Consider the following 72089-nt stretch of genomic DNA (forward strand, 5'->3'; position numbering starts at 1 on the left):
AAACACTGATCCGGTTGATCCAGCCAGTGCTCCCCAAGGAAACAAAAACATCCCAGTCATTTCTTTTCCCTGGCTGGTTTGAAGCTCCCTGCACATCACCCTTTCTTCCTCCTTTATGCCACGACAGGCCAGAATGCTGCTGGAGGATCCCTTAAGGCTCAACTACATAATAGCCGCCTCTGCTCCTGCCTACCCAGCTGCCTTGCTTGCTTTTCCCATTCTTTGAGAGCGTCTCTTCTCCAGGACAGTGTGTGCTCATAAAGCTGGCTCTCTACCAAGAAGCACTAACAAGTGGCAATACAAGGAAGAATCTCAAGCATGCATTGCATTAGCTCATGCAAGGCCACATCAAGCTCGAGTCTTTCAAGGCTGCCTCTAGAGTCACGGCAATGTGACGATTATGGTAGCTTCATGCTCTTACAGCTGACAGCCTGCAGTTCTCTTGACTGAACAAGGTCTTCCTGGTGCTTTCCTTGGGTTAGCCTCGACGAGGGGTGGGGGACTTATTTCAGTCCAAGGGCCACATTCCCTTCTGGGCAACCTTCTGGGGGCCATGTGCCTGTGGTGGGCAGGGCCAGAGGCAAAAGTGGACAGAGCGACAAATGTCATTTTTACCTCCAGTGGCACTGCCATTCTGTGCTCCTATTTTGTTACTTTGTCATTGGTTGTCTTGTGGCTTTACTTTATGGCTTTGATGTAAATTGTACCTGTTTTCATTGTGACATTTTTGGGACCATTTGGTGAAGGATGGTGAGCTAGAACCACAAATAAATAAATAATAGAGAGTTGACCATGGAAGGAGCATGGTCACTCACCCACGCCCCCAGGCCACATCCGCACCATACATTTAAAGCGCTATCATACCACTTTAAAAGTCATGGCTTCCCACAATGAACCCTGGAAACTGTAATTTATTAAGGGTGCTAAGAGCTGTTAAGAGGTCCCTATTCTCCTCACAGAGTGACAATTCCCAGAATTCCCTGGGAAGAGGGATTGATTGTTAAACTACTCTGGGAATTGTTACTCTGTGAGAGGGACAGGGGTTCACCTCATAGCTCTCAGCATGCTTCACAAACAATACTTCCCAAGATTCATTCATTCATTCATTATTTGCTTTATATCCCACCCTTCCTCCCAGCAGGAGCCCAGGATGGCGTTCTTTGGGGGAAGCCATGACTGTTTAAAGTGGCATGATAGTGTTTGTAACATATGGTGTAGACATGGCCTCACTCACTCACCAGCACTTCCCCCTGAGTGGCCTAATCCTCTTCATCAGGCTGCCCAGAGGGAGAGTACAAGTGAGTGAGCGAGAAGGTGAGGTGGCAAAGCAGCCAATGTCTCCTTTTGCTCTCTCCTTTCTTCTGGATAGCCCCACTGTACAACCTAAAGGCATAGAACATGAGAGCAGGTAGAGCCTTCCAGAGGGAGAGGGCAAGTGATGACCAGAGGAGAGGGGTAACCATCACTTGCCCAATCTTTGCTTCAGAGAGCTGAGTGCTCATGTAGGGTCTCCTGTAGAAAGAGCTGCTTCTGGAACTTTTTACTCCTGGATGATAGAAATAGGGTTGGTGCCAGAATTTGGGAGTCATAAGAACATAAGAAGAGCCTGCTGGATCAGGCCAGTGGCCCATCTAGTCCAGCATCCTGTTCTCACAGTGGCCAACCAGGTGCCTGGGGGAAGCCCGCAAGCAGGACCCGAGTGCAAGAACACTCTCCCCTCCTGAGGCTTCCGGCAACTGGTTTTCAGAAGCATGCTGCCTCTGACTAGAGTCCTCGGACATGGCAGCCTCAGTGGGCCCCTGTAACCTTGAGGAGGTGGGGCATACAAACAGAGAACTGTCTTAGGGTGCAACTGTTTTTCACAGAGTCTCTGTGCAAAGTGGCAATGGTAGCTCTGTTTAGGGTGATGGGCCTTGTGGTAGCTTTGGGGTCCTGACAGGTGCCCACCTTTGCCACCCTCTGGAGCTGGCCCTAGCTAGGAAGTGTACAAAGCAATATTCAGCTTTCTGCAAGAAGAAAATGAACAAAAAGAATTGCCACTGTGGGAGTTGATAAAACTGTGCTGTATTTGAAACTCCTTACAAAGTAGAATCACAATGAACGTTTGCCTTTCTGACAGATACATATAAACATGTACAAAATCCTCTTTGCTGAAGTCCCATTAATTCTCTTGATTTGCTGTGATACATTGAAAAACAGGCGTGCCCCAGTGAACAAAGAAGTCAGGTGTCTCCAAATAAAGGAAGTGGATATCGTTTTGTCAGATACAGAAAAGTCCCCCCCATCATATTTCCTTTTAAAGCATTAGTGATTGCATGTGCCAGAGTGCACCAGAAAAGTAGACCCAGTATGGGGTCCCATTTCTGTGTGAAAGCTACACCTGATATTTGAACATGTCAAGAAGCTGTTTTGGCTTTCTAAACAGGAACCATGACTGCAAAAATAAAGCACCATTAACACCCTTGACATCAGTAGGGTGGAGGAAAGGTGAAAGTGTTCTAAAATGAAATGCACACAAAACACAGGAAAAGAAAAACTTATCACCTGAGACATTCTAATTCATCTCATTACAGGCGTAGTCTACCACACTGGTGAAAAGCTCTGCTCGATTGGATCATCAGTCTGGTCCATCAGCAGACTTCAGTCTCTGCCAAACAATTGCAAAGCAGCACAGAGAACGACGGCGCCATCTGCAAGCACGTTTGGCTATAAGGCAGTGACGGCTGGTGTCCATTGCGACTGGTGAAGCCTGAGCCAATGACAAGCAGAGACAACTGATCCTAGTTTTGCCCCCATCCTCTTCACTGCTGAGTTCTACAGGGCAACACAGACTGAGGAGGAGGAGGAGGACAGCCAGGACCACCCCTGGACTGGATGTTAATAGATCAGTAGATGGGGACTTAGTGGAGACTGAAGTTAGTGGGGCAGTGCCCCATTTGCCCTAATAGGCCAGCCTTTGCTGCTACACAGTTATGGAATTGCTCTGTCCAGGGAAGCTTGTCTGGCACCAACTCTATTTATTTTATGAATGTCTGCCCATAAAACATCCTGAAATGATTTAATGATAAAAGCATAAAATGTTTTCAAGTCCAATACAGACTGGGATAAAAAAAAAAAAACTCCATTTAAAAGGCTTGGAAAAGGATGGTCTTCAACAGGTATCAAAAACAGACATTAGAGATGGTGCCTGTGTGATATTTAATGGCAGGGAGTTCCCAAGGTTAGGTGACACCACACTAGAGGCCCAATTCAGACATCGTATGGAATGGACTTCCTGATGAGATGGTATCGGCAAGAGGCCCTCTTCTGCAGAATGCAGTGATCACTCAGATTAATGAGGGGATGAACCGACACCTCGAATTTAGCTAGGCAAAAATGTTTTTATTTTCTCTGGCATTTGAACAGTATTAATGTCTGGCTTATAGTGGCTGTTTCTGCCATCTGTTCTTCTGTTGGGTGTGGGTGAACATTCTTGTTCTGGGGGATTTTGGACGAACACTTTTAGTATATTTCCATTGGGTTTTACTGATATTTTATTATGTAATTTTGTATATTACATTTCTCGTGAATTGCCTTGAGACTCCTGTTGGTTGTGTGATGCAATAAATACATTTAATAATCTAAACTAAACCCAACTGGGAGGTCCTTGGAAGGGTGTCATCTGTTGGGCCCCTGGTGGCTGCAGTTCATGTCCTCCATCCTAGTTTTCCCAAAATGCAATGCTTTGACATTCCCATTGCTCTGTAGCAAATAAAATGGCTCCTGCCACAAAAACGTGGTGCCTGCCAGTAGGAGCTACCATGTTTTTGTGGTAGCATAACACCCATATATATATATATTTAACCCACAATACTACGGAGCAACAGCAGTTCTGGGACATGTTATTTTGAGAAAACTAAGATGGTAGACACCAACTGTGGCACACATTATCATTGGCCATGAGACCCACCAGCTAAGGATACTAGGTGGTGATAGCACATATGTCTACATAGAAAAAGTGATGGGTACTCAACCTCTTATCTGGCCATCTCTTCCCCACCTCCAACCTTTTTCATCCCAATGTGTCAAACATTTGTCTGGGAATCTGAGCTGAGGACTGGAGTTACAAAAGCTTAATTGCTTCTCCCCTGTAAACGACACCCTCTCTCGCCACTTTGGAGCTCTGTGCCCCATTGTTGCTAGGCTCTTAGAGGCCGTGGTCCCTAGGTTCCTGTCTATTTCAGTTATCAGCTGCAACTGAAGTAGGAGATCTAGACAGAGGCAGTGCCCATCCCCAGGACACTTTGAATTTTCAGACGCTGTGCTTCAACATCCACTGCCCCTGATTTGCAAAGTGTTCCTTGCAACCTTTTTCTTCCGTTCTTGCCAGATGGAAGGGGAACCAGCTGGAGGTGTGGGTGTTCCCTCATTTTTGCAGTGTGGGGCAGCGCAATGTCTGTGCAACAAATCATGTATGTAATATCCACAGCAGCACTTTAACACCAGTTCTTATTAAGTTGGTGGGAACCCCAAGCTCAAAGTGGTTGAGTCAATCAGCACTGAAGGCCACAGGCAGGGTTTGGGGAAAGTGTCTCCCTGGGTAAGATTGCATAGCAGTGTAGAAGCAGGGGAGGAATGTTCCTCGTCTCGTACCTCCAGCTAGGGACAGACAAACCTATCAATATTTATTTCTAATTTTTCCAGTCTTAAGTTCAGTTCACACCATTTCCACATCAGTGTGTAAAGGTGGTTTTTTATGTATAGAAAAGCTTGCACAAAAATCTGTACACCAGACTTGTGTCCATTTCTCCTAATATATGTATTTTGCACACACTTTTTTGTCTCGTATATGCATTTGTGCAAGCCAGCCCCCCTAATATAATGCATGTTTAACGTTAGCTTCATCAATATACAAATGTGTGTATGTACTTGCCCCTTATATATGTTTTGGGTTGGAGAACGGCATCGCAAAATTTGGAGAAGCGAGGGTTTCAAAAGACAGCTGCAGTTAGGCCCATGTATTGTTTGGGGGAGTACAAAGTAGGTATGCCCACGTTAAAATGTGGACCAAATGGCTCCCCCATCTCTACCGGTAGCTTGGTTCACCTAGCGTCAGCCACCTGGATCATTTTACCAAATTATTGTGGGCCAAACTCTTTACTTCAAAGGACCTGGCTTTCATCCCCTGCGCCTACTTTCGTGACAATGTTCCCATGCAGTAGCCATGCAAAAAGTCATGTTGATCACCTGCTTGCTCCTGGCCTGGGCAAAATCAACATTTGGCCTACCAATCCAGGTCACCCGTGAATTAACAATGGGGCCCAGCCAAAAAACTGAATTTAGGATACAGCAGGGTGTTGACATGTCTGGGGAGGGGGCTCGCCCTCAAGCGCGAGGGAGAACTGCCCTTTCTGCATTTGAAGGCATGGCTTATAATCATCAATCTCATTCAGATACTGTTTGGACATATGAACTGCCTATACGAATGTATACATTTAATTTAGGATTGATACAATATTCTTATGGTCAATATCAGCTGGCCATTTATTTATTTTTGTTATATTTGCAAAAAGAGTTGTATCCAATACTAGCCATAGTCAGAGCAGCCCCACTAAAATTAATGAACCTAAATTAGCCGTGTTCATTAATTTCTACCCTGAGGAGGGCTATAGTAGCACTGGTTAAAGCCTATATTTTTTATATAAAAAAAGAAGAAGTGTGAAGGACCAACATTCAGCATGGCCTGACTTTGTTGTCATAGACCCCATGCAATTCATGGCTTGACACGTTTGCAAAGCATGGGTGTGTGCCAACTATCAATAGGTGTGACGTCTGTCTTGACAAACCATTGTCCCGGCCATCGCTGCACCTTGGAAGTTGCAGCACCATATAAGTGGGAGTGCTGTGCAGACAGGAAATGAAACCAGATATGCTCCCCTATATGACTTGGCCCAATGTCTGAACTCAGCTGGTTACAGTGGCAGAAATCATCTGAGCAACTGCCAGTTTATAACGACTGGGGCAAGGCCCAGCCGGCATGCATCCATCTGAAGGCATGATGAATGGAAGCTGATAGGATGCTTGCTGCCTTGAACAACAGACAGATGCAGAGCTTTTCCCTATTGGCTCTCCTTCTGACACAGATACATGGTTCACCATCCTGATGTTGCGCATTGCAAGACACAAGCTCAGCTTCCAAGACTGCGTCATGTCCTGTAAAACCCCAAGAGGTCACTGTGGAGAATGTCTCTGCAAGTTCCGAAGATCAGAAGCCTGCTCCACAGTAACTCAGAGCAGGGCTCTCAGGGTGGCTGCCCAGTCCTGTGGAATAGCATTCCCTCCGAGATACAATAAGCGTGCTCCATCTCCACTTTCTGCAAACGATTAAAGACATTTTTGTTCCGACAGGCTTTCCCAGCTGGATGAATGAGTCTCTTTCATGGGTGTCTACGTGGTATTGTTTTTGTTTTGTTTAAAATGTATCTGTGTCTTTTTACTGTTTTTTGCTGTTTTTATTCTACATCTCCTTGAGACGATTGTGTAAAAGGCCATTAAAAAAATTAGTAACAGTGATGACGACGATAATAGTAATCTGACATCTGGAGAGAGAAGGTTGTATCCCATGTTAGTTCTACTCAAAGTAGACCTATTGAAATTCATGGATATGACTAACTTAGGTCTATTAATTCTGATGGGTCTATGGCGAGTAGAATTTAGTTGGATGCAACCAATGGGATTTTGCCATCTTGGTTTGTGAAGTCTCAAACGCACTTCTCAGTTTGTATCCTAAGGGATAGTCTGCATTTGAAACGAAACAAAACAACTAACACTTGCCTGCTGCCCAGTTGCTTCTCCAGTGGAGAAGTTAGGGCTAAGACAAGAGGGAAGGCAAAACCATAAGGCAAAGCAAAGAACAAGCATAAATAAATGTAACATATCCCTCACAGCAGGCAGCACTTGAGAGGTGTCAACTCAAGTAATTTTACTTCTGAAATCAATGTTGACATGCGGGTACTCTGGAGTATTTCCTTCAAATGAGTGAAAGGAAAAGAAGGAATACTGTTAGTGGCTGCTTCTGCTGCAATGCCTGCTTCAGCCTAACATTGCCAATCTGACTAGCTTGGAAACGTTGCTGCCAGCCTGAACAAAACTGCCCAGAGTTGACACCGGTGTTGTTGGAGGTCTCCGCCCATTGGGGAAGGGCTGTAGGGCAGTGGCAGATCATCTGACCTGCATACAGAAGGTCCTAGGTTCAATCCCTTACATCTCCAGGTAGAGCTGGGAGAGGCTCCCTGTCTGAGACCCTGGAGAGCCACTCCTGAGCTAGATGGACCAGTGTGGTTACTCAGGGTAAGGCAACCTCCTAGGTTCCATGCATTCTATCACTGAGTTATAATGCTGCCCTTATCAGCAGTAAAGAGAAGGGCCGGCCCTACCATTACACAGAGGGAGGTAGCCACCAGCTGATGTCAAAAAAGGGCTGCAAATTGTTGGTCACTTAATTTAGTATTTTGGTATTTTTACTGCCAGGGCACTTTGAGGAATTTCTGCCTCGGATGCCAAAATAACTCAACTAGCCTTGAGTACTATTGATTTGGGGGGCAAGGGGTGTTTCTGCTCTGCCTCAGGCAGCAAAATGTCTTTGGCCACCCCTGTTGAAAAGGAAACTCTCAACTGATTCTGGAAAATACATACATGTGCTAAACAAGATTAAGAATTCTGTATATAAAAAAATTCATGACAGATGCTCTTGGAGGTCACTGATTCATAGGATCGCCATAAGTCGTAGTCGACTTGAAGGCACATAACAACAACAAATATTTTAAAAAGGTGAATTTTGCAATCAGTATAAACGATGGAATTTGGCTTGATTTTTCTTATTTGCACAATAATTTATTCAGCTAGTAATAGAAAAGGGCAAAAAGCTTCATGGGGTTCCAAGCCTCACTCTCTGGCCACCAGAAATCATAACCAGCCACTACCCTCAATTCAGAGATGTCAATAGCTACTGCCTCATGCTTCTCATGGTCTGCAGCCATAAGGGCTAGAAACTTGCTTTGTTTCAAATGACAGCTGAGGTTGCATACAGATATACTTGCAAACAGGACAGGTGCAATGTTTGTCTGCTACAGAACAAACTCTGCACATCAACAGATGTATAGGTTCTGGATGGAATCCTGATTGGCTATTTGCAAACCCCCCTCCCATGTGCTCTGTGTTTTAGAAGGGAGGTTGAACTGCATTGCACTTTTTTAAAAAAGTTCTAATACATTTTTTACACATTTTTTTAATCCTATACAAACTTTTTTGAGAAAGGGAGCGGGGCTTCATGATTGACAAGGGCCAGCCAATCAGCACTGTGTAAGTCTAAGAAGGGAGAGGTGATTTTGTAATTGATGCAAGGACCAGTCAAACAGAGCTGTGCAATCCCACTCCAATTAAGTAGGAGGTGGCTTTTTGATTGATACAATGGCTAACAAATCAGCACTATGCAAACCCTGCTTTGACAGCAAACCAGAACAGGCCACCTCTGAGCTCGATCCAGTGGAGAAAGTTGCACATATGGCCAGAAATGAGTGTGTTTCAATGGTGGATTCACTTCTAAAATTACCTTGAGATTCTTAGGAAATTAAATTCTGCAGCTAATACCACATTCTGCACCTATTCTGCACTCCCACGGAATCATGACACACACACACCTCTGAGTAGAATAGCTTCTTGAAATAGAAATCAGAGCTGCTGAAGCCAAACACATTTCAGGCAAAAAGCCTTCTTCAGGGATGTCAACTGATTCAAAGCATTCACAAAGTAGCATGTCTTCTGCTATCTCCTATAGAGGAGTTGAGGGGTTTTCTTGGCTTGCATTTTTGCCACTGAAAGCATCAACAGCAGGGCAAAAGCAACAAACAAAATACCAAAGCCCATGGCTACACTTGTCCTTACTCGCCCCTTGCTTCAGATTTTAATCGGCCATCATCCCTGCTATGGTTCAGACCCCACCAACGCTGTGCTTCCTGACTTGATATGAGGGCCAGCCAATCAGCAGTGTGCACTGTCGGGTGCTGGTCCACCCCTGAAGCAGCGGGTTGAAAAGGTCAGATGCAGACCCTTTGGACCAGCTCCAGCCCTCCCCATGTGTTCCAGTGCTGACATGCCCTACGATGGAAGACAGGCAAAAGGAAGGAAGCTGTGCTGTGGCATGTGCACTGGGAAGCCACAGAAGAAGGTAAGTTGTGGGATAAGGGCAAGGCTAGATGTGCATTCCAGGACTCCCCAGTATCTAGGACCAGGCTAGGTGTGCTTCTTATGCAATGCAAATTATCTTCACAAACAAGACAGGCTTCCCTTTTAATCCCTGCATCCAGGTATTTATAAAAACAGAAGTGTGCACACTGGCAAGAAAGAAGAGCTTGGCTTCCCCCTTTTCCCCACCCCACTCTGCCTGAAATAAGCAATTAAGCAAAGGATGGTCATTCTCTTTACCCTTCCCTACAGTGTTGATAGTTGCCTGTGATCCAGTAACAAATCTGTGCATATTTGAGGGGGGTGATGCGAACAGCCACGTTGAAATCCTGGGGGGAGCCGTTCGTGTCTACCCACTGGTGTCCAGAAAATATCCCAATAATTTTACGTTCCCATTTGTGGTTCTGCCTCTTCCACATCCGGACATAAACTCCAGAGCCGCTGGCCCCTGGCTGGGCATCGCACTGCTGATACAAGAGGTCGTACGTTTCGTCTTTGACGTCGCAGAAGCGGTAAACCAAGTTTCCGGGCCGATCGTTGTCGTAGCCTGAGAAATGAATCCTCCCTCCAGGCAGCTGCCTTGCAGCTGGGCTCACGCCAATTTTCATGAACTTTCGTTTGTGAGGTTTCTTGAGCTCCAAGAGGGCATAGTCATAATCCATGCCAATATCATTAGCGTTCCCTTTTATCCATCCTTTGGGGACGTGAGTCCGTTTAACTCGGATCCACTGGAATTTCATTTTTCCCGGCTCGTTGGAGCTGCTGATATTTACTCCCTTGCTGCCATCTTTTAGCTTCGGCCTAAGGAACCCGACACGTAGTTTCTTGGCTCCCTTGACATAACTTTTGCCATCATGTATACAGTGAGCTGCCGTGAGGACGTTCTTCTTGGACACCAACGTTCCGGTGCAGCCGGTGGACAACTTCACGGAAGTGGAGAAGGGGTAGTTCAGCAAGAAATCCTTGCCAAAAATACTAAATCTCGTGTCGTATCCATAGATTTGCCTCTTTGTCCGAGATCTGCTCTGTGCCCCTGAGCTTCCGCTGGCAACAATATAGATGCCGACTTCTGTCTCGGTTCGGGAACCGTTAGAGTACAAAGTCTCATAAGACAAGTAGTCTTTCACTTCTTCGTACGTCGGGAGAGGGGAACGCTTGTGGCAAGATGGCCCACAAGGCGATACCACTTCCAGTTTGGCTTCAGCATCAAACTGGGGCTTGTCCAAATGAATGGTTGATTGTGGCACTACAACTGGGAGCTTGTAAGCTGGCCAGGTTGGCTTCCAGTGAGAGCTGGCAGAGATAACACCTTTTACAGTCCACAGGAGCAAGAGAAGAACGGGCAGACTGACCATGGTGAAGGCCGACCTGTGAAAAGGTAGGAGGGGAAATCTGCTTGTTATTAATGAATGAACGATTAATGCATTTTGCTAAAGCAGCAAAACTCTTTTGGGCACACCTATACAATGCACTGACTTAATTGTTAGTATTCTGGGAACTGTAGTTAAGTAAGGTGCAGAGGGATTTCTGCTAAAAGATCTCTAGTCTCCCTTTGCGGAATTAAAATGCTGGTACTATGGGGAGAGGCAGTGGTTATTAATCCAGTTAATGGGTTCTTTCCAACCAAGTTATATGCAGGGTAGACCCATTGACCTTAACAGATTTATGTTAGTTGTGGCCATTAATTTCTGTGGATCTCCTCTAGGTATGACGTAGTTGCATATGATTCTTAAGTCTGTAGTGCAGATATGCCTAAAGCAGTTTCTAACCCTGGGTTAGCCCCTAATCTGATCCCATCATGATAGAGCATAGGCCATGAATATGCAAGACGCTGGTTCAAATACAGTTCGGAAATGAAGATTCTCTGAACGCCACCCCGAGTCCCTCTTTCTCATCTTCCATTCCTTATCTGTGAAGTGAGGAGACTCACTTTTGGGGAGGGGCTGTAGCTCAGTAGTAGAGCATCTGCTTTGCCTGCAGAAGGACCTAGATTCAATCCCCGTCATCTCCAGGTAGGGCTGGGAGAGGCTCCTGCCTGAAACCTTGGAGAGACGCTGCCAGTCAGTGTAGGCAGTACTGAGCTAGATGGACCAATGGTCTGACTCAACTTCCTATATTCCTATGAAACCTATTGTAGCTGCCATAATTCAGCATAATTCAGCAATGATAGCAACATCTGCTACATATTTTGGAAAGTTTTTTGTTCACTATTCATTTGGATACCTCTTAAGATATCGTGACCAAATTTTGCATGACGGTTCTTGACATCAAGGAGCCGGTTTTCACCTATGTTTGGATACAATTGGACATTTGGAATCAAGGTGGCAGACAGGAGCTTTGAAAACTGCACTGATTTAAACCACTGATTTTTTTGGTTCTTAGAATTCCCCAGCAATGCCGGATGTGAAGGTGCCAGTGTTTTATAAGCTAAAAAGGTCTTCACATGTATGACCAACCATCATAAATTAATAGAAACCCCAGTGAAACACACTGGCCTTAGTTTATTGTTTGTCAGTATAATTTGATTTGCACATCTCTCAGTATTAATTATTACTTTGGTATCCCACCCTCTATCCAAGATGAGGGTAACCTGACAACGATCCTGAAGAGGAAGGTTGAACTGAGACAGTGATTGGCCCAACACCCTGGATGGCATGGAGGATAAGGCTATCTAAGGCTGCTGGCTACAATGGCTATGCTCTGTCTCCACAGTCAGAAGCAACATGCTTCTGAGTACCAGCATCTGAAAACTGCAGGAAGGGTGTTCTTGCACTCAGGTCCTGCTTGCAGGTTTCCTACAGAAATTTGGTAGGGCACTGTGAAAGCAGGATGCTGGACTAGATGGGTCATTGGCCTGACCTAGCAAGTTCTTCTTATGTTCTTATGGCATTCAGTGTTAATCCTACTCAGAGTAGGCCTGTTGAGGTTAAGAGACATGGCTAACCTAGGGTCATTAAATTTTAATGGATCTACTCTGAGTAGATGTGGTGTTGGAGGAGAGCTTTGCAGATACCATGGACTGCAAAAAAGACAAATAATTGGGTATTAGAATAAATTAAACCAGAACTATCACTAGAAGCTAAAATGATGAAACGGAGGCAATCATACTTTGGACACATAATGAGAAGACATGATTCATTAGAAAAGATAATAATGCTTGGAAAACAGAAGGAAGTAGAAAAAGAGGATGGCCAAACAAGAGATGGATTGATTCCATAAAGGAAGCCACAGACCTGAACTTACAAGATCTGAACAGGGTGGTTCATGACAGATGCTCTTGGAGGTCACTGATTCATAGGGTCGCCATAAGTCGTAGTCGACTTGGAGGCACATAACAACAACGAACTCTGAGTAGGCCTCAGTTGACTACAGCCCTCTATTCACTACTCCTTGCTGGCTCTAAAGGGTTTTAAACAATGAGATTCCTCCAGTAACTTGTTAACAAGAAGCATCCCGTGGCTGAAAGAAACAGACTGAGAGGAGAGAGATATGATCTTGTTTATTCTGCTCTTGAGGTCTAGGGACTTCTTTCTTTCACAGTCTCCAGTGGCGGCAACCTCTTAAATAACACACATACTCCTTTTGCATTGGGGAAAACAAAGTGAGTATACCAGGACAGATAAATTTGGGGGGGGGGGAGGACACTGTCAATTAATAAAAGCCACTATTATCCACAATGAATTAAAGCCACATAAACCCAGGCCAGGGTTCCACTGTTCAAATAATAAAAGCCACACTATAACATTATTTATTTATTTGTTTGTTTGTTTATTTATTTATTTATTTATTTATTAAGCTTGTGTACCGCCCCATAGCCGAAGCTCTCTGGGCGGTTTACAATAACATTATTATTATTATTATTATTACACCCCGTCCTTCACCCAAATGTCCTAGGGCAGGTTACACAATGCAGCATTAAAACAATTAGACACAATTTAAAATCACAAAACAGTTTTTATGAATGACAGGCACAGAGAGTGAGATCTCCAGCAGCGCAGAGCTGCAGGTACCAGAACTGTCTCAAGGAAATATGTGGAACTTGGGCTTATTTGAAAATCAGCCAGGAAGCTGAATCACTGCAGGAGCCAAAATGCTCCCTGTAGAGACGAAGTGGGCGAAGATTGGCCCATTCCCGATAAGGGATTATTCTAACAAATTGTGGCTATTAGACGCAGCTTATGCATATTTAAACCCAGCCGGGGTTAAACCAATAATAGCCAGAGCAGCTTAGCATCATTCTTGAAATGCCTGAAATGAACAGAATACAACCAGCCCTTAGAGAAGGTGTCCACAGCTGTGCAAGGGAGGAATTGTCCCCCAGGCATTCACAAAGCAGTCCTCTGTGCCCAAGCCTATGATTCCCTTGCATGCTGCTTTGATTCCATTTGTGGCTTTGCATCAGGTTACCTGCTGTACCTGACCAGAGTCGGGCCACAGTTCTTACATTAACCAGGCTGCCAAGACCCTTCAAATGGATGTCAAGTGGGTGCCTGCTCCTTCCTCTAGTTTCTTTTGCTTATCACATTTCTATCCTGCTCTTCCTCCAAGGAGCTCAGGGTTCACCTCCATTTGATCCCCATCACAACCCTATGAGGTCGGTTAGAGTTGGTGACTGGCTTCAGGTCACCAACTAAGCATGATTATTTGAGCCCACGTCATAGAATCATAGAATCGTAGAACTGAAAGAGTCCTATAAGGCCATCGAGTCCAACTCCGTGCTCAGTGCAGGAATCCAATTTAAAGCATACCCAACAGGCCTGTCCAGCTGCCTCTTGAATGCCTCCAGTGTTGGAGAGCCCACCGCTTCCCTAGGTAATTGGTTCCATTATCGTACTGCTTTAACAGTTTGGAAGTTTTTCCTGATGTTAATTCAAAATCTGGCTTCCTGCAACTCAAGCCCATGATTCTGTGTCCTGCACTCTGGGTCAAACAAGAAGAGATCCTGGCCCTTCTCTGTGTGGCAACCTTCCAAATACTTGAAGAGTGATATCACATCTCCCCTCAGTCTTCTCTTCTCAAGGCTAAACATGCCCAGTTCTTTCAGTCTCTCCTCATAGGGCTTTGTTTCCAGTCCCCTGATCATCCTCATTGCCCTCCTCTGAACCCGTTTCAGTTTGTCTGCATCCTTCTTAAAGTGCGGTGTCCAGAACTGGACACACTACTCAAGATAAGGTCTAACCATTGTTGAATAGAGGGAAACTCAGTTTAGAAGCTATACTTCTGTTAACGCAGCCTAAAATAGCATTTGCCTTTTTTGCAACCACATCGCACTTTTGGCTCATATTCAGCTTGTGATCAACAACAATCCCAAGATCTTTCTTCCATATAGCATTGCTGAACCATGTATCCCCCATCTTATAACTGCATTTGGTTTCTTTTTCCTAGGCGTAGAACTTTGCACTTATCCCTGTTACATTTCATTCTGTCGTTTTCAACTGTCAGGCCCAGGATGTGACTCAGGAACCAGACCAACGGCTGTAGTTAATTCGTGTTTTATTAGGGTAATGTCCAAACAAAGACTGCGTTTTCTCATGAAGCAATATAGGGATACAGGTCCTGCGGCATTGGGAGAAAGTTGACAGAGCAAGGGACTTCTTCCCGCCTGTTCTTTAAGAAGGGGCCAAACGGGCGCGCAATCTTTCACTCCTCCTTAACTGCCCCTCAGGTACTGCCCGCCTTCCCCCCCTTCTCTCCTGTCTTTTCAGCTGTCTGCGTGTGCGCGGTGAGGGGGGAAGCATCACCCCCTCCTCTTCTGAAGTTTCCGATTCCAGGATGGGGGATAGGGGAGGGGCTGATGGTAAACTGCCTCCCCGCTTTTCGGCTGTGAGCAGCCCTCCCTCTTTCCCCTCTTGCTCTGAGCCTGAAAGAGGGGGAGGCGTGAGAATGTCCAGGGAGGGCTCAGGCTCCCCGTTGCTAAGCGACCTTATCACTGGCAGTTCCTCTGTTTCGTCTTCGCTCCAAAGGGGGGAAGTTCCTCCCCCTTCCCTCTGCCATCCATCCGAATACTCTTCTCCCAACTCTCCGGGATCCAGCTCCCTGGGATTGGGACCCCAGCTCTGCCTTCCGACACCATCCCCCCTCCCAGGCTGTGCCCCCCTCCCCTTGTCTGGCTTGGGACGGTGGGGAAAACATTGATGAAAAAGTTTTACCAATTCTGGAGCATGCACATCAGCTGCATCTTCCCATGATCTGTCAGCCACCCTATAGCCTTTCCAGTGAATCAAGTACTGCAGCTTGTGGCGTCTGATCCTGGAATCTAAGATCTCCTCAACTTCAAACTCAAGCTGCTCATTTACCAGGAGTGGAGCTCCGGGAGGTTCCTCCGGCCGTAACTCACTGGGAGGGGCGGCTTTCGTTAAGAGGGATCGATGGAACACAGGATGTATTTTAAACGTGTCAGGCAGCTTCAGTCGGTACGCCACGGGATTGATTTGAGTTTCTATTTCGAAAGGACCCACCCTCTTGTCTTGTAATTTTCTACATTTGCCCGGCATCTGGAGGAAGCGGGTGGACAGCCATACCTGGTCTCCCGGTTGAAGGGGGGGGGCTCCTTCCTGTGCAGCTCAGCAACTCGCTTGTACTCCGTTTTGGCTTCGTTTAACTGCTGTTTCAGTGTCTGTTGCGCCGCTTGCAATTCCTTAAGGAAGTTCTCAGCTGCCGGTACCAGCATTCCTTCTGAGCTGCTTGGAAAGACTTTAGGATGGAATCCATAATTAGCGAAGAACGGGGTTTGTTGAGTGCTGGAGTGCAGAGAATTGTTGTAGGCGAACTCTGCAAAATGCAAATATGATACCCAGTCAATCTGTTGATAGGACACATAACTTCGTAAATATCTTTCCAAAACGGTGTTCAAGCGTTCCGTCTGCCCATCTGTCTGGGGGTGATGGGCGGAGGAGAGTTTTAATTCCGTCTGCAACTGTTTCCACATTGCTCTCCAAAATTTGGCTGTGAACTGAGTTCCTCGGTCTGAGACTACGCTGTTTGGCAATCCATGCAGCCGGTAGACTTCTTTTATGAATAACTTGGCCGTTTCTTTAGCCTCTAAGGCCCCTGCACAAGGAAGAAAGTGTGCCATTTTGGTAAGTAGATCCACCACTACTAAGATGGCTGTCATTCCTTGGGACTTGGGTAGATCAGTTATAAAATCCATGGAGAGGTCCTTCCAGGGTTCGTGTGGGACAGGCAACGGTTGTAACAGTCCTGCTGGTGTCACTGTTTGTGTTTTTGTCCGCAGACAGACAGAGCAGGACTTTACATAACTCTCAATATCCCGACGCATTTTAGGCCACCAGAAGTCCTTGGCCACGTTCTGAATGGTCTTGTAAATCCCAAAGTGTCCCGCTGTGATGGAATCATGACACTGGCGTAGGATTCTGAGCCTTAATTCCCCTTCTGGCACATATCTGGCGGTTTTGAACCATAACAGTCCATTTCTCCAGTGAAAGGTTACTTCTGAGTCTTGACCTTGTCCCGTCTCCTGCTGATATTTTAGCATGTCTGCATCTTCTTGTTGTGCCTTTTTGAGTTCCTCTTCCCATGAAGGCTGGCATATTCCCAACGTTAATTTCTCTGGTGGGATTACGTACTGAGGCTGGTCCTCGGATTCACTTTCTTTGTATTGTGGCTGTCTGGATAAGGCATCCGCTCTCTGGTTTTTGGCTTGGGCATGGTAAGTAATCTGGAAGTTAAACCTAGTGAAGAACTGGGACCATCTTATCTGTCTCTGGTTCAGCTTTCTGGCTGTTTGGAGGCTTTCAAGATTCTTGTGGTCGGAGCGCACTTCAATTCGATGAGAGGTCCCCTCTAGGTATTGTCTCCAGTTTTCAAAAGAGTCCTTGATGGCCAGCAGCTCCTTCTCCCAAACTGTGTAGTTCTTCTCTGCAGGCTTTAACTTCCGAGAGAAGTACGCACAGGGGTGCAGCTCCTTCCCTTCTTGGTCTAATTGTAGCAGGACCCCCCCCCGATGGCAAAATCTGAAGCATCTGCTTCCACTACAAAAGGGCGGTTCGGATCAGCAAAGCGCAGAATGGGCTCAGTAGCAAACCTTCTCTTCAGCTCCTCAAAGGCCTCGGTGGCGTTCTCTGTCCATTGAAACTTCTTCTTCCCCCTTAAACAGTCAGTCAGAGGAGCTGTTAATTTGAAAAACCCTGGAATGAACTTTCTGTAATAATTGGCAAACCCCAAAAACCGTTGTACATCCTTTTTGGTGACAGGTTGGCCCCAGTCCAATATGCAGCTTACTTTCCCTGGGTCCATCTCCATGCCTTCCGCTGAGATTCGATATCCAAGGAAGTCTAGAGACTTGAGGTCAAATCCACATTTCTCTAATTTAGCATACAGGTGATTTTCTCTCAGTCTCTTCAACACCGTCTTCACATGCTGGTCGTGGTCTTCCTGGTTCTTTGAGAACACCAGGATATCATCTAAGTAACAGATTACATACGTGTCCAACAAGTCTCTAAACACGTCGTTCATGAATTTTTGAAAAATTCCTGGGCTTCCACAAAGCCCGAACGGCATGACCAGGTATTCATACTGTCCGTAAGCGGTCAAGAATCCTGTTTTCCATTCATCTCCCTCCTTCATTCTGATCAGATTGTACGCTCCTCTCAAATCCAACTTTGTGAAGATTTTTGCAGAGCGCAGTCGGTCCAGCAACTCTGAGATCAGGGGCAGCGGGTAGCTGTTGGGGATGGTGATCTGGTTCAATGCGCGATAGTCGTTACAGGGTCTGAGTTCCCCCCCCTTCTTTTTCACAAACAATAGTGGCGCTCCAGCAGGGGATTGTGAGGGGCGTATGAATCCTCGCCTCAGGTTTTTATCCAGGAATTCCTTCAGGGCCTCCCTCTCATTCTCTGTGAGAGAGTAGATTCTCCCTGATGGGATGCTGGCTCCTGGCACTAGATCAATCGCACAGTCGTAAGGGCGGTGGGGGGGTAAAGTCTCTGCCTCTTTTTCATCAAACACATCTTTGAATTCTTCATACTTTGGCGGCAGGGTCACTTGCTCGATCTCTTGCACTGCCCCCGCTAAGGTGTTCTTGATTCCTTCAGGTTGACAGTTCTCCTGGCAATACTGTGAGGTGAACCACACCACTGCCACCTTCCAACTTATTTTGGGTTCATGCTTTGCTAGCCAGGGCATTCCCAGAATCACCTCAAAGTTCGAGAGATCTGACACGTATAGCGAAATGAACTCTTCGTGCCCGGGGATTTGAAGTTTCACTTCCTCCGTGGCTTGTGTCACCCCTCCTGACTTCAGGGGTCTCCCATCGATAGTCTCCACAGCTAGGGGAGCGTCCAGTTTCCACCGGGAAATTCCATGACGCTTGACTAACTTTACATCAATAAAATTTGTGGAGGCTCCACTGTCAATTAAGGCAGTGGAATTAAACACCACTCCTCTGGAAGTTGTAATCCGAATAGGCAAGACCAACACCCCCTTTGAGGGAGGTTGGATCGTTGGGGGGCCTTTATACAACGCTGCCCCCAGTCCACCGGCCTGCACGTGGACTGGGTGTTCTAGTTTCCCGACGGCTCGGCTTTCCCCCCTTTCAGTCCACAGTCTCTGGCCACATGGCCCGGCTTTGAACAATAAAAGCATAAACGTTCCCGGCGTCGTCTTTCCTTTTCTTCTTCCGACAGTCTTGGCCTAGCCCCTCCCTGTCCCTCAGTTGCATTACCTGCCATCCCTGCAGTGGGAAGGGTCTTGTTGCGGGATGCCGAGGCTGAGTATCTTGGGACCTCCTGCTTCCTTTCCAGGCGCCTTCCTTCCATCCGGTGATCTATCTGTAGGCATAGCCGGATAAGCCCTGGTAGGTCAGCGGGGGGGGGGGGAGGTCCTGGCCAACTCATCCAGGATTTCAGCATTTAATCCACTCCGGTACATAAACATCAGGGCGGCGTCATTGTAACCAATTTCCTGGGACAGAATTTTAAAAGCGTTAGTGTACTTGGAAACAGTCCCTTTAGCTTGCTTCAGAGCGCCTAGTTGCCGCGCTACTGTTTCAGCCCTTTGCGGGTCTTGAAACATCTCGGTCATCTCCTGTATAAATCCTCTGTACCTTCCTAAGACAGTATCCTTTCTCACGAGATACGGAGTCACCCATTTTGCAGCTTCTCCCTCCAGGAGGCTAATCACGAAAGCTACTTTAGCCCCATCGTCTGGAAATTCCGTGTGCCTGACATCCAGATATAACTCACATTGAGCCACGAAGGTTGCCAACTGATCACTTTGTCCTGCGTATTTTGGGGGCAATCCAATGGGAACCTTTACTACGGCAGCTGGAGGGGCTGTTCGCATCTGGTCTATCGTGGCCTTCAAGGTTTGATTATCCGTCTTCAGCGCCTTGACTGCTGCTAGCAGGGCTTGAACATCCGTCTGCAAATCAGCTACCTTAGTCCTCAAGAGTTCCACTTCTTCCGTCTCAGAAGTGGGGTTTGTCCCCCCCGCTGCTCCCTTTGACATCTTGTCCCAGTCAAGTGAAGAGAGCGTTGAGGGTGATTTAGGTGGCTCTGTCAAGCTGTCAGGCCCAGAATGTGACTCAGGAACCAGACCAACGGCTGTAGTTAATTCGTGTTTTATTAGGGTAATGTCCAAACAAAGACTGCGTTTTCTCATGAAGCAATACAGGGATACAGGTCCTGCGGCATTGGGAGAAAGTTGACAGAGCAAGGGACTTCTTCCCGCCTGTTCTTTAAGAAGGGGCCAAACGGGCGCGCAATCTTTCGCTCCTCCTTAACTGCCCCTCAGGTACTGCCCGCCTTCCCCCCCTTCTCTCCTGTCTTTTCAGCTGTCTGCGTGTGCGCGGTGAGGGGGGAAGCATCACCCCCTCCTCTTCTGAAGTTTCCGATTCCAGGATGGGGGATAGGGGAGGGGCTGATGATAAACTGCCTCCCCGCTTTTCGGCTGTGAGCAGCCCTCCCTCTTTCCCCTCTTGCTCTGAGCCTGAAAGAGGGGGAGGCGTGAGAATGTCCAGGGAGGGCTCAGGCTCCCCATTGCTAAGCGACCTTATCACTGGCAATTCCTCTGTTTCGTCTTCGCTCCGAAGGGGGGAAGTTCCTCTCCCTTCCCTCTGCCATCCATCCGAATACTCTTCTCCCAACTCTCCAGGATCCAGCTCCCCGGGATTGGGACCCCAGCTCTGCCTTCCGACATCAACCCAGTGCTCCAGCCTATCAAGATCATTTTGAGTTTTGTTTCTGTCTTCCACAGTATTAGCTATGCCCCCCAATTTTGTATCATCTGCAAATTTGATAAGCATGCTCTGTACCTCCTCATCCAAGTCGTTAATAAAACTGTTGAAGAGCACTGGGCCCAGGACCGAGTCCTGTGGTACCCCACTCATTACTTCTGCCCAGTTTGAGAAGGAACCATTGATAAGCACTCTTTGGGTATGATTCTGGAGCCAACTGTGGATCCACCTGATAGTTGTTCCAGCCAGCCCACATTTAGCTAGCTTGCTAATCAGAGTATCATGGGGCACTTTGTCAAAAGCTTTGCTGAAGCTGAGATATATTATGTCCACAGCATTCCCACAGTCTACCAGGGAGGTTATCAGATCAAAAAATGAGATAAGATTAGTCTGGCAGTTCTTGATAAATCCATGTTGGCTTCCTGAAATGACTGCATTGTTTCCAAGGTCCCCTTGGTCAAAAGTGAAATAAATGTGTCTTTTTCACACACTGTGGAGAAAGGGATTCATATATTACAGGTCCTCACTAATTCTCTGATCAAGGGAGCAGTGTGGTAAGCAGACAGGATGATGTGCTTTAAGAGGCAGGAGGTGCTTTGTGCATGGGGTTCTTTTCCCTGATCCAGATGGCAGGGCTACAAGGAGCTCTCTTTCTTTAAAACAAAAAGAAAAATGTCAACAGTGAAAGCAGCCCCTTCCCCTCCATGGTCCATTGCATCCACGTCATCATGCAGCCCTAATTCAGGCACCGAATGTACATGCTTTACTCCTTCTTCTTCTTCCTCAAACAATACTAAGAACAAAGGAATCTTGCAGGAAAATATACTTCAACGACTGCTCTTACCAACGGGAGTGTTGCTGTTTTAAGTGTTCTGTTCTTGTTGTTTTACCTTGCTTGTTAAGTTTGCTGCAATTCCTCCCCTTGCCATGTGGATTAGCTAGCTTACTTGATAAGGAGAAAGGGTGTGGAATGGTGGTGGTGGGGTTGCCTCTTGGCACTCTTTTGTCCAGCAGAGGGTGATGGAGAGAACTGACTTTGTCCGACCTCTGACTGTCCATGGAAAACACGACTGCATCAAGGGAATGGGCCAAGGTCCCTAAGACACTTCCCTGGGCTTTGCATCAGTTGGTACATCAGAGCTTGGAAAAGTTACTTTTTTGAACTACAACTCCCTTCAGCCCAATCCAGTAGCCATGCTGGCTGGGGCTGATGGGAGCTGTAGTTTAAAAAAGTAACTTTTCCAAGCCCTGCATCAGACGTACTTTAACCTCCCGCCCAGCCTCTGACCCCATCGTCTTTTAAAGAGCCAGTGCCGATCTTATTGGAGACAGCTTGTGCTTTCTGGGAAGAGGAACACAGTGGAGGTGTACAAAAATTGTTAGCAGGTTGGACAGAGTTTTCTCCCTCTCTCATAATAATTCAAGGTCCCCGGATGAAACTGACATGCTCAAAGTTAAGGACAGACCAAAGGAGGTACTTCTTCCTGCAGCCATTCATTTGCGGAATTCGCCATCACCAGATGTACGACGACCATTTACTTGGATGGCTTTTAAAAAGAGCCAGACAAATTCATGGAGAATTGTTTTAGCCATTGCTAGCTTTTAACCTGGATAACTATAAATGGAGCCTCGCTGTGGAGGAACAGTATACCTCTGTATTCCACATGTTGGGGATAAACAAATGGGAGAACAACAGACAAACTGGAAACAAAATTGCTCTGTTAGAGCCCATGTGGTGTACAGTGTTGGGCTAGGGCTTGGGAGACCAGGGTTCAAATCACCACTCAGCCATGAAGTTCACTGGGTGATCTTGGGCCAGTCACTGTCTCACAATCTAACCTACCCCACAGTTGTTGTGAGGATAAAATGAGGGGGGAGGACCATGTACACCATCGTGAGCTCCCTTGAAGAACAGTGGGATATACATGTTGTTGTTATTATTATTGTTGATGATGGTGGTGGTAGTAGTAATACTACTACTACTAATAATAATAATAATTTTGATTCTTCCCCTTTTCTGGTGTTATATTTGTCTCTTGACACTATCCCCTCATATTCCTTGCTGATTAAATTCCATCTTTATCTCTTTTTTAAAGCATGTAGTGGGAAAACTTTTTTAAAATAAGAAAGAAAACCAAACACTCCTGATTTTCTTCCTTCAAAAAAGGTTTTGAAAATGGCCCTCTTGTTGAATAAGTCTTCTTGGATCCAGGAAGGCAACATTTGTGTTCTCTCCTCCACCATCACTTTTAGTGAACTTATGTTTAGTAGGGTCCAAAACAAAAAACCCTGCGGTTTTTACGCTCCCTTTAAAGTCAGGAGATGCCTGTCTTTTGTCGTCCCTAAATTTACATCCCTGAGCATAAGGGCATAAGGGCGGGCTTGGAAAAAGGCAAATGCAGCCTCATAGAAAAGGTCTAATGGCCCACCTCCATCTCACATGCCTTCTAACAATATAGTTCAAACTGTGTTCCATCGCAGGCTACTATTACTGAGGGCTGGCTTAGAGGTGGCATTGGACAGGTCAAAAAAACACTTAGGTCAACTGGCAGGTCAATTGCTGTCAAATTACAAAGTAATTAAAGCAGTGATGTACTAGAACAACCCCCCTCTAGGATGCACACCTTAATGTGGTGAGGGGGTTTGAGAGTGTCGAAGAAGCGGAGAGCCATGCCGTCAGGAGTCTAGACCAAGAGGCTAGACTCCTAGCAGGGGCACCCAAGGCGGAATGGTCAAAGCTGAGACACCAGACTAAGATGCATCCAGACTCAGAGGAAGGCAGTGGTAAACCACCTCCGAATACCTCTTACCACAAAAACCCTATGAACAGAGTATTCAAAATGCAACATGAGATAGTGCTGGAAGATGAGACCCCCAGGTCAGAAGACACTCACCGAGCTACTGGGGAAGAACAAAGGACAAGTACGAGTAGCGCAGGGTTCTTCCGGTGTTCTTATTAAACATTAAGGCTACAGTGAACACCTATGCAACACCAAAAAAAGAAGGAATGCAGCACCAAAACACAGAACGAAAGGATATAGATTTGCATAATATTTACATATGCTAATATATATATGTATAGATATATGCAAATGTAGAAATAATTACTATAATTCAAACAGAAATACAGTAAACCTCCTCATAGTGGGGAAGGCTCTGACCAGGTGACCTGTATGCCTGCCTGCTCAGTTTACTCTCCAGGTCCTAACTTGCTGAGCAGCGTCAATGCTTATCCTGCTCTTTATCTTTAAACAAGCCTTGGATCGGACAGCCCTTCAAATAGAGAGCTGCCCTCTGTAAAGTAGGACACAGGCCCACTTTATTAACTACACCTCACACCCAATGTAGAGATTTGGCAAAGTTAAACCTTCCTTTCATTTCCATCAGTGGATGTAAGGCCACAGCAATTCCAGTGGAATCCTAAACTTGTCTACAGGAACTCTGGTGGAAAGTGACCATGCTGTACCTGAGTTCTTGATTTTGAAGGAAGTAAAAGTTGACGGTAGCCATATTCATACCCTGGACTTCAGGAAAGCCGATTTTAATAAACTCAGAACAATGATAAGTAAGGGTCAGTAGCAAGCGACCCTAATGAGATAAGGAGTCCAAGATGGGTGGGAGTTTCTAAAAAAGGAAATTCTAAAGGCACAATGGCAAATAATTCCATCAAGGAAAAAAGGAGGAAGACAGCAGAAGAAGCCAATTTGGTTTCACAGAAAGCTTAGAGATGACCTGAAAACAAAGGACACATACAGGAAGTGGGAGGAAGGCCAGGCCACAAAGGAAGAGTACAGACAGGCAGCACAGAATTGCAGGGATGGCATCAGGAAGTAAAAGACAGAGAAAAGAAATGGTGGTGCAGCTACATTTTGAGAATGGCAAAATGATGACAAAGAAAAGGCAGAAGTGCTCAATTCCTACTTTGGCTCAGTCTTCTCCCAAAAGAGGGACTATGACCCTCCCAGGAAACGTGAAGGGGCAGGATTGCAGCACAAAATTGATAAACAAATGGTCAAAGAATACCTAATCACTTTGAATAAGTTCAAATCTGCAGGGCCCGATGAACTGCCCAATGAACTCTTGGAACCACTGTCTATTATTTTTGCGAAATCGTGGAAGATAGGTGAAGTGCTGGATGACTGGAGGAGGGCTAATGTTGTCCCAATCTTCAAAAAGGGCAAAAAGGAGGAACCTGGGAACTACAGACTAATCAGCCTGACATCAATCCCTAAGAGATTTCTGGAGCAGATTATAAATTTTATTTATTTTATTTATTTATTATTTGATTTATATCCCGCCATTCCTCCCAGCAGGAGCCCAGGGTGGCAAACAAAAGTACTAAATAAAGCAGTCAATCTGTCAGCACCTTGAAAACAATGCAGTCATTACTAGAAGCCAACATGGATTTACCAAGGACAAATCCTGCCAGACTAATCTTATCTCATTTTTTGATCAGGTAACCTCCCTGGTAGACTGTGGGAATGCTGTGGACATAATGTATCTCGACTTCAGCAAAGCTTTTGACAAAGTGCCCCATGATATTCTGATTAGTAAGCTAACTAAATGTGGGCTGGATGGAACTACTAAATGTGGGCTGGACGGAACAACAACTGGACAGCCACCTGTAGGGGATGCTTTAATTTGATTCCTACACTGGGGTTGGACCCGATGGCCTTATACGCCCCTTCCAACTCTTCCACAGTTGGCTACAGAATCGTACTCAAAGAGTGCTTATCAATGGTTCCTTCTCAAATTGGGACAAGGTAACAAGCGGGCTACTGCAGGGCTCAGTCCTAGGTCCAGTACTCTTCAACACTGTACTTTAGGAAGGAAGCAGACAAACTGGAATAGGTTCAGAGGAGGGCAGCAAGGTTGATCAGGGGACTGGAAACAAAGCCCTATGAAGAGAGACTGAAAGAACTGGGCATGTTTAGCCTTGAGTAGAGAAGACTGAGGGGAGATATGATAGCACTCTTCAAGTACTTGAAAGGTTGCCACACAGAGGACCGTTAGAGCGGTACAACAATAGAATCAATGACTTAGGGAGGTGGTGGGCTCTCCAAAACTGGAGGCATTCAAGAGGCAGCTAGACAGCCACCTGTTGGGTATGCTTTAATTTGATTCCTACATTGAGCAGTTGGACCCAATGGCCTTCATGGCCTTATAGGCCCCTTCCAACTCTACTATTCTATGTCTATGCCTTATACACCCCTTCCAACTCTATGATTCTATGTTTCTGCTCAAAAGTAAATCCCACCGAGTTAAATGGGGATTGCTTCAGCAGGTACAGGATCGAAGCTGTCCCATAACACAGAAGTGATGAGGGCAGCCTCCTCTTTGGAGAATTACTTTTTATGTGCAAAGGAGTCCTCAGTTGGATAATGACTTTATTTCCTGGGGCATACAGTTTGGGTGTTCTTGACAACATGGAATTTTGAAAGCACTGAACTGTGGTAAAATACTAGGTGGCCACTCTACCAGAGTCTCCATGGCTGTGCCCTGTCCGTACCTCTGGATGAAATGCAGACAGCCCTTTTCACATCTCAGGAATATGACGCAGGAAGAGCATGTCTTCTTTTCCCCCCATGAATACACATGCATATATACATACAATAAGGACACCCAGTCTACATTTCTACAGTGGTTATTTTTAAGAAGGTCGCTATTTAGGAGGTGTTCCTCCAAGCCTGCCAATTAGGATTTGCAAAATAACTCGTGTGTGTGTGTGTGTGTGTGTGTGTGTGTGTGTGTGTGTGTGTGTGTGTGTGTTGGGGCAGGAGGGGAAACTGTGTGCAAAGAATAGTCTCCATTACATTTTGCAATGAAGACAGTTTTTCCATAGGGCAAGGAGCCAGAATGATTAACAAGAGAGGTGGGTGGCAGGGAGAGGGGCAGGCAGGGAAAAGAGGGCCTTTAAAAGAAGTCACAGAATAAGAATCCAACAACAGTTTCCACTCTTGTCAAAATATCCATACAGCTTTCCTTGGCTGTGCAAGTTGTCAGAAACACAAGTGAGGAGAGCGAAGCAGCCCTTTTAAGGATTACAGAAGCCCAGTTTTTTTAAAAAAACCCAAAATGGGCCATGTACATTAAGTCCGGCGGGGATGCCATGCAGAGCAGCCTTTTCCAAGTCTGATCCTCCCCAAATCCCTACCAATTTGAGGGTTACAAGAGGCGACACGCTGGAAAAGCTGAACCAGGTTGCGAGAGGGTCCAGTCCAGGGTTATCTGCCAACGCATACAGTAGACCCAGCAGGTATGCTGGCCGGCCTGCTAGAAGACGCCCCCACGGAAAAGTAACTGGATCATCATGTGATTTGGTTACCGACTGGCAAAGTTAGTTTAAGAATTACTGAGTCTGGTTGCCTTCATTTCCTTCCCTCCCACCCCGCTGCCGCTTAAAAAATCATTGGAAAGAAACACCCACTGAGCTGCCTCTGTCCCCTCATTCTGGAGTTATTGCACAAAGCTTTTTAGGAACGGTCGTAGCTCAGGAGCTAGAGCGCCTGCCTTGCATGCGGAAGGAACCTGGTTCAGAAGGACCCGGCATCTCCAAGTAGGGCTGGGAAACACGCCCTGTCTGAAACCCTGGAGAGCCGCTGCCAGTCAGTGTAGACAGTACTGAGCTAGAGGGACCAATGGTCTGAATCAGTCTAAGTCAGCTGCCTATGTTCCTATCCAGTTTTTAAACCCCCAAATAAAAATATGGATGGGCGGGGGAAGGGGGAGACCCTGCGTCTCCTTCCCCACTTCCAGCCGCGCTGCAAGCCTGAGGATTCAGTCCTGCAGGCTGCAGCTTTGCAAGCACATTCCCTGCAGGGAGACGCTTGCAAAGCAGCGCCCAGAACCCCGCAGGACTGACTCCTCTGCTCACCAGCCAGTGAACGGAGGTTTAAATCCTACTGGGGGCTGTTTCTCCAGCGTGTCCCCTGCGAGGGTAATGCGCTGTGGCAGGCTGCCTCTCTTTCTTCCTGCCCTACGGCCCACCCCCTAACAGCCTTGGATTGCTTGCCTTAGCCCAACCTGACTTGGGGTGATCCAGGGCAGTCTCCACCTGACTCGGGCAAAGCCTGGATCCTCCCCCCCCGAATTGCCCCAGTTTGGGATTCAATCTGCTGCACAGCCCTACCACCATTTATGCATCTCAGCATCGGGAGAGGGGTGTCTCAGAATTCCTGAGCAGCGCCCAGTACTTTCTGCTAGTTGAAAATAACAGGAACCAGGCAAGATCCAGTTATGCATTTGCAAAACCCTTGCAAATAAATCCACAAAAGTCTGTAGCCGTCAAAAAAATTAACTAGCCCATCTGCTCACATATGCCTATGGGAGTAATTTGTGGCAAAAAAAACCCCAAAAACAAAATGACAACCTCTTTGGAAAACATTCTGTATCTGGTCACCTATGGGCAATTCTTACTCGCCCCAAGAGACCAGTTAAGCAGCTATCAGGAGAAATGGTCAGCGTCATAAACCGATGAAGTTTCCTGTTGACAAATTAACTTACCCATCTACAGCCAATCTGGTAACTGCAAGAATTATTACGTTACAATTCTTACTTCACTCATACATTTACAATGAAAGAACTGCCTTTAAAAAAAAAATCCTTTTAAACACCCTAATTGTGAGTATGAATGGATGGTTTAAACCCCGTTAAATGCACCCTTAGCAGTGCTAGGAGCTGCTTTATAGGGATGCCAACCAATACCGCTTGGGAACGTGTGTGCATGAAATAACCACACAGATGGAACCAGTCCTAAGGGTCTTCTCAGCCTCCCTCCTGGCCAGATGATCCCAGGGCTAGAAAGACTCACACAATTTGCCCTTCCCATAACCATATTCCTTGGCGGCCCAACGTGGTATTTGCTGGTACCCCCAGGCATCACCCTCAGTGCTCTTATTTTTTTTTTTTAAAAAAATTGACCTGGGCTGGCTGGAAAGCAAAACACGGGGAAGAAAAGGAAGTGAAGAACTGGAGGCTGGTGTTTTGCCTTTCAGTTCCCACCTACATGTTTCAGGGGGAAAAACAAAAGGAACCCTGATGCTTTCTGGTAGGTTTAGGGGGTAGGGCAGCGATCTGGTTTTGGGAGATGTCTTTGTGCTTGCTTCTGGCAGGGTTTGGGTGTTTTCCCTGCTTTTTTGAGGGGGGCGTCTGCATTTGTTGTTTGCCCAGTTTCGGTGTGGGTATTTTGCTGGGGGTTTTTTCCCCAGGGGGTGTTTCTGAGCATCTGCAGTTTTCCATCTGTGAATTGAACATTTTCGGCTGCTCCAGACTGGTGTTTTTTTGCAGGTGTATTCTACAACATGTCATGGATACAATCAGAGTGCATTACTGGGGGAATTATAGTGGGCCATCCACACATCATTCCGCCTTCTGAAGTTGTTCTGCAACCCTTCCCCAATTTAGGGTGTTACTGTTGTATGGAGGGGCACTCTTGTGCTATACAGCAAGAAAAGCAGGATAAACACACTCACCCACCTCAGAACATTTATGGTATGAAAAGTTACAGGATGCCAGCAGGAAATTAAGGGGCATGCATGGAAGCGAAGCGGTGTGTCTGCCCCAAAACATCTGCACGCACAAACAATATCGAAAGTGTGACTGCTTATAACCACCCTGGGACCGTGAGCAGAAATAATCATGAATGCATAATAAAACCGACATCTGGAGAGGCCCTTTGTCATGCCCAGAACATTTTCTTAAGATTTCCATAATGTGCCCCCGGCCCAAAGAAACTAGGGGGCCCCACCCTACTTGTTCAGGAGCCTTCCATTTGGAGCAGGAGGGAGATACTATCTTCAGCCGGTGCCCCTAGTTTCACTGCCCCGCCATTGCTGTGCTTGACGAGCTCTACCCCTCTGACTTCTGCGCAGTTGATAAATGAGAGGCTTCACGCAGGTTCCTACATGCAATTGGGAGCCCTGATCAAGCAGGACTCCGGATTGTGCAAAGGAACCTATATGTCAGGTACAGGGACCCTTTGGCCCTCCAGATATTGCTGAACTACCAGCTCCCATCACCCCTCACCACTGGGCATGATTGCTGCAGCCGATGGACGAAGGGAAAGCTGGTGACTAGGGCAAGGTGGGGCAGAGCCCTACCATTTTTTCTCTGGGCCGAACATCCTAATTATAGGCCAGCAGTCCTGTGCACACACACCCCAGTCGTATTCATACATGTCTGATCATTCAGAGGCTCCCTAGAGCCTTTTCTGTCCATCACTCTGAATATAAGCAGAACTGAATAATTACAGGTATATCTAGGTAGCTGATGCTGACTCCTAGAAATGTGAAATTTCTAGGTGTCCGACTTTTCTTCTCTGATGCTTTTGTCTGAGAATTGCTGTATTTATTGATTTTGCAAGGGAGGAAGACAGAGCCACCCGGGTGTGTCCACTCTCCTCCATTTCTGCTTTAGCCTTTCACTAATGTTAAGCTAATGTGGAAGCAGAGTTCAAGTGGATGCCACATTCGGACACACTCGCCGATGGCCCAGGATCACGAGTGCCCACACCATTCTGGGTGCCTGTGAATGAGGCTTTAACCCTCTTCATGGACTCACAGTGGGTAAAGGGTGAATTTTTAAAAGCTCTTCCACTGCGTATTTATGCAATTAAGATTGCAATCAAATGACGCAGACACAAGCCAGAGACACTTCTCCACAAGGGTGCTTCATTTATGTGGATTCCATGGGACCTGGAAAGTCGTTCCAGGATACTGAAGCCCAAGTATTTTGCAATGAAGGGAAACTTTTTACAGCTGGTGGAAATAGCAAATATCTCCTGGGTGTCACCCAATAAAGCAAGCATGATATTAATCAGCTGTTTCCTCATGAGCCTTGTCTGAACAGCCACTCTATGGCATGAGCAAAATATGCATTGTGCATAATGTCCTCCCTTCCAACTGGGGCATGACTTTCATTACCTCGTTAAAGCATGAATTACAATAGCTGGACATTTGCTTCTAATCAGTGTTGCTTCTGTAATCATCAATCAGAATCCAAGAACAAAGAAAAGCCGGTCTATTTTCTGGCCAGACGGAACTGGCGGGGCGGGGGGAGAGAGAGCGCAGGGAAGCCTACATTGGGTGCATTCACAGGCATGTAGATAAGACGTTAAACATTAATTGCTTTCCAAAGAAACAGCTATATATAATACTCTTTGAATGTATCTAAATAAAACCAAGGGCAAGCAAATTTATGTCTGTGAGTGGCGTTGCCTTGCACTCTCAAATTCCTCAAACCACAGGGAAAAAAATCTTTCTGATAAATGTGTGCCAGGGAATTTTACTGTTTATAATGAAATTGCAAATTGATTCAGTTTCACACACACACACGCACTCACACACACGCACCCATTGCCACCAATTCATTTGCATGTTGGATCCTTTGGTCTCATTCCCACAATCAGTAAATAAGGTGGCAGTTCTGGACTGACCCATTTTAGTGGGTCATCACTAGTGGGTCATTGAAATGTTCCAATAGATAGATAGATAGATAGATAGATAGATAGATAGATAGATAGATAGATAGATAGATAGATAGATAGATAGATAGATAGATAGATAGATAGATAGATCTCTACACTTAGAAATCCAGCTGTTAGACAGCTAGGCTAGATACCTTCTCTTTGACATCTGCGATGTAGGCGGGCAAGACAGAGAGGAAGAAGGCAGAGAGGTCTGAAGCCCACCAGGAGAGGGGCTGGAGGACAGATCAGAACCCATTATGTTCTCAGTTACATCACTGGGGCATGTGGCGTGCTCCAATTTGGCTTGGCATAAGGCTATTCATGGAGGATAAGGCTATCAAGGCTGTCAGTGGCTACTAGCCATGATGGCTGTGCTCTGCCACCATAGTCAGAGGCAGTATACTTCTGAAAACCAGTTGCCAGAAGCCGCAGGAGGGAAACACGCTCTTGCACCCAGGCTCTGCTTGCCGGCTTCCAATGGACATCTGGTTGGCCACTGTGACAACAGAATGCTGGACTAGATGTGCCCCTGGCCTGATCCAACAGGTTCTTCTTAGGTTCGTATGGGACAAACCAAGCTACTTTTAGAGTATCGTTTGGTTTTCTGAGCCTAATTATAATCCTATATTGGGAATTTCGGGGTGGGGGTATGTGTTGCTTTTTGGCCAATCATCAATTGCTTCCTTTGCAACCTCAGAGGACATAATGTGCTCAAGTCAGGAAAATTTGGGTTCAAATGTCTATGAAGAAATGTTTCACATGGCAGCCCAAGAATATTGGGGTTGAGGACATAAAATATTGAAAGAGAGCCCCTTGTCTCTCAACACCCATGGAGAAGACATATCCCAGGGTCCCCCAAGATGCCATCATTCCCTGTGTCTCACTGCAGCGTGCGCCTGCATCTCATCCTCTCCAGTAGCTGCTGTACAACACCCCCTCCATTATTTCAGAATATAGGAAACTGCTTCGTTCAAAGTCAAACTATTCCTCCACTTAGTCTTGTACAGTATAATCTACTGAATCTGGCTGCAACTCTCCAGGCTCACAGGCAGAGGGTCTTCTCCATTTGGTCTCAGGAATGGGAAATCTGCCACTTGCCAAATGTTGCTGGACTCCAACTCCCATCATCCCATTGGCCGTGCTGTCGATGGGTGACGGAGTGCAACAACACCTGGGGAGCCACAGGTTCCTCATCCCTGCTAATTTGGGTCCTTCTGCATGTACACCATGTGGTCAGATGCTGAGCTAGGGCCTCTCCCTAAAGATGCTGCTGTGTTCTAAACTTGTGTTTTGAGCACTCTGGCAATGAACCTATCAGGGAGGAAGCTGCTGTCAGACAAGCTCTGCGTCTGGGATCTGTGCACATGCACAGAATCAAGTTATACTTTAGTCACGGTGATTTAAGAGTTGCTTCTTCCATTGCATTTTCCCCTGCATTGACCCCCCCCCCAACAGACATTAGGGAGGCAAAAATGCATAGCTCTGAACGCCAACATGCATGGAACTTATGTCTCTCTTGCTAAAATTCCATGCTCTCAGAAGTCATGGCTGGGAGCTATTATGCCAAAGCAGAGCCCCCTGCATTGAAATAACCTCTGTGTAGGTAAAACAGCATACATCATCATATGTAAAACTTGCAGAGATGCCTTTTTTGCTGAGTTATGGTTTCATTCAGACATGGCTCAGTGTAATCATGTCAGAAGAGATACTTGTAAAACTTTCCCACACGTTCTACATTTTTTTCTGTAATAATAATAATAATGGACTGCCTTCGAGTCGATCCCGACTTATGGCGACCCTATGAATAGGGTTTTCATGGTAAACGGTATTCAAAGGGGGTTTACCATTGCCTTCCTCTGAGGCTGAGAGGCAGTGACTGGCCCAAGGTCACCCAGTGAGCTTCATGGCTGTGTGGGGATTCAAACCCTGGTCTCCCCGGTTGTAGTCCAACACTCTAACCACTATGCCACACTGGCTTTTTTTTTCTGTAACCAGACCATATCTCTATACTGGGGAGAAATGTATTTCTCATAAAAAACCATTTAGAACAGGCATTCCAAAAGGTTCCAAGGAAATAGATGTTGGCATGGTTTAATTTGCACCCAGTTTAGAAGTTATGGGTGTGAGCTGGAAAGTGTGAGCTGGCGCAAACCTCATCACAGATAAAAACTCACAAGGAGTCTTAGGCGAGCCTGTGTTTTCTCAGTCCCTATTCTGGTTTACTTTACAGGACTGTTGCAGAATTAATATTCCTGCTGTAGAAAGTAGAATTCAAAGGACAATGCACAGCTAAGGGAGATGCTGATGAAAGGATGGGTGGGGGCAAACAGAAGATGCAGCCACCACCTCATCTCCAAATTCACTGCCAAATTAAAAGGGGAAGCTCTGGAATGTGACTGAGCAACTGCACATAAGAGGCACTTAGTCTCACCACAGAGTAACCACAGCGAGCCCATCAAAGGATAACCACAAGTATGGGGCGAAAGCTGTGGCTGAGTGGCAGAGCACACAGTTGCACATGCAGAAAGTTCCAGGTTCAATCCCTGGAATCTCTAGATAAGACGAGGAAATTTTTTTTGCCTGAAACCCTGAAGAGCTGCAGTCAGAGAATGTGGACCCATGGTCGCTGCTCTGTGGACCATCAGCTGTTGTAATTCTCCTCCCATCAGCCGCCGGAGGCATAGCCCATAATCAGGGTGATGGGAATGGTAGTCCAGCTACCTCGGGCAGGCCACAGGTTTGTAGAAAGGACCAAGCAAGATGGACCTATAATCTAATTTGATATAGCACAGCTTCCTACATTCCTTTCCACACGCAGGGATCAGAGGGGAAATTGCCAGATCTCACAGCATGCCTTGAAGGGCTACTTTGCAAAAGCAGCTGATGCAAAACAATTTAAGTAGACTGGTGATCCACGGGATTTCGGAGAATGAAGACAATGGTCGGGGAGGGAAAAGTTATCCAAAGTGTCAAAAAGAGTTGATCGGGGATTGAGATTACTTGCCCTTGATTTCAGTCCAGTCGGACGTTTGTACAGTTAAATAGGAAAACTGCCTTACAGCAAGTCAGAACACTGACCCATCTAGCTCAGTACTGTCTACACTGACTGGCAGCAGCTCTCCTGGGTTTCAGATGGGGAGTCTTTTCCTGTCCTACCTGGGGATTGAACCTGGGACCTTCTCCACGCAAGGCAGATGCTCTACCGCTGAACTAAGGTCCTTCTCCATAACATGTAGGTATAGATAGTAACAGGAAATCAAAACAGATACAGGTAATCACAGTTCAGGTAGGCTCAGAAAAGTCAAAGGATGCACCATCCCAAAGACAGCCAGTGAGCCTGGTTAGCCGCTTGAGTTTAATTTTTTTTAAAGGAGAGGTTTGCTTTTGTTTTTAATCTGCCCAGCTCAGCCCAATCCCATGGACCAACATGCCGATCACATGGATCCTAGGCAAAGCCCCCTTCCCAGTTCCCTGTAATAATCAACAGAAGAGGGAAGGAGTGGATGTTTTCCAGCATCTCCTGCCCTAATAGGAACTCACTTATCAGCCAAACGCTATTGCCCAAATTATCTTTCAGATCTAGCTGGTGATCTCCGAGAAAAAGCCCTTGCCAGAACAAAACTACCTGGAAGTGAAAGTCCCAGAAGGGTAATCACGCCCAGCAGCGCAGCTTTGGTTCAGACCTCGCTTGGGAGCTCTTCCCTCGCCTTCCATCTTTGGCTTAACTTACCTCTTCATAACTGTGTCGGGCGCCGATTGTGAGTTTTCAGTGCTCCTGAGAGCAAAGTCTTAAAAACAAAAAATCAGACAGGTGGAGACTGAAGTCCCATCCCTGCCAGGTTCGCCGCGCTGCTGAGTTTGAAGAGTCAGACTCTTTCCCACTAGTTCAAACGTCGCTCCCCCCCCCAACGCAATCCCTTCCGCACAGCCACACACCAAACGATTTGCAGTGGGGCTTGCAGATCTTTTGCCCCCTCCTCTGCAATGCACAGATCTCTCTCTTTTTGCAAAAAAAAAACAACCCACAACACCTCGCAGGTGTCAGGGAGCCCCCTTTCGTCTCCTCCTCCAAGCTGTCGCTCTCGCCCTTCTGGGCAACGGAGAGAAGATGAGGATGGTTTGGGGGGGCGGGGGAGGGAGACGGCGAAAAAGTTCTGCCCGAGCAGGCAGCCGGTACTGCAGCGCAGGCGCCATGTGACTCAACCCGGCCCTTCTTTTTGCTGGTCTGCGGCCCCTCCCCTCCCCTCCCCTCCCGCCTGCTCTGCCCCCGTCGCGTGCACGCCCCTCTCTGCACAAACAGTGGCTGGCTTGTGGCTCCTGCAGCTCCCTCGTCGCCTCACCAAATCTCAAGGAAGCAGAAGGAAGGGAATATGCAATCAGAGTTTTAAAAGCTGTGTTACACTTCTCTCCCCCCCTGTAAAGCAGTGAACTGGGTAGGGGGGCAGCACTCCTTCATTCCAGGGGGGGGGACAGAGAGGCGTCCCAAGGCCGCTCCGAAAGAGCGCCCCGAGTTTTCAAAAGCTTCGGTGCCCACAGTCTGCTGGAAGCAGTAGGAATGGGGCAAATTCAGAAGTGCAGGGTGTCTTCATGATAGTCGCAGCCCCCCCTCCCCCTCCCCCGTTTTTTGCTGCCTTCTCCCACAACAACAGACGTCCTTAGGACCCAATCAACTGTCAAATGAGAGTTGGCTATTGAGAAGAGTCTTCTCAGTGGCTGACTCGCCTCCTTTCGCTCTGATTGGCGCCAATCAGCAGGAATGGACAAGGAAGCCTATTAGAAGATTCTTCTCAGTGGCTAACACACTCCCCTTTCATGATGGTTGGCTCATAGGATGCTGGAGACATAGGGACCCCGCTAGGACCATGCTCACCCAAACATTAGGTGTCTAAGACCCACTCAGACCCTGGATGACCACACCCCTGGTACAAGAGGTAGGTGCGTTGAAAAAGAGGGGGGGGGACAGAATGAAGGGCCCTTGGAATGTGCTGCTTTCTGTCCCAGTGGCCACCTAGGAAGCTTCTTTAAGGTGAGTCAGATTTTTTTCTGCCTTTCTGACACTCACATCCCGCCTTCCGTTCATCACAGAACCCAAGGCCACATCGCTGCTCCATCTAGCTCAGTGCTGTCTTCACTGACTGGCAGCGGCTCTCCAGAGGTGCAGACAAAGGGCATTCCCAGCTCTGCCTGCAGATGCCAAGGACTGGAGCTGCGGCCTTCTGCGTCTACAGCAAATCCTCTACTGCTGAGCTGTGGCCCTTTCTGCTGGAAGATGCTGAGGTGTCAAGCCTAAGCTTGCGTACTAGTAAGGCTCGGTGAAATCCTTGGGACTTGCATAGGGTTGCCCTGTCGGTTTCCAAATAGGCCTGCACATGCACAGTAGCTGGCTGTATGTTTATCTTCCTAGGGTGCAAACCTACACCCCAGGCGTCTCCAACATGGCTCCCTTCCTCCATGAGCATTGAGCATGCAGGCTGGGGCTGATCGGAGCTGGAGTCCAAACTTTCTGGAGGGCATCTGGTTGAGGAAGGCTGCTATGCACCCTTCCCCAGGAGCTCAGTGGGGCTGACCTCTGAGTGGGTGCGCGGACAGTTTTAGTGCTAGTCAAGCTGCCCTTTGGTAACAGGGCCCTCAGGGCTGGGCATGTATATATGCAACTTCCAGGGTGCTTCCTTCAGAGAGGAATAGGGAACCTTTGGCTCTGTGGATGTTGTCGGACCCCTCCATTTCCCATCAGCGACAGCCAGCCTGGCCAACAGTTAGGAAAGATGGGAGTTGTAGTCCAGCAACACCTGGAAAGGACACAGGTTCCCCAATCCTGCTTCAAGGGAATGACAGTAGAGTGCATGCTTTGCACACAGAAAGTCCCCTGTCCAGCCCCTAGCGTCTCTAGGTATGCCTGAAAAAGTTTCTAGGCTGAATCTCTGGAGTCAGTCAGTGTATGTTTCCCCCCACAAACCACTTGCTGGTGGCCTTGACGGAGCACTTTATTTATTTATTTATTTATTTAATTTCATTTATAAACCGCCCATAGCCAATGGCTCCCTGGGCGGTGTACAACATACAATAATACAATAAATCAACAAAAATCACTAGATATAAAATACAGATACATAATAACACTAAACAGTATTGAGATAACTAAAACATTAAAACATTAAAATATATAAAATGCATTAAAATGCCTGGGAGAATAAGAAGGTTTTAGCCTGGCACCGAAAGGATAACAACGTAGGCGCCAGGCGTACCTCCTCGGGAAGACTGTTCCACAATTCGGGGGCCACCACCGAAAAGGCCCTGGATCTTGTCATTACCCTCTGAGCTTCTCGATGAGTCGGTACTCGGAGGAGGGCCTTAGATGTCGAATGAAGTGCACGGGTAGGTTCATAGCGGGAGAGGCGTTCCATCAGGTATTGCGGGCCCACACCGTGTAAGGCTTTATAGGTCAATACCAGCACCTTGAATCTGGCCCGGAAACAAATCGGCAACCAGTGCAAGCGGGCCAGAACAGGTGTAATATGTGAGGACCGATTGGTCCTCGTCAACAGTCTGGCTGCTGCATTTTGCACTAGCTGCAGCTTCCGAACCGTCTTCAAGGGCAGCCCCACATAGAGTGCATTACAGTAATCCAGTCTAGAGGTCACTAGAGCATGAACAACTGAGGCGAGGTCGTCACCGCACAGATAGGGACGTAGTTGGGCTACCAATCGAAGATGGTAGAACGCATTCTTTTACCTCTTGTAATCATTGTAATGTGCTGTGCTAGGTGCTGCAATGGTGTGCCATTGTACTTTGGTTGCTTCTTTTCTTTCTCATGTATTAACAATTTGCATTCTGTAGAATTCAGATTGTAATACAATAAAATGTAATATAAGAAAGAAAAGGAGCAATCAACATACAATTAAAAAGCCCATATGAATATTTAATGTGGACATGCCATGGACCACCTGGATGAAGACTGCAGGCCACTGGTAGTCCGTGGACCATTTTTGGAACCCTTGATATGGACAATACTGAGTTAGGTCACATCCACACCACATATTGAAGGCACTCTGATTCCACTTTAAAAGTCATGCCCCTCCCAAGAAACCTGGAACTGTAGTTTGTTGAGGGTCTCCTAACCATTTTCAGCTCCCTTAACAAACTCTTAAAGTGGAATAAGAGTGCTTGGAATGTATGGTGTGGATGTGACCTTAGATCGGGATGGCAAACCTTTGGCCCTCCAGATGTTGCTGTATGACTCCCATTATCCCCGGCCTTTGGTCATGCTTGCTGGAGTTGATGGGAGTTCAGCAACATCTGGAGGGCCAAAGTTTTCCCACCCCTGCTATAGATGGAGCAAGGGTCTGACTCAGTATCTAACATCACTAGCTGGGGAGCAACACTCAAATAAAGCCATTGCCTTCAACCCTGCTCATGGGCTGGCCTGAGTAAGAAATAGGATGCTGGATCAAAAGGATCCTTTGGCCTGATCTTGCAGGCCTTATGTTCTTAACTTGTGATCATTTTAATAAGTCCCCATGAATGGCTTGAATGGATCATAGCAAAAGTTGCTCTAGCCTCGTTCTCTGTCTCCAACATGGGCAAGCCAGTTGCCTTTGCAAAGGTTATAAGCAAGCCACGATAGCTCTCCTCAGCTGTTTGCTAGCATCAGGACCCTCTATTGATAGTTTCCCATATGATGGCAAATAGAAGCTTGGAGGGAGGGTAGGAGTTTGGATTGGAAAAGTGGGAAATGGATAAAAAAGCCAACAACACCCCAATGGTGCACTATAGCCCTGGTAGGATCTCCACGCAAGCACTCGTATAGTTGCTTTCAATTTTTTAAAAAAAGCTACAGGATGCCTGGCTTCATGTCTCTCAAGGTCTTGTCTGCCCACCAGGGGTACCCTATCTCTGAATATGTCATATTGAACTGCAGTGCCCATTAAATAATACTTAAGAACATGAGAAGCTGCTTTATATTGAGTCAAGCCATTTTCCACTCGTCCGGTCTCCATAGCTTATGGCTTCCCCTCAAACGCCCAAAAGTGAGTTGCTGCTTTACATACACTTGCCAGAGAATTTGATAGTGAGCTAACTGAGATTCAGTTACTGTCTAAAATACAGTTAAAGCAGTTTGTGTACAGGAGAGCTTCTTTAACTGATATGCTAACTATCCATTCATCGAGATGTTCCAGGCTGTACCCATACTGTAAAACAGATCACAAGAAAGCTAATTACTTAGAGGTAATTACTTTAGCTCCACGCAGAATTGCTTTTACTGAGCTAAGGTTTAATGTCATGCCTTCCGCCTTTCTTGATGGTTGCTGTAAAAAACTTCCCTAACCCTAACCCGGTTTTGTGTGTTTTGTAAAACAGCTATAGAGGATGCCATTCATTATGTTACCCAGTGGTATATAAAGATCCTTGTGAGAAATATCTGTCTGAATTTAGTCGTAGGAGAAATTTTGTTTCACCAAGTGAGTTTGTGTGTTTTTTACTATTGGACAAGGAAAATTATATCTCAATGTGTGTTTCCTTATTTCCCCTGGCAACTAGGAATTTAAGAGTTAAATTTGTGTCTCAGCTTTGAATAATCTATGTTTGTAATGGCATATTGCTAAACAAATAAAATGATGATGATGAAGCCATTTTCCATCTAGCTCTGTATTGTCTACACTGACTGGCAGCTGCCAGTGCTTGAACCTGGGACCTTCTGCAAGCAAAGCAGGTGCTTTGTCACTGAGTTACAGCCCTTCCCAAGCTTGTAGCTGTGTCACAAACCCAAAATTTGCATCTGTTTTATCCAGGATTCTTGATGGATTCTTGACATAGTGTGGGCTGCTGTTTTGGGGTTGTTTATTACAGTTACATCCCACCTTCCTTTCAAGGAGCTCACTCAAGGTATTGTACATGGTTCTCTCCCCCCCCCCATTTTATCATCACAATGACCCTCTGAGGTAGGTTAGGCTAAAAGACATTGAAACCATAAATTTAATAGTCATGGCTTCCCTAAAGAATCCTGGGAACTGTAGTTTGTTAAGGGTGCTGAGAATTGTTATGAGACTACATAAGAACTACAGTTCTCAACACCCTTAACAAACTACAGTTCTCAGGATTCTTTGTGGGAAGTCATGACTGTTGAAGTGGTATAAGAGTGCTTTAAATGTACAGTGTGTACATGGCACCCAATGAGATTCATGGCTGAGTTGGGATTTGAACCCTGGTCTCCTAGGTCCTAGTACAACACTCTAGCCACTAAACTATGCCCGTTCTCTAGTAAACATTGAAAAAAATGTTTGTTTGTAGCAAATGTCTTTAGCATTAGATTGGCTAAATAAAAATGTCAACAAGCAAGAGATACACCACTAACAAAAAAAGTAGTATATTTCATTGGGCAAGCTGCTATTACTGATAACAGTATACAAGTATTTTGAGTTATGCAGAAGTTTTTCATCAACCAAAAGTGAAGGCTAATTTTCGTCCAGGCTGAGGGCAAGACTGGTGTCAAACGTACATATTTTTGCTGTTTGAGACAGATGGCAGCCTAATCACAAAACCAAACATCTTCCAAACTCATTCTTTTTCAACTGTCATCATCAGCCAAGAATCTAAGGGCGTCTTCTTGCATTTGTAAGTTTGGTTAAGCTGCATGATACTGCAACTCACGTCCACATGGGAGGAGCACATGGGAGGAGAATACTGTTGCATTCAGTCCTGCTTACAGGCAGTGGAGACTGATGACTCCATATCAATGGGGCAGTGAATCTGTTCCAGGCTGTAGTTTAGACTAGAACCTGGACCAGATTGACTGCCCCACTGACGTTGGAGCCACCAGTCTCCACTGCTTACAGGCCCATCTCATCCAGCATCCTGTTCTTGCAGCAGCCAACCAGATGCCAATGGGAAACATCCAAGCAGGACCAGAGTGCAACAGTACACTCCCCCCTTGTGATTCCCAGGAAGTGGTATGCAAAGGAACATCATCTCTGACAGTGGAAGAAGAACACAGCCATGATGTAGCCACTTTGCCTACGAACCTCTCAAAGCTGGGGAAGAGCCATATAGCTCAGTAGCAAAGTGTCTGCTTTGCATGCAGAAGGTCCCAAATTCAATCCCCAGCATCTTCAGTCTGAGAGAGACTCCTCCCTAAAACTCCAGAGACCCAGGACTCATTCACACGGGAGCCAAAAGACATAGTAAAGACGCAGCTTTTGCCTTCACAATAGATTTGCAAGGTTCACAATTCCTACCTTCAAATCCACTGTTTTCCATTCACAATAGTTGGCATTCCTCTGGGAAGGATTGGTGTCACTGTTTCATGCCACCGCCCCCAAATTTACATGTTTACTCCCTCCAGTGTATTGCTATTGCTAATGGAGAAGGGGGAGGGTTTTTTTGCCAGTGTTTCTTGTCAATTGCACACCTCTCCCTGCTGAAGCCAGGCAGCTTCAGGGGTGCAATTGACAAGATACTGACTGAGAGGGGGGAGATGGTTTTCTTTCATTGTTTCTTCTTGTCAATTGCAGGCCCCTCTGGGCTGAAGTCCAGAGTGTTGAGGTGCAATTGACAAGATATTGATTAGAGGGGGGGATGGTTTTCTTTATCAGTTTCATTGTTTCTTCTTGTCAACTGCAGGCCTCTCCCTGCTGAAGCCCAGAGGGTGGGGGTGCAATTGACACAAAACTGATTAGCTGGTGGGGGGGAAGGAAGGCTATAGTAAATTCCGATGCAGGAGAACAGAGAGAGAGGCGGAAGTGGCTGGTTAAACCACTAGAAACAAAATGGAATTCATGGAGAGTTTAGTGGGCGGAGAAAGGGAAGTATCTGAAAGCGAGGATCCACCCGCCCAGCAAAAAACTTTGAAGCAAAGCGCCTACATGGAGTAACACTGCAAAGCGGAGAAGGTTTTTTCCTTCACTTTTTGCATTATCCCCGGATTGGTTTAACGCAGATTTAAAGGGAAAAACTGCATCCTAGCTTCTCTTTGCCTGCAACGTCATGTGAACTATGCGAATTAAACAGGGATGCAAGTAGCATCAATCTCACAGTAAGTCGCCGTGTGAAGGGCCCCCCATTGCCAGTGAGTGTAGAGTAGACAATCCACAGCTAGATCAACCAATGGTCTGGCTTGGGATAAGGCAGATTCCTATGTTCCTAAACCTGGAATCCACCCTGCCTACACCCAAACATTTCAGGGGTTGTAAGCTCAAAGGCAGCACTTTGAATCAGTGCTGGAAGCAAGCTGATAGGAACCCTTGGTCTATCTAGCTCAATATTGTGCCTACACTGACTGGCAGCGGATCTGCAGGGTTTCAGACAAGGAGCCATGCGAAGGATTGAACCTGGGACCTTCTGCATGCAAAGCAGATGCTCTGCCACTGAGCTACGGCCCCTTCACCATGATAGCCAAAGCAAAGGCATTAAGCAGAAGTGTAATGTGCTCTCTCTGTCCACACCTCATTAACAATCCAGCCAAGGCATTTTGGACCTGCTTTGGCTTTACAAAAGCAGCCCCCCCACACGGAATGCATTACGGTATGCGCTCCCTACGTAGAACAAATATTGGGGCCTGGTGTGGAAATATTCTATCACGGGAAACAGCCCTGCGAGGAAACAGCAATGGCAGTGGAAGAAGTATCTTTTCTCTCCAGCTAGCCTGCAGAGTTGGGTTATTGCCTAAATTTGCAAACAGCAGATATCGAGGAGCCAGAAATCTCACAATATTCACCACTTCCCACTTTTCCCATCAAATTATGTTTGCCTTGGGGCCAGAACATATTACTCACAAATATGTATCGCTTGGGGAACCTCAGGGCTGGGGATGAATGCACCCCCCCACCCCCAGCCTCTTTAGCTCATCATCGGAACTCTCCCCCAGACCACCACCACCCCCGCTAACCAGGCCACACACCCTCCCCCGGTTCATATCTTCCCCTAGAGTGTTTTTGCCTGGCTGGAATGTGTCCTTCAACGCTAATCAAGACTGTTGCTTGCCTAGAAAGAGGACAGAAAGGAGCATGTTTAGAAAGTATCCTGCTGTACAAAGGTAGCGTCTGCATGTGTTGCTCCTCCCACTTTTGCATCTGGCTGCACCCACTACTGGCATATGGCCCGTGGAAAGCTGCCCAGAATGGACTGTGGCCCTGGGGCCGAAAAGGTTTCCACCCCACTGCTGTAGCCTGAATTAGGGTTGCCAGGTTCAGGGCCTGAGACTGATCCTGTGTCTTTAGGAGAAGAGAAAGTCAGCCAAGTGCAGGTGTTCTTGCAACACTGTAATGGGAAAAACCACAAGGTGGAATTCTCCCTTCCCCCTGCACAACTTTTAAAGATACAGAAGACCTCTTGGAGGCTGGGCCTGGCAACCATGCACTTGGCTGACTTTCTCTTCTCCTAAAGATACAGGATCAGTCTCAGGCCCTGAGCCTGGCAACCCTAAGCCTGATGGACCTCTCTCTATTTTCGCTTGAAAGGATGCTTTGTAAAAGGCGACTGACGCGAAAAAGCACTGGAATGGAGGACTGAGCTTCATCCTTTCCAGGCCCGGTGGCAGACTCCTGAGGCCCAGAGGGGCCCCTGAAGGACCCGTCCTTAGGGTAGGGTGGTGGTGCTCCCACTCTGAGATCTGCAGCAGTGTCGGGTCATACAACCTGCCCCTGGCACGGTTCTCGGAGTGGGAGCTCCCAGGCACACCTTCCCCGATACAGGCAGCATGGGCTTTAGTAAGACCGCCTCACCTACCTGTCATGTTGGTGCATCAGTGAGCATGCCCTGTGCACTGTGCATGCCTTCCAGCCTTCACACAATATATAAGTGGGAGCATCCCTAAAGGGTTGACACCTCCGCCACCATCTTAGTTGATGACAGGTGTGCACACTGATGCAAGAGGTAGGTGGTGTGGGCAGGCCTATTAAGCCCTCCTGTATTGGGAGGGGGTGTTGAGCTATATGGTGTTGCGGGCCCAAAGGCCCAGTCGTGCCTGGCACCGGTCCTGACCCTTTCCCTGCCAACCATTTCTCCATCCAAAATCACCCTCCCAGCGACTTCCGGGAAGGGTGACTTCGCTTGTGCCTGCTTTTGGGATGGGCTCCCGCCTCAAAAGAAGCTTATTCAGATATAAATCAGTCAGAACATTTTTTTTTTTTGACTGATGAAATTTCTCCCGGGCAGGGAGAAATGTAGAGATCAACCTCAAAGCCTGTTTTTGTTGGGAGGACTGGATTTCATTAATTTATGAGATAAGGTCCAGCCAACAATGCCGGACGGACTTTCTAACAAGCTCTATCTGCTTAAGCGATACGTTTATCTTTTCTTCAAAGAGAGAACGGACTAACAGGCAAGCACCCTTCTTTCTATTATTTTTTTTACTTGGTTTAAATTGTTGCAGCAAAAGGAGATTTGTCAGATTGATCGGCTTTGGACAACTTCTGGGTGAGATATAGCTCTTCTCTGTTATTCACGAAATTAACAGCTTATCTCTGTTTCTGTCGCAAAAAGCTGTCCTGGAAGTGCATTCTAAAGATAATAAACAGAAGAGGGATTTCTATTCCTGATTTCTATTCCGAGGAATATTATATTGTCTGGGACTATTCTTTTTTTGGTCTATTTTATTTTGACGAATCTGCTTCTTCACGACGCCACTAACTGTTTTGATGCTGGGAACTAAATTTGTTTGGCATTCTTGCACAAGAGAGATAAGGCAGGTTGCTCTGTTTATACTGTGATGTCATCAAGCCTGGAATATTAACCCAATTGTTGCTGAAATAAGAAGTGGTTCTTCTTTATTTTTGTTTTGCTTTGTTTTCGTGGTTTTAAAAATGGCAATCAAGAAAGTGGCTGAGAATCTGGAAGTAATTATGTTTCAGAAAATAATGGATGAGATTGAGATAACGAAACAAACCCTGCGACAGGGTAGTAAGGAGCTGAAAATTGAACTGAGCAAAATGACGCAGGAGTTTAAAGAAATAGGGGACCCTGTGAGAGAGGAGAATGAGATCAGAGATGAGAAAAGAAAAAATAAAGGGAAGATACAAGCCCTGGAGATTGGAACAAATGTGGAATTGGAAAAAGATCTGGAGTTTATGGATTTTAGAAATAAAATCTACTGTTTGGAATTTAACGTTATCTCTGAAGAAATTAATGAAGATATTAGAGATAAAGTTATCAATGGCTTGGATAATCTTCTGGACTGGAATGATGTGATGGAGCTTGATATAGAGAAAATCTATGGAATTAACTGCAGCCATGTGACAATGGAAAAACTCTTAAGAGATGAGCCAGTGCATTTTGTAAAAAAGAAGAACACAGATATGACTTTACAACAGTATTTCAGCAACTTATTCAGAATGGATGGCAAGAAAATATTTGGGATAGAGGAAATTCCCATCAGACTCTTATTATATGACTATGGCTACAACAGCAAGATTATTATGGAATACTGATAATGGAAGATTGGACACTGAAATTACTGGACTTAACAGGACTATTGAAGATGGAAGATGGAACTAATAGGGATAATGGAATAATGGCTATTGAAATTATTGGACCTAACAGATTCTGATGAGATGGATTAATCGAAATGTTTATTTGGACTATGGTTATGACAATAAGATTATTATAATTATTAACGAGATGGATTAATTGACATGTTTATTTGGAGAAAAATTGATAGATATATTTCTTAAAGAATTGAAACCTCTCTTTGACTTTTTGTGGAAAGAATAAAGTAATGTTTATGAGATTTGATAATTAATTAAGATAACTACTGGAGGAAAGTGATTTTATAATATGATTTAAGAGACAGGATTGTTATATATTGTAGACCTATAACTGATTTGATATGTGACAAATGGGAAGTCAACATTTTATTTTATTTTATTTTATTGTTTAATCATTTTTGTTTTGTTTTGTTTTTTGTTTTTGAATGTTTTATGATTTTGTTTTCTATGTTTTATGAAAATTTGAATAAAAATTATTGTAAAAAAACAAACAAAATCACCCTCCCAGCAACTCCCCCTCCCCATTTGAGAACCGTGTAAGTGGGGAGAGTTAGTTAGTTAGTTATTCTTTATTTATATCCCGCCATCCTTCCAATAGTGGAACTCGCGGCGGCTTCCAGATAAAAGCACATATAATTAAAACATACAGAATCTTCATTAAAATGAAATTAAACTACATCCAATATTAAAACCAATCATACTGCTAGATAAAAAGGAATCAGAGTGTTTTGGGGGTATTTGGAGTGGGAAAATGGAAGGTGGGAAAGGGTTAAGCACAGTGGGACTGGTAAGGCAGAAGGCAAAGAGGCCAACAGAAGGTGGAGCCAGAGCCAATGGTAGGTGGAGTCGGAGCCGTTGATAGATTTGTTATGTGCCTCCAAGTCAACTATGACTTATGGAAACCCTATGAATCAGTGACCTCCAATAGCAACTGTCATGGACCACCCTGTTCAGATCTTGTAAGTTCAGGTCTGAGGCTTCCTTTATGGAATCAATCCATCTCTTGTTCCTCTTTTTCTACTTCCTTCTGTTTTTCCCAGCATTGTTGTCTTTTCTAGTGAATCATGTCTTCTCTTTATGTGTCGAAAGTATGACAACCTCAGTTTCATCATTTTAGCTTCTAATGATAGTTCTGGTTTAATTTGTTCTAACACCCAATTTTTTGTCTTTCTCACAGTCCATGGTATCCGCAAAGCTCTCCTCCAACACCACATTTCAAATGAGTTGATAGATGGCGCTAACTAATTCTGGCTTTGCCCCCATCCTCCTCCCTGCTGAACTCTACAAAGGCAACACTGAGGCTGAGAAGGAGATGACAGCCAGTGCCACCCCTTGGACTGGCTGTAAGTAAGAACACAGGAGGCCGGCCAGCAAGGTCTGGTTAAGGGCAGACTGAATTTGGTGGGGCAGTGCCCCATTTGCCCAAATGCAGCAACCTCCAGTAGTTAATCCCCTTCTTGCCAACTCCTCAGTCAAAAGAACACCATAGGCCTCTACCTCTTACCCATATTTGCATGCAACGGTGATGTTCAGTCCTTGCACAGTTATTGCTCTTGGCGGCTTGCAGCTTCCACCCACTCCCTCCTTCCCTCCTCACAGGGGAGGCTGAGCTCTTAATGCTGCGTTGTCTGGACAAGTAAAGCTGCAAGCTGCATGGCTTACATCACTAGCTCCGCTGGGAGTGCTGCGGAGATGCCATTCCTTCAAGAGTATTTGGACACTGGTTCAAGGGAAACGAACAGTTTTGCTGGTGCTGATTGGGTTTGTTTTTGGAGGGGGGCACAAGAAGCCTTCTGCTGGGAGTGGTACAGTGATGAGCTGTCAACCTCTGAAAGAGTTTTTTTTTAAAATGAGGGCACATGGACGTTAATTATTGTAAAGTCTAACTGGGCTTATTCACAGAAATGAACATTGCATGCCATTCTCTTCTGCAGAAATCAATGAGGTTTAAAAGTGTTTAACTAAGGCTACATCTCTACCTTATCTTTAAAGCAGTATTATACCACTTTAACAATCATCGCTTCCCCCCAAAGAATCCTGGGAACTGTAATTTGTTAAGGGTGGTGAGAGTTGTTAGGAGACCCCTATTCCCCTCACACCCTGCATTAATAATTGGGATGTGGCCAAGGATAAGTGTATCATTCGTAGCCAATGTTCTCATGGGCACTGGCCAATAGATGCCTGTGTCAGCAGTGCAACTACAATGAATACTGATCCAAGCCAGAATGGATGTGCTAGCTGGGAGAAGGAGAAAACTGCATTGTTCCAGCAAAATAATACTAATAATACATACAATGCAGTTAATACCAAGAAAATACTATTTTCCTCCTCCAACAGATCCATAAATGGGCATTTGGATCCCCTGCAACAACTGAGTAGCAACTATCAGGCATTGTGCTATAAAATACTTGTCTGGAAAGACCCTTAAACTGTAGCAGAACTGTAAAACCAAACAAGTATGGGTTTATCTGAGTTCACCAAAGTGCCTTAGCTTTGAATGCCACATGTGATTCATTCCTGTCTGTCATCCCTGATTCAGGATGCAATTTATATTTGGCAACTGACAAAATCAAGTGGTGGTTTCCAAAGATCTAAGCTTCCAAAAATCTACGCCAAACTTGGAATTTAAGCAGAAAGCTTAGTGTTCTGGCAAGCACTGGAAAGTAAACAGGTAAATGTCATTGTCCTAAGCTTGCTTCTTTGCTGACTTGGAATCAGAATCTGGCAATGCAGATTGACAAAGGCTCACAAATCCTTGAAATATATCAAGAGCCAGCTAATCTCTTCTGATGGGGGTTAACAAGTTGGGTTTTGCCATGGTGGAACCGACTGCAAAGGAATCACTGACTCATCCGAGACATCAACAAGGTGCTGCGTTTCATCTCTAGAATGAGCAGCTACAAGCCCTGGCTGAAAGAACCACCAGCATCTCGAGACATGTGTCTATGATTGAAGATATGGAGCCCTGACGCTTGAAGGCACTTGGCAACAAAGCAAATCAAAGCAGGAGAAAAACAAGCCTCCTCTAATCTGGTAGAGAGATGGATCCTGTCTCCTTGAGAAGATTTCTTGATTATTGAGAATTAGGTGCTAGGCCCCGCTCACCCCCCTCGGTGGCCTTTGGTCATCTACAGTTCCACCTACCATTCAACTGGGGTCTTTTCACACATTATAACAGGGGAACGTTAGACCCAGGGGCCAAAGGTAGTCTTTCAGGCTTCTCTGTCTGGTCCTTTGGACTCTCCCTAAGCCAGGCCCCTCCCCTGATCACACGCCCTCTCCCCAGGCCACGCCCTTCCTCAAGAGTTTGTGCAGGGCTAGAATGTGTTCTTGGAGTGTAATAATTCTCACTTGCATGGATAGGGGTTGTAGTGATGGAGAGATGTGTGTACATATGGACACTTCCAACTTTTGCATGGGTGGAATCAGTGGAGGCCGGTCCATTAGGGCAGCGTTCTTCAACTGTGGGTCCTCAGATGTTGATAGACTACACCTCCCATGATCCCTTTGCCAGTGGCTAAACTGGCTGGGATGATGGGAGTTGTAGTCCAAGAACATCTGGGGATCCAAAGTTGAAGAACAGTGCATTAGGGCTAATGGGGTGCCACCCCAGCAACCTCACTCTGCCTTCATCTGGCCCCCACCTGTCTGGCTTTTTACTTGCAACCAACCAGCCCAGGGGGTGGCCCTGGCTGTCAGCTTCTTCCTCCTTAATCCCTGTAGAACTCAACAGGTAGAAGGATGGGGATGAAACTAGAATGACTTCGCTCTGTCTGCCATTGGCTTTGGCTCCACTTACTGTTGGCCTCCCTGCCTTCCGCCCTACCAATCCCAATAGACACCAGACATCACTGGGTGGAACATAGCCTGCTATACAAGTCATATCCTTTGCTCCACCAGCTTTTGCATCTGGTGCTCCTGCTTTTGTCTCTGGACCTATCCAGCACTGACATGTGGCCCCCAGAATATTGCCTATGAGGGAATATGGCCCTCAAGCTGGAAAAGGTTCCCTACCCCTACATTAGAAGCTCCAGGGCTGGCATCAGGAGTCTCAATTTGCCTCATTGACAGTGATGGCAGCAATGAGAAGGACATGGGTCCACTCGTGGACAGGGCCCATGGGGGGCATCTTGGCCACAGGTCTTCCAAAACCTGGAGGTGACCCTGATATGGTAGCAATTATGATTTTGCCACTGAAAGCCCACTCTTAACCAAGAGCCCCAGCCAATCCTGGCTACCCAATATGGAAGCATACGAATCTGCTTTATGTATTAAAATGAACACTTTAAAGAGGTACGATCTAAATTAAAAAACAAATGTGTAGATTGGCCTCACTTACTTATTTAACCATTTGTAATCTGCCTATCTGTTGAATTGCTCAAAACGGTATTTGCATAAAACCAATATTCTAAGGACAACATACCCATCAATAAAAGCCAAACATCATAACACTTATGTAATTACTGGATTAAAATACAACTGCATGCAATGCAAAAGACAACGGGAAAAGGTTAAAAGATGATCATATTAAACTGAAACCTTGGGAAATTTCCCTCCAAAAAATCTTCAAGGATTTAAGTTGGGGGGTCCATTTATTTTCAATCTATTAAGAAAATGTTATCAAAAAGCACATTATAACACCGAGAAAGATACACAATGATGACTATTATACTGATGCTTATTATTTCACATTTTCAGGAAGTAATATAAACAGCCCATTTTTCCATGAATTTGACAGTTGGATTTTGGAGAAGTCTGTCCAACTAATCCTTAGCACAATATTTCACATTTTTCTAAACCAGTCAGTAACTAGAAGCATCATCAGTTGCTTCAGCAACAGATATCTTTTCCTGCTGTTAATAAATTAACCGTTAACTCCCAAGTCAGTTCAGTGCCCTTTTTGTGTCTTTTTAAAGACTTCACCAATATTTGATAGTCTTGCCATTTCATGGACGGAATTCAGGTAACTCATCCAATCCCTCCCTTTTTAATAGCAAACTCATGCAATGAGTGCCAATGGTTTTCTAGCCAAAACAGGTCCACTGAGGAGCAAGAGGATGGTATCAGCATGCCTCCACTTTCTGAATGGTTTAGAAAAAATGGGGAAGTGAGAAGGTAGGAAAGGAGGGGGAGGGCTTTGGCTCCCTGGGCCCATCTAAATCTGCCTTGCCTTGATGGCACTAAAAAAATGTGTGTACTTTCCCCCATGAAACAATGTGAGATCAGGCAATGCTGGATCATTCGTACAAAGACTACATCTAATGCTATCTCTCTTTAAAAAGAAAAAAGGGGGGAAGAGACTGATACGAACACTGTTTTTCATTGGAAGGAAACAAGAGCAGCAGCAGAGACAATAATGTGCTATAAGGCGTCAGCAAATACCAGCCTTAGCACTGAGAAGCATTGTATATTGACAAGGAGAATTACAAGGTGTTATTCCAGTCATAGGAGCATGGCTGAGTGTTCTAGGAACACAGCAGAACTGATTGACCTGTTTGTAGAGGGGTGGGGAACCTTTTTGGCCCAGCAGACAGGCCCTTATCTCTCCCTCCACCATGGTCCAACTTTAAGAGGTGGTTGGGACCACCCATCTGACAAAGTTTACTCAGGGGGGGGGAGCACATAGTGACCAAGCAGGACTGAACTCCCTGCACACCTGTGGATGCATGACGAGTTCAGTTCTGCTTTCTGCAGTGTTTGGGTGTGTGAGCTAGTTACTCACTGGTGCACCTGAAGCCTGCAAAAACGACCGTTTGTAGCCCATTAAGCCCAGTGCTTAATGCAGGGGTCAGGGGGGTCAGGTTTCATAATGCAGATCACCTGGGGATGTGGGAACGGGCTAAATTCAGGCCACACCGTTCTGCATCCATTCTGTGGTGTGAAATCTGCAATCACTTGTTATGGGTTTCGGGGCTGAGATAGATGGTTTCTGTGGCTCCCCTTCCAGCTTCTGATTTGGAACCCTGCACCTGGAGGTGGGCTCTGCAGCTGAGAAACCTGATCCGCTGGTCAGATGAGTCTCCTTTGTTAATCTAATAGAGTGGCCAGGTAGGCTAATGGGTCTGTCAAGTGCCCATTAACTAGCGAATGAGCCAGGGAGATCCTATTGTTATTGAAACTCTTCAAGAGAGCATCCCCCCTCCTGGGCAAAAGAGAGGCTTGCATTTTTAGGGAGTCTGAGGAGAAGCTGGGAACAAAGGAGACAGGCAGAGAGGCCTGCTCCCTTCATGATGGCTTTAGGATGCCTCCTATAAGCCTGATGGAAAAGCAAGATCTATTGGCCTGCTGATGTTTTGAACCCCTCCATCTTAAGCTCAGGTTGGAATGTGTGTAAATGAAAACCATATTTCCTAAAAGACACCACAGTCTCCGTTGGCCTTCTTTCCAAGGAAACCAAACCCTGGGCAAGCGCAGGAGCCCCTGGAAGTCTTGTGCGGCTCAGAGACTGGGGTGGCACATAACACACTCATCATCAACCACGACATAGGAAGCCGCCTTATACTGAGTCAGATCATTGGTCCCTCCTGTTTATTATTTTATTTATTTATTTATTAAATTTACATCCCACCCTTCCTCCCAGAAGTTGGCCAGCATGGCAAACATCCAATAAGGCACTAAAAGTATCTTTAAAACATCTTAAAAATATCTTTTTTAAAAAAATTCTTTAAAAAACATCTTAAAAAGCAATTCCAACACAGACACAGACTGGGATAAGGTCTCTACTTAAAAGGTTTGTTGAAAAAGGGAAGTCTTCAATAGGCACCGAAAAGATAACAGACATGGCACCTGCCTAATATTTAAGGTGAAGGAATTCCACAGGGTAGGTGCCACCACACTAAAGGTCCGTTTCCCATATTGTGCAGAATGAACCTCCTGATAAGATGGTATCTGCAGGAGGCCCTCACCTGCAGAGTGCAGTGATTGATTGGGTATATAAGGGGTAAGACGATCTTTCAGGTATCCTGGTCCCAAGCTGTATAGGGCTTTGTGCACCAAAACCAGAACCTTGAACCTGGTAACTAATGGGCAGCTAGTGCAATTCTTTCAGCAGTGGGGTGACATGTTGACAATACTCTGCCCCAGTGAGTAACCACACCACCTCATTTTGCACCAGCTCCAGCTTCCAGACTAGCCTCAAGGGCAGTACTGGATAAAGTGCATTACAATAATCCACCCTGGAGGTTGCCTGTGCATGGACAATAGTAGTCAGGCTATCCCAGTCCAGAAACAGCTGCAGCTGCCTTACAAGCCAAAGCTGGTAAAAGGCACTCCTAGCCACTGAGGTCACTTGGGCCTCTAGTGACAAAGATGGATCCAGGAGCACCCCAGACTATGAACCTGCTCTTTCAGAGGGAGTACAGCCCCATCCAAATCCGGCAACTGACCAGTTATCTGGAATCAGGAATCACCTACCCACGGAGGGTCTTGCTAGGAATCAGAGTCAGTTTATTGGCCCTCATCCAGCCGAACGCCGAGTCCAGGCACTGGTCCAGGGCTTGCACGGCCTCTTACAATTCAGATGTTAACAGAAAGTACTGCTGACACTTCACCCCAAGTCTCCAAATGGCTTCATATAGATGTTAAACAGCATGGGGGACAAGGTAGTACCCTGCAGCACCCCATAGCACAACTGCCAGGGAGCCAAAAGACAAACACCCAATGCTATTTTCTGAAAATGATCCTGGAAGTGTTATCAGAACCACTGTAAAACAGTGCCTCCAGTACCCATCTCACCAAGTCGGCCCAGAAGGATACCATGGTCAATGCTGTCAAAAGCCACCGAGAGATAAAGTAAGAATTACAGGATTGTACTCCCCTTGTCCTTCTTCCAATAATGGTCATCCATCAGGGCAACCAAGGTCAATTCAGTCTCATAACCAGTCTGGAACCCGGACTGGAATGGGTCACAACAATCTGTTTCATCCAAGAGGGCCACAGCCCTCTTTATCTCCTTCCCTAAAAAGGGAGTATTTACAACCGGGCAGTAATTGTCACAAACCAATGGGTCCAGAATGGGCTTTTTCAGGTGTGGTCAAATCACTACCTCTTGCAGGGTGGCTGGGACCACTCCCTCCTGCAAAGATACACTGACCACATCCTGGATCCACTCGGTCATCCCCCCTCGGCAAGCTTTAATAACCCAAGAAAGGCACAGGTTGAAAAGACATGGTGCTGGCCACATCATCTCAAGCACGTCCATGTCATCAGGCCACATCAACTGAAACTGATCCCAAGAAGTTGCAGCAGATGTTGCACTGGACACCTCACTGTGGTCTACACTAAGTGTGGATGGGGTGTCAAGATTGCTATGGAGGTGAACAACTTAACCCTCAAAGTGCCTTGCAAATCATTCACAGCGGGCTTCTGAAGGGTCTAAAACTCCATTTCCTGGAGTTGATGCTAAAAGACCCTGGACAATACAATAACACTCTTCTAAAAGCTACTTGAGGATGTGATGGAGGCAGAGAAGTGGGCCTTCTTCACCACCCTCACTGCCACATAGTAGACACAATTATGTTGTTGCACTAGTGCTCCAGTTTCAGACTGAGGACATTCCCCACACTACCTGGACATGCCAGAGATCGAGCCTGGGACTTTTGCGTGCAAAGCAGTCGCTCTACAAATGTGCTACAGCCCTTTCCCTAATATCACAAAAAGTCAGACAACAGGATTGCCATGTAGGTGTGCAGACACAGATTCTTGGACATAGGAGTGCACAAGTAGGACACTGCTGCACATAACTCTTGGAGGTTGCAGCCTCCAAGAGGTCTTCTGTATCTTTAAAAGTTGTGCAGGGGGAAGGGAGAATTCCACCTTGTGGTTTTTCCCCTTAAAGTGTTGCAAGAAAACCCGCACTTGGCTGAATTTCCTCTTCTCTTAAAGATACAGAATCATTCTCAGGCCCTGAGCCTGGCAATCCTACGCTGCAGCATTTTGTTGCAGGTTTCACTTGTAGATCATAATGACAAGCCAGACAGAAGTAAGAGTAGATGTTTCTGTAAATCTCTGGAGTCTGGTCCATTAGGATGAATGGGGCCCTGCCCCACCAACCTCAGTCTGCCCTCAGCCGCTCCCCATCTGCCTGCCTACTTACTTACAACCAGTCCAGGGCGTGGTACTGCCAGTCAGCTCCCTCCTTCAGAGTCTCGGTGTTGCCCCTTGTGGAACTGAGCAGGGAGGAGGATGGGGAGAAAACTAGAATTAGTTGGCTCTTCTTGTCATTGGCTCTGGTGCCACCTACTGTTGGTCTTCCTTCCTCCTGCCCTACCAGTCCCAATCAACAGCAGCTACCACTGCAGCTTTCAATGCACAAGAGAGAGCTGCACTCTCCACAGCTACTGTTCCACAACCAGTGTGACAGCATGCTAGCTGGGCTCGTAGCTGGCTTTCTTCCTTTTGGGTTGAAGTGCTTTGGATCCAGTGAATCCACTGCAGGGTCTGCTCTGCCCTAGGCCAGAAATGTCCCCATTTCGAGGCCTTCCATCAGCTGCAAGAACACCGCCAGTGGTAGCTTCTTAACCTCCCATGCCTTTGGCGGCCAGCAGCAAAGCCCCCACCATCACCACCAGCAGAGGGACAGCTCCCCCCATACCTAATCCCCTGCAGCAGAACTGAGCAGAGAGTTAGGATTGCACTGTTATTAGGTTAAAAACAACGCCAAGTGGATGTTCTGGCATGGAAGATAAAGGTCCCATTCCAGCCTGGGTGAAGAATCTGTGCATGCCAGGCAGGTCTCAGAGGTCTGATCTGGGGTGGTTGGGGTGACCAGTAGCAGGTGGGAAACTGCAGATCCGTGAAGCATCAGGACTGAATGGCAAAACAGGGCAGCAGGGATAATACTGACCAATCTGTCAGTTTTGGTTTCTCTCTGTTCCCATTTTCATTGTTAAGTTTATTTTGCCCCCTTTCTGCATCGGTGTGCAGTTTATTTATTTGTACCTATTCTTGTGTGCATTTCACCAGTTTTGCCTAATATATGCCTGTTCTTAGAATCGTAGAACAGTAGAGTTGGAAGGGGCCTACAAGGCCATTGAGTCCAACCCCCTGCTCAATGCAGGAATCCAAATCAAAGCATTCCCAACAGATGGCTGTCCAGCTGCCTCTTGAAGGCCTCCAGTGTCGGAGAGCCCACTACCTCTCTCAGTCAGTGATTCTCAAACGGTGCACCCAGGCACACTGGTGCTCCCTAAAAGGTGGCTAGGTGTGCCTCAAATATTATGAAAGTATATTTTAAAAATGAGGAAAAAACCATTTGTATAGGGTAAGTAATAGTTTTCTATAGTTTAAGTTATTTTTATTCATAGTTTAAAATATATTAATATATTTTTAATTTTGTACACAAAGTGCGCCAGAAAATTTTTATATGTTTTACAGTGCACTGTGAACCAAAAAAGTTTGAGAACCACTGCGCTAGGTAATTGGTTCCGTTGTCGTATGGCTCTAACAGTTAGGACGTTTTTCCGGATGTCCAGTCGAAATCTGGCTTCCTGCAACTTGAGCCCATTATTCCGTGTCCTGCACTCTGGGACGACCGAGAAGAGATCCCGGCCCTCCTCTATGTGACAACTGTTCATGTACTTGAAGAGTGCTATCATATCTCCCCTCAGTCTTCTCTTCTCCAGGCTAAACATGCCCAGTTCTTTCCATCTCTCCTCATAGGGCTTTGTTTCCAGTCCCCTGATCATCCTTGTTGCCCTCCTCTGAACCCAGTTTGAAGTGCGGAGACCAGAACTGGACGCAGTATTCAAGATGCCTAAGCACTTCCCAAGCAATTGCCCCTAATGCAATGCATTTTTGTATGTTAACTTCACATTTTTGTATGTTTTTGCGGGGGGGGGGGTTCTTTGAGAAATGTACCACAAAATTCAGAGTAGTGCAAATGTTGAGAGAGAGCTGTGTTTGGCTTTCTCTATTGGTTCAGGAAGTGCTAATTAGTTAGGTATGCAACTAAAAAATATTCTCATCAATATGCTCTGTAGCACTTAGGACAGCTCCAGAGGCAACACAGACCTTGCTCCGACAGGGCTAAAGTTCATCTAAGGCTTCATCTGCACAGTGGTTTAATGGGAACTCTGGGAAATGTAGCTCTGTAAGAGGAATAGGAGCCTCCTAACAATTGTCAGAGCCCTTAATAAATGACAGCTTCCAGGATTATTTGGGGGAAGCCAACACTTTTAAAAGTGGGCTTTAATTGTACAGCACAGATGGGGCCTAAGGCCCTTCATTGATCAATGCTGGCCTGATGGCTGCTTAAATGCCCTCCCTCCCTTGAGGCTGATGGGGATTTAAAGATTAAGCTCTTGCCTTGGAATCTGCAATGCTATGCTTTTGAAAGACTTCAAAAGCTGCACTTCCTGTCATCTCAAGAATGGGCCTACAAGGGACTTCCGGGAAGGGTGACTTAGCCTGTGCCTGCTTTTGAGACGGGCTCCTGCCTCAAAAGAAGCTTATTCAGATATATCAGTCAGTTTTTTCTTTTTTTTTTGACTGATTAAACTTCTCCCGGGTAGGGAGAAACGAAGAGATTAACCTCAAAGCCTATTTTTGTTGGGACGACCAGATCTCATTAATTTATGGGACGAGGTCCAGCCGACGAAGGTGGGACGGATTTTTAACAGCAAGCTCTATCTGATAAAGCGAACGTTCACCTTATCTTCTAAGAGAGAACGCACTAACAGGCAAGCACCCTTCTTTCTATATTTTTCTTTTACTTGACTTAAATTGTTGCTGTTTAAAAGAGATTTGCCAGATTGATCAGTTTTTGACATCTCACTGGGGAGCCATAACTTCTCTCTGCTACGCACTAATTAATAGCTTATCTCTGTTTTTGTTGCAAAAAGCTGTCCTGGATTTGCATTCTAAAGATATACACAGAAGAGGGATTTCTATTCCAGATTTTTATTTTGAAAAATATTATACTGTTTTGAGACTACTCTCTTTTTGGTCTATTTTATTTTGACGAATCTGTTTCTTGACGATTGCCATTAATTGTTTCGATCCTGGGAACTGCATTTTGTTTACTTAACTATTGGAGAGATAAGGCTGTCTGCTCTGTTTATACTGTGATGTCACCAAGTTTGGAGTATTAACCCAATTGTTGCTGAAATAAGAAGTGGTTTTCCTATATTTTTCTTTTAAAATGGCAATTAAGAAAGTGGCTGAAAATCTGGAAATAACTATGTTTCAGAAAATAATGGATGAGATTGAGATAATGAAAATTGAATTGAGTAAAATGAAGCAGGAGATTAAAGATATAAGGGTCCCTGTGAGAGAGGTGACCCTGGAAGGGGTCCCTGTGAGAGAGGAGATCCCGGAGATTGGAACAGGGGTCCCTGTGAGAGAGGTGACCCTGGAGACTGGAATAGGGGTCCCTGTGAGAGAGGAGATCCCGGAGATTGGAACCAACGTGGAACAGGAACAAGATTTGGAGTCTATGGACTTTAGAAATAAAATCTATTGTTTGGAACTCAATGTTATCTCTGAAGAAATGAATGAAGATTCTAGAGATAAAGTTATCAATGGCATGGATAATCTTCTGGACTGGAATGATGTGATGGAGCCCAATATAGAGAAAATCTATGGAATTAACTGCAGCCATGTGACAATGGAAAAACTTTTAAGAGATGACCCAGTGTATTTTGAAAAAAAGAACAGAGATATGATTTTACAGCAGTATTTCAGCAACCTATTCAGAATGGATGGCAAGAAAATATTTGGGATAGAGGTAATCCCCATCAGACTCTTACTATATGACTATGGCTTTGACAGCAAGATTATTATGGAATACTGATAATGGAAGATTGGATATTGAAATTACTGGACTTAACAAGACTACTGAAGATGGAAGATGGAAAATGGAACTAATAGAGATAATAGAACAATGGCTACTGAAATTATTGAACCTAACAGATTCTGATGTGATGGATTAATTGAAATGTTTATTTTGACTATGGTTATGACAATAAGATTATCATAATTAGTAATGAGATGGATTAATCGATATGCTTATCTGGAAAAAAAATTGATAGATATATTTCTTAAAGAATTGAAACCTCTCTTTGACTTTTTGTGGAAAGAATAAAGTAATGTTTATGAGATTTGATGATTAAGTAAGATAACTACTGGAGGAAAGTGATTTTATAATATGACTTAAGAGACAGGATTGTTATATATTATAGACTTATAACTGATTTGATCTTTGACAAATGGGAAGTCAATATTTTACTCTTTATTTTTTATTTTTGTTTTTTTTTTTTCTTTTTTTCTTTTTGTTTAACTATTTTTGATTTTGTTTTTTGTCTTTGAATGTTTTATGATTTTGTCTTGTATGTTTTATGAAAATCTGAATAAAAATTATTGAAAAAAGAATGGGCCTACAAGGGGCTGAGCAGAAAGGAGTTGGGGTTCCCTGTTAGGGTTGCCAGATGTAAGGTTTTAACGCAAAGACTCTGGATTTGGGGAGTTTTTTCCTGGTCTCTGGGTGACTCATCTTAATCTCTGGAATCTCAGCTTTATTTTATTTTTTTAGTTTCTAGGTGGTCTGGCTCATGAGTAGGGTTGCCAGGTTCAGGGTCTGAGACTGATCCTGTCTCTTTAAGAGAAGAGAAAGTCAGCCAAGTGCAGGTGTTCTTGCAACACTGTAATGGGAAAAACCACAAGGTGGAATTTTCCCTCCCCCCTGCACAACTTTTAAAGATACAGAAGACCTCTTGGTTGCCAGGCCCAGCCTCCAAGAGTTCTTCTGTATCTTTAAAAGTTGTGCAGGGGGAAGGGAGAATTCCACCTTGTGGTTTTTCCCATTACAGAGTTGTAAGAACACCTGCACATGGCTGACTTTCTCTTCTCCTAAAGATACAGGATCAGTCTCAGGTCATGAACCTGGCAACCCTATCATGAGATATACACCAAAATGTCAGCCGCTGCCCCCCCCCCGCAACTTCGGTTAAATCAGCTCAAGGTAGGCTGCTCTATCCCCACCCCTTCAGGTTTGTAGCCAATAACTGAAGTCAGGGTTGTGATTTGTTGACCTCCAGGCAGTGCCTAGACCCCACTGCAATGCAAGAAAATGGTTGTTTTTTCCTGTTTATCTGATAATCTCATAAATTGAATACGTATATAACTTTCAGTTTTTTTCTCTCTTGTGTGCAGGAGCCAAACAAGTTTAAATTTTCCTGGGCTTTTCTGGGAGTAAAGCTGCCATGCTAATCCCACATACTCAGAGTAAACCCCTTTGAATTCAATAGGACTTACTTTTGAGTAGACATGGTTAGGATTGTGCTATAAATTAATAGGACTTTTGAATGAACATAGCAAAGAACTGTGTTTGTGTTGTAAATATTTATCTCTCCCTCCAATCCTATTTTTTAAAGCAATTAAGCAGGGCTTACGTAGGTATCACAGTTTTTATTATGTAGGAAACGAATACTGGTTTTTTAAAAATGTTCTGCAATGACCAACTGGTTTGACAATAAACTATTATATGGGGTGTATGTATTTATGTATGTACTAATCCACTTGGAGGCTGGGCCTGGCAACCAAGAGGTCTCCTGTATCTTTAAAAGTTGTGCAGGGGGAAGGGAGAATTCCACCTTGTGGTTTTTCCCATTACAGTGTTGCAAGAAAACCTGCACTTGGCTGAATTTTCTCTTCTCTTAAAGATACAGAATCATTCTCAGGCCCTGAGCCTGGCAACCCTAACTGGAATCGATACCCGCCTGTTAGGTTGACAGAATGCTTTCAAACCGACACCAGCAAATAAATCGCATCCCAAGAACCAATGGCTGTGTGGATAGGCAGAATCACCCCAACACGAGGGGATCCTTTGCTGCAGAAGTGTGGAACCTTTTTCCCATCATGCCAGAAGTGGGTGGGCCTGAATCCAGCAGTGGGTGGAGCCAGAGCCAAAGTGGGCAGGACCATCCATTTCCTCATTCTCTCTCTCTTTCTGCCACCCCCCTCTCCATCTTCTTCCTAGCCCAAAGAATGCTGGGTCTGAAGAGAATTGTAGTCCAGCCTTGTTTGGAGGGAGCCACATTGGCTACCCTGATGTGATTTTAAGTTCTTTTAAACTGTTTTTAATGATGTATTTTAACATGGTTGTGACCTGCCCTGGGACCTTTGGGTGAAGGGCAGGCAAATAATAATAATAATGATGATGATGATGTATTTAACAGCATAATACTACTAATCACAAGTCCTGTTGAATTCAATGGGGCTTACTTCCTGGTAAGTGGGGTTAGGTTTGCAGCCTTAGCATTTTGTTTGTGTGCAGGATGTTTGCTTTTTTTATGGATGGGTTTTATGTATAATGTTATGGTTGTAGTTGTGTTTATTATGTTTTATTTGTGAGCCATCTGGAGAGGGCTTTTGACCTTAAAGGTGGCTAGAAGTATTTCAATGCAAATAAATTAATTGAGGACAATTCTGGGCAGCGCATTGGAGAAATTGGGCATAACAAATATTCCATCTCAATCACTGAGATGTCCCAATGGGGCATTTTGGGGGGTTCCCCATGTCCCTGAGGTTCAGTTGGCCTCCCCCAGGGACTGAGCCTTTAGTGTGGCAGGCCCTGCCCTGTGGAATTCCCTATCAAGAGAGGGTTGGCAGGAACCATCCCTCCTTTCTTTCAGGCATCTCTTGAAAACCAAAATTGTTAGAGGGGTCTTTTAACATGAAGTTTCTTTCCTACCAATGCAGTATTTGGTGATGCTTTTATTGTTGTTTTTAATTACGTTTTATTGGTTTAAAATTTTGTCACTCCTTTGTATGTTGTAAGCTACCTTGACGTAGTTTTATGAAACATATGGCTTATATATACTTTAATAAACAAAGAAACACAGAGACTGGTTGCAAAGTTTTACCTTAGTGAGATATTCCAGAGGGGTAGCCGTGTTTGACTGTAGCAGCAAAAACAGGACAAACTGTGACAGCAAAACTGTCATAAACTAGCATTTCGTGCATCTAAGTGGGCTCCAGTCCATGAAAGTCAATGTCACAATAAATCAGCTAGTCTTTATGGTACCACAAGACATGTTGTTCAGATTAGGGACATAAATTCTTGAAATACCTCCATAAAATGTACCAGGTCAGCATCATTACTGCCGTTCCTTTGTTTCCCACATTAAAATCAGGGCTGTGGCTAGGGGTTGAATTCAGCCAAAATGTTTATTCGCTAGGAAATAAAAACACATCACAGCTTATTCTCAGATAATGTTATGACTAATAAAACTCTGCAGGCAAAACAACACACTTTAATCTAAACAACTTCATCATTATGAATAAACACATTATTTAGCTGGCACTCACCAGGACAGCAACAATTCTTTGTTTGCTGCCAAAGAGGCAGCTTCCCCCAACCTGGTGCCTTCCAGATGTTTTGGACTACAACTCCCATCAGCCCCAGCTGGCATAGGTGTGATGGTTGCAGCGGACAGGAATTTATTTATTTATTTATTGTAGTCCAAAGCATCTGGAGGGCACCTGGTTGGGGAAGACTGAGCTAAGAGATTCTAGCTGAACTGCTTGGAAGAATTTCCCTAGTCTGGCATTAACGGGGGCTGCAGAATTCCTCCATCTATACCCGTTTGTCAAAATAGAGCAAAAATATTTGAGAATAATATCAAAATATGCCAGCCCAGCAAAACAATGATCACACAAGTTCAGAGGGCTGCCCGATTCCACCCAACCTTCCTCCTCAATGTGCTGTCAAATGGCCAGACTACTAGGCTGTGTCCATGCTTTACATTTAAAGCAGTATCATACTAAATAGTAAATAGCCAGGCCCAGCCTCCAAGAGGTCTCCTGTATCTTTAAAAGTTGTGCAGGGGGAAGGGAGAATTTCACCTTGTGGTTTTTCCCATTACAGTGTTGCAAGAAAACCCGCACTTGGCTGAATTTTCTCTTCTCTTAAAGATACAGAATCATTCTCAGGCCCTGAGCCTGGCAACTCTAGACACTTCCCCAACTGTCCTGGGTTCTAGCTCTGGACAGCTGTTTCAAGGAGGGGTGATTGATGGATGCCATGGCAATTTTATCTGTTGTTCCCCCTACTGAGACGTTATCAGTGCTTGCCTCCACCATTTCTGCTCCCTAATTCCTGGCAGTGCTCGGTAGTAGGAGGAATACAAGCACAATGAGAACATCAAGGCTTAAATCTAAAACAGAGTTATGATTTCAAACTCCCTTTGAAATTAATGGGCTTAAACTTGTCTAATTCTGTGTTGGCCTAAAACCATTGCTGAATAGCCCGGAGAGCTGTTGGATTAAAAAAAATGCGGTGTGAAGCAAGAATATGTGGAAAGATTAGCCTACTTGTATCATATTCATGCAAGATTTCTCAAAATTCCTGAAGAATTTGCACCCATTCAATATCCTGTTTGTAAATACTGTATATTCTAAACACATGCACACTGCTTGTATTAAGGGTTATAGCCTAACCTCCCTGACCTGCTACTTTTCTACATGCAGGGAATTAGTTTTACTGTGCAGGAACATTCAAGCATACAACACCCCCCCTTGCATTCTGATGTGGTACAGTTCCAGGAGGAACACATATACCAGTTCCGAGTATATCACATATGCCATGCGATATTTCTGAATTTGCTATTTGGGTCTTAGAGCATATGTGATTTGCATGAGCTTCATGTCTCAGGGTTTCAATCCACACTGGCTCCCTTACCATCTATGGCTGGTAGAGGCACATAGGAAGCTGTCTTAGACTGATTCAGACCATTGGTCTATCTAGCTCAATATTGCCTACACTGACTGGCAGCGATTCTCCAGGGTTTCAGGCAGGGTTCTCTCTCAGTTCTACCTGGAGATGCCTGGGATTGAACCTGGGACCTTCTGCATGCAACCTGGGACCTTCTGCATGCAAGGTAGATGCTCTCCCGCTGAACTATGGTCCTTCCCCCAAAAAGAAGCATGCTTTTTCTGAATGTGTAACTCAGAGATGGAGAACCAGGATATTATAGATTTGGAAAAGGTTCAGAGGAGGGCAACCAGAATGATCAAGGGAATGGAGCGACTCCCTTACAAGGAAAGGTTGCAGCATTTGGGGCTTTTTAGTTTAGAGAAAAGGCGGGTCAGAGGAGACATGATAGAAGTGTATAAAATTATGCATGGCATTGAGAAAGTGGATAGAGAAAAGTTCTTCTCCCTCTCTCTTAATACTAGAACTCATGGACATTCAAAGAAGCTGAATGTTGGAAGATTCAGGACAGACAAAAGGAAGTACTTCTTTACTCAGCGCATAGTTAAACTATAGAATTTGCTCCCACAAGATGCAGTAATGGCCACCAGGTTGGATGGCTTTAAAAGAAGATTAGACAAATTCATGGAGGACAAGACTATCAATGGCTACTAGCCGTGATGGCTGTGCTCTGCCACCCTAGTCAGAAGCAGCATGCTTCTGAAAACCAGTTGCCGGAAGCCTCAGGAGGGGAGAGTGTTCTTGCACTCGGGTCCTGCTTGCGGGCTTCCCCCAGGCACCTGGTTGGCCACTGTGAGAACAGGATGCTGGACTAGATGGGCTACTGGCCTGATCCAGCAGGCTCTTCTTATGTTCTTATGTTCTTAACCTGTTGCCCTCCAGATGTTGCTAGACTACAACTCCCATAATCCCTAACCATTGGCTCTGCCAACTGGGGCTGATGGGAACTGGAGCCCAACAACATCTGGAGGGCCACAAGTGCACAATCTCTGGTGTAAATCAGAACTGCAGGCCTGTGCTAAAAGCCCCAATTAATGCAGAACAGTCGTGAGAAACACATCAACACAAACACACAAATGACTCTTGGCAAGCCAACCCCTTCTTGAAGAGTTGCTCCGAACTAGCAAGGGGGCAGAGTGCAAAGCGAGGACTGAACAGTCTCCACTTATGATTTAAGGCTTGCTTTGGTTAAATGTTAATATGCAACTTGTGATGGAACTTTCAGCATGGAGCCAGTTGCAGGGTTGATCCAAAAGTCAAGCGAACATGAGACTCTGAGAGGGCGATCTGGAGCTCAGGAGCCAGGCAAGGAGGGGAAGGGGAACAACAAGGCTATTTAAAAAAGCACAAGTCAAGCATTTCCTTTCCAGTGCTGTAGTTGCAAGGGCAGGTGTCAGCCTCCTTCCCCTGCTTCTCCCTTATATTCAGTTACATTGTCTTAACTGTGTTCTTTTCCTTTAAATCCAGTAGAGTGAAATGGAAATGGCCTGCCTTTAAGTCGATCCCGACTTATGGCAACCCTATCAACAGGGTTTTCACGGTAAGCGGTATTCAGAGGGGGTTTACCATTGCCTCCCTCTGAGGCTAGTCCTCCCTAGCTGGCTAGGGCCTGCTCAGCTTGCCACAGCTGCACAAGCCAGCCCCTTCCTTGCAGAGCTTGGAAAAGTTATTTTTTTAAACTACAACTCCCATCAGCCCCAGCCAGCATGGCCACTGGATTGGGCTGATGGGAGTTGTAGTTCAAAAAAGTAACTTTTCCAAGTATGCTTCCTTGTCCGCAACTGCCAGCTGGGGGGCAACTGGGCTCCTTGGGACTATGCAGCTTGCACATGGCTGCACAGGTGGCAGGGCACATAACACCTGAGCCACTCACTGTGGGGTGATCTTTAGCTGGCCCTTGACACCCAGGAGATACGAGTGGGGGCTTGAACTCACAGACTCTGGATTCCCAGCCAGGCTCTCCTCCCCACTATGCTATTCTAATTCCCTCCTCAGACTAGGAGAAACCCTGCTGCAGGCCTGTGTTAAGAGTCCTGTCAGGGAGACACATACGACCTTCTTTAAGAAACTAGCTAACTTCCCAACACCCGTGTGGAGCCTGAATTCAGTGGTCAAGATTCTATCTATCTATCTATCTATCTATCTAAAGCACTTTTGCCCCATCTTTTCACCAAAAATACTTCCAGAGCAGCTCACAAAAATTGAGTAAAGTAAGAGAGTCCCTACCCTCAGGCTTACAGTTGAAAAAGTCATGATGCCTAGGGTGAATACAAATGAGCGCGGTACAATCAATGTAGGAGCCCTTACAAGTGGTAAAGACGCCAATCTGCATCGCATATTTATGGAGGGGAGAAAATCAGCTGAGCTTGAATTATGATGGAGGTGCTGTGGGTGAGTGGCTCCTGTGTCTGAAAAATTGATCAGATGCCTCCCCTGGACAGGATTGCACTTCCCCAAAAGAAGCAGGTACACAATCTTGGGGTGTTTCTGGATCCAGCTTTGTCACTGGAGTCTCAGGTAGCCTCGGTGGCTAGAAACCCCTTTAACCAGCTGTGGCTGATATGACAGCTAAGGCCATTCCTGGACCAGGAGAGTTTGAGGACATTCGTTTAGGTACTAGGGAGTTCAAAATTGGATTAATGCAATTCACTCTAGGTGGAGCATCGCTTGCATTTGAAGCCGCAGTTAGTGCAGAATGCTGCAGTGCAGCTGCAGACAGGAGGGAGACCTTGTCAGCATATAACACCTCTGCTCAAAGATCTGCCCTGGCTGCCAATTTCTGGTCTGGCCATATTCAGGGTATTACTATTAGTATATAAAGCCCTTAACAGCCTGAGACCAATTTACTTGAGGGATCGCCTTACCCCAAATATGCCCACTCAGCCACTTAGATACGTGGGATTTTTTTTAAATCCCGTTTTTAACTCCGTCTTTATTGACAATTTTAATGTTTGTTTTATTTTCTTGTAAACTGCTTTGAGGTTCTATTTACAAGCAAGTGGTATATACATTTTGTGAAATAAATAAATAAATAAAATCTATTTTTAGCATATGCAGCAGAAAAATGGAAACCTGACATGTGGGTTCATATAGAGATGACCAAGCAATAATGTGGCAGCAGGCCACAAACATAGAAGGTCGTTGTATCTCACAATCAGGTTGTAGCATTTTATTTTTTTACTGTTTGCTAAATGTTCGCTCTAATTTGTACCAGATTTCTGTCCTTTCCCCCTGAGATGTAAACAGGGAGGGGAAAAACATGTGGTAAACTGGTTTGCCTGTGTTGCTTCATAAGGATAATCATTCAGGCAAAATTCCACCTGTTCATGGAACTGAGCTCAATTCACTTCTTTCAAATGGTGGGAAGATCCAGGGGTGGCCTGTTCAGAGGGTCTGCTTCCTTGGAATGAAAGAGAGCACTTGAAACTTACCACACTTTCTGTGATGATGATGCTTTCCTACAAGATGCAGTGATGGCCACCAATGGATGGCTTTAAAAAGGGGATTAGACAAATTCATGGATGGTAAGGCTATTAGTGGCTACTAGCCATGATGGCTATGCTCTGCCTCCATAGTCTGAGCTGGTATGCTTCCCAATACCAGCTGCTGGAAACCTCAGGAGAGGGGAGTGCTCTTGTACTCAGGTCCTGCTTGTGGGCTTCCCATGGGCATCTGGTTGGCTGCTGTGAGAAGATGATGCTGGACTAGATGCACCACTGGCCTGATCCAACTGGGCTCTTCTGATGGTATACAAGCAGAGCATTCTGGTACCAAGCAAACACCTAAATCAGGTGGAAAGTGGAATTCTGCATTAGATTCCTGAGGACCAACATTTGCAGCCCACAGAAATGACACCCTTATTTAACTACAGATGACTTCCCTGTTTGTTTCTGTAGGTGCCCATGCTAGATTTCTACATGCAAGGAGGCTTTTTTTTAATATGGAAGAGCTTTCTTTTTTTTTTTAATAATTTTTATTCAAATTTTCATAAAACATAGAAAACAAAATCATAAAACATTCAAAGACAAAAAACAAAACAAAACAAAAATGATTAAACAAAAAAATAAAATAAAATAAAATGTTGACTTCCCATTTGTCACATATCAAATCAGTTATAGGTCTACAATATATAACAATCCTGTCTCTTAAATCATATTATAAAATCACTTTCCTCCAGTAGTTATCTTAATTAATCATCAAATCTCATAAACATTACTTTATTCTTTCCACAAAAAGTCAAAGAGAGGTTTCAATTCTTTAAGAAATATATCTATCAATTTTTCTCCAAATAAACATGTCAATTAATCCATCTCGTTAATAATTATAATAATCTTATTGTCATAACCATAGTCCAAATAAACATTTCGATTAATCCATCTCATCAGAATCTGTTAGGTCCAATAATTTCAATAGCCATTATTCCATTATCCCTATTAGTTCCATCTTCCATCTTCAATAGTCCTGTTAAGTCCAGTAATTTCAGTGTCCAATCTTCCATTATCAGTATTCCATAATAATCTTGCTGTTGTAGCCATAGTCATATAATAAGAGTCTGATGGGAATTTCCTCTATCCCAAATATTTTCTTGCCATCCATTCTGAATAAGTTGCTGAAATACTGTTGTAAAGTCATATCTGTGTTCTTCTTTTTTACAAAATGCACTGGCTCATCTCTTAAGAGTTTTTCCATTGTCACATGGCTGCAGTTAATTCCATAGATTTTCTCTATATCAAGCTCCATCACATCATTCCAGTCCAGAAGATTATCCAAGCCATTGATAACTTTATCTCTAATATCTTCATTAATTTCTTCAGAGATAACGTTAAATTCCAAACAGTAGATTTTATTTCTAAAATCCATAAACTCCAGATCTTTTTCCAATTCCACATTTGTTCCAATCTCCAGGGCTTGTATCTTCCCTTTATTTTTTCTTTTCTCATCTCTGATCTCATTCTCCTCTCTCACAGGGTCCCCTATTTCTTTAAGCTCCTGCGTCATTTTGCTCAGTTCAATTTTCAGCTCCTTACTACCCTGTCGCAGGGTTTGTTTCGTTATCTCAATCTCATCCATTATTTTCTGAAACATAATTACTTCCAGATTCTCAGCCACTTTCTTGATTGCCATTTTTAAAACCACGAAAACAAAGCAAAACAAAAATAAAGAAGAACCACTTCTTATTTCAGCAACAATTGGGTTAATATTCCAGGCTTGATGACATCACAGTATAAACAGAGCAACCTGCCTTATCTCTCTTGTGCAAGAATGCCAAACAAATTTAGTTCCCAGCATCAAAACAGTTAGTGGCGTCGTGAAGAAGCAGATTCGTCAAAATAAAATAGACCAAAAAAAGAATAGTCCCAGACAATATAATATTCCTCGGAATAGAAATCAGGAATAGAAATCCCTCTTCTGTTTATTATCTTTAGAATGCACTTCCAGGACAGCTTTTTGTGACAGAAACAGAGATAAGCTGTTAATTTCGTGAATAACAGAGAAGAGCTATATCTCACCCAGAAGTTGTCCAAAGCCGATCAATCTGACAAATCTCCTTTTGCTGCAACAATTTAAACCAAGTAAAAAAAATAATAGAAAGAAGGGTGCTTGCCTGTTAGTCCGTTCTCTCTTTGAAGAAAAGATAAACGTATCGCTTAAGCAGATAGAGCTTGTTAGAAAGTCCGTCCGGCATTGTTGGCTGGACCTTATCTCATAAATTAATAAAATCCAGTCCTCCCAACAAAAACAGGCTTTGAGGTTGATCTCTACGTTTCTCCCTGCCCGGGAGAAATTTCATCAGTCAAAAAAAAAAATGTTCTGACTGATTTATATCTGAATAAGCTTCTTTTGAGGCGGGAGCCCGTCCCAAAAGCAGGCACAAGCGAAGTCACCCTTCCCGGAAGTCAATATGGAAGAGCTTTCAAACATCATTTAGGCCATATCCACACCATACATTGATTTAACAATCAATCCCTCTTTCCAGGGAATTTTGAGAATTGTATGTCTGTGAGGGGAATAGGAGCTTCCCAACAGCTCTCAGCACCCTTAACAAGCTACAGTTCCTAGGATTCTTTAGGGGGAGCCATGACTGTTTAAAGTGGTATAATAGTGCTATAAATGTGTAGTGCAGATGGGGCTTCAGTCTGGCAACATAAGAACATAGGAAGCTGTGTTATATAAAGTCTGACCATTTGTCTATCTAATCTAGTTGGCTCAATACTATTTACACTGATTGACAGTGGTCCTCCTGAGGTGTCTCTTAGCACTACCTGCATTTGCCAAGGACTTAGCCTGGAACCTTTTGCATGCAAAGCATGTGGTTTACCACTGAGCTGTGGCTGTTCTCCTGACTTTTGTCGCTTCCCCAACAAAAGAGGTTTCTTTTTTTATGTTTCTTGGATAGTTTCTCACTGAGGAGTCCAGTACTAATTGTCAGTCTCCACTGGGTTTTTTGGAGAATTCTGGCAAAAAAATAAATGGGAGAGGATGTTTGTTTATTGATTCCCTGTCTGGAACAGAAATCATTCCAGCAAATATGATCAATATTCACTGGTGCTGTTGTTTCCAGTCCACAAACAATACGTAATTTATTATTCCCTCCCTTCACATTGCCTTTCCTTTGCATTGAAATGAATGGGTTAGAATAATGTAATGACAAGATAACTTACTTTACGTCATGAATTATGTAAATAATGCCCATTATGTAATTTTGCCACAGTGGACAGTGAGATGAATAATAAAGTAATTTACATAAATTTCATAAGTTACAAAATTTTGCCATAGTGGACAGCAAGATCGAATAATACAGTTTTTGGCAGAAGACAAACTGCAGTGGAACAGAAACAACGCTGCATGTGACAAATGTGGGGCAGACCAGAATGCCTTCAAAAGTGATTTTTATATATTTTCTAAAAGATTTGGCAGTAGCTTATTATGACAAGGGCAGTAATACAACTACGGTGCAGCTGGCTACAAATGTAGAAGGTTGTTACGTCTCACAATCAAGTTGTAGCATTTTAATTTTTTACTGTTTGCTAAATGTTCACTCTAATTTGTACCAGATTTCTGTCCTTTCCCTATGAGACATAAACAAAGGGAAAAAGCAGATGCTTCCCTTTTGTTTGTGAGATTATGGGAACAGGGTTGGATGTTCCAGGAATATTTGATAAGCCACTGAACCAAAACTGTATTCTGCCTTCTGGCTGATGGATTTCCTGAGTTCCCAGTTTCATATGTTTACACATTCATTCCAGCCAGTTTATGTATCCAGTTCAACTGAACCTGACAAATGGAAGCACCAGTGAGAAATTAGTCTGTAGCTAAAGTGCTCAATGGTACACTGAAATCAGAGCAGGAAGAAGGGGGCAAATAGGGATGAAAAGGATCTGTCAGTTTCAGTTTTCTCATTTTTTCCAGTCTTAAATTCAGTTTTCCACATTTGTGTAGTAATTTGCAAAAAATAAAAATAAAAAATAAAAATCCTCATGAAAATTCTTCAGCATTTTAATGTGAATTTCTCCTAATAAAGATATCTTAATATTCAGTTTTGACTAAATTGTACATTTTTGCAAACCATGTCTACTAATATAATGTGTTTTTGCATGTTACTTTCACTAATATATTCATTTTTATGCACTTTCCCCCAATATATGCATTTTTGTAAAAACAAAAAACAAAAAAACTTTGATTGGAAAATTATATTGCAAAATTTGGATGTGTGCCTATTTTGAAGGATGGCTGTGTTTCAGTTCTCATGTTGCTTCAGAAGGTGCAAGTTTGGTAGATTTGGCTTTACATGGCAAGTGAAATGAAATGCCCCTTCAAGGCTGTAAAATGCCTGTACTGTAGAGCTGCCTATACTGTACTTCCCCTTTGCTCATCTTCTTAATAGGGCTTGGCTGTGTTCAGATTTGCTATAAGCCTGAAAGACTGTGCGGTTGTCAGCTTGTGATCAGCCCACAGATAGCTGGGGGTAGAGGTCAGAAGATTCCATTGAGTCTAGTTCATTGTGGTATACTCTTGCAGCTCAAAACTGCTTGTACTTATTTGAGGTCAGTCCCCATCTCTGTTCTTTCATCAGGTGCAACAGAGCAGGGTGGACTAGAGGGCAGAGAGGGAAGGCTACCATTTATTCATCAGGCCTATATGAACAAAATGACATGGCACAATCGCTTGTATCTTTGCAGGGGCTGCATGCAGAACCCCCGAGTCAGACACAGACTTTATAGTTTTTCAGCCCACTGGCCACATTCCCTTCTGGGCAAACTTCTGAGGGCCACATGCCTGTGGTGGGTGGAGACAGAGGCAAAAGTAAGTGGAGCAATGACTATAAAGTTTACTTTTGAACAGTGGCCAAGTTTCTACAGACACTCGCACATCTCTCTCTAGCCTTTGCCCAGGCAAGCAAGAGGCGTCTTCAGAGCTAGGTACTAGTTTCCCTCTATTCGGCACTAGTTAGGCCTCATCTTGAATATTGTATCCAGTGTTGGACACCGCACTTTAAGAAGGATACAGACAAACTGGAACAGGTTCAGAGAAGGGCAGCAAGGATGATCAGGGGACTGGAAACAAAGCCCTGTGAAAAGAGCCGGGCACGTTTAGCCTTGAGAAGAGAAGACTGAGGGGAGATGTGATAACACTCTTCAAGTACTTGACAGGTTGTCACACAGAGGAGGGCCAGGATCTCTTCTCAATCGTCCCAGAGTGCAGGATGCGGAATAATGGGCTCAACTTAAAGGGAGCCAGATTTTGGCTGAATATCAAGAAAAACTTCCTAATTATTAGAGCGGTATGACAATGGAACCAATTTCCTAGGAAGGTGGTGGGCTCTCCAACACTGGAGGCCTTCAAGAGGCAGCTGGACAGCCACCTGTTGGGTATGCTTCGAGTTGGATTCCTACATTGAGCAGAGGGTTGGACTCGATGACCTTACAGGACCCTTCCAACTCTACTATTTTTTCAGTATTCTATTATTTATTGCATTTATATCCCACCTTTCCTCCAAGGAGCTCAATGTGGTGTACAAAC

General features: G+C 45.0%; 1 protein-coding gene across 2 annotated transcripts; it reads right to left on the reverse strand.

Annotated features, from left to right (window-relative positions):
• Window positions 1–2063: 2063 nt before the first annotated feature.
• PRSS23 (serine protease 23) lies at window positions 2064–35085 on the reverse strand. 2 transcript variants are annotated; one of them, XM_061628893.1, is made up of 2 exons: window positions 34612–35085; window positions 2064–10614 (listed from the first exon to the last, which is right to left on the reverse strand). In XM_061628893.1, exons 1-2 carry the CDS (start codon window positions 34617–34619, stop codon window positions 9459–9461), a joined length of 1164 nt encoding a protein of 387 aa, XP_061484877.1. In that variant the 5' UTR covers window positions 34620–35085; the 3' UTR covers window positions 2064–9458. The 2 variants fall into 2 exon arrangements, with proteins under 2 accessions (XP_061484877.1, XP_061484878.1); XM_061628894.1 differs by having other exon boundaries at window positions 2064–10590; window positions 34612–35083.
• Between the last annotated feature and the right edge of the window lie 37004 nt (window positions 35086–72089).

This window comes from Rhineura floridana, chromosome 5 (assembly GCF_030035675.1).
Source record: "Rhineura floridana isolate rRhiFlo1 chromosome 5, rRhiFlo1.hap2, whole genome shotgun sequence".
NCBI classification, from domain to species: domain Eukaryota; kingdom Metazoa; phylum Chordata; class Lepidosauria; order Squamata; family Rhineuridae; genus Rhineura; species Rhineura floridana.